General features: G+C 39.4%; 1 long non-coding RNA gene across 1 annotated transcript; it reads right to left on the reverse strand.

Annotated features, from left to right (window-relative positions):
• Positions 1–8045: 8045 nt before the first annotated feature.
• On the reverse strand, positions 8046–42012 carry LOC135362654 (uncharacterized). The gene is made up of 2 exons (XR_010407574.1): positions 41738–42012; positions 8046–9731 (listed from the first exon to the last, which is right to left on the reverse strand). It is a non-coding gene; the product is annotated as an uncharacterized LOC135362654 (long non-coding RNA).
• Between the last annotated feature and the right edge of the window lie 30077 nt (positions 42013–72089).

Below are 72089 nucleotides of genomic sequence, written 5' to 3' on the forward strand. Positions count from 1 at the left end.
GCTCAGGTCATAATGTCAGGGTCCTGGGTTCGAGTCCTGTATCAGGCTCCCTGCTCAGTCTGCTTCTTCCTGTGCCTTGACCCTTCCCCCCTGCTTGTGCTTGCTCTCTCTCTCAAATAAAAAGAAAATCTTTAAAAAGATTATTGGAAGCAATGCAATAAGGGATGGAAAAAGAGAGGGCAAACACCAACAATTGGGAATTTATGTGAGCTCTATCATGAAAAGGTAAGAAAGAGGAGAGACAAAGAATCTCTAAGATTTAGGGGCGCCTGGGTCGCTCAGTCAGTTAAGCGTCTGCCTTCAGCTCAGGTCATGATCCCAGGGTCCTGGGATTGAGCCCTGAGTCTGGCTCCTTGCTGGGGGTGGGGAGCCTGCTTTTCTCTCTCCCTCTGACCCTCCTCCCTGTGCTATCTCTCTCTGTGTCAAATAAATAAATAAAATCTTAAAAAAAAAAAAGGAATCTCTAAGATTTAATCTTTTCTGGAACATCATCAGCATACTTAAATCTTATGTGTGTATGAGAAAGTCCAATAAATGAATGGTTTGAAGAATGAAGCACATCATGGAAAAGAGGAGAAACAGAAGGGAAAAACAAGAACTGGGGTTATGTATTTTTAACTAATAAAGTTATTTTAGTGTTTGTGGAAGTTTGATTAGGATATGTGAGAGTAGGAAAGTAATTCTAAATTTGTAAGTGTATGTGGATACTCAGTGATGGCATTTGGTGAACTTAGGTAAACACTGTTCACACTCTTTACAAAGAGGGACGGACCCCTGTCACCATACCTATGACCTGGGTAACCAGGCTAGAGGTGAATGCGCCAGAGGTGGTACATGACCCAGGGACTGCCTATGGTAGACCCCTACGACGTGGTCTGGCATAGAAGAGCTGGGCCCGTCAGCTTCTCAGTGTTGGTAATTGGAACTGGAATACACGGAGAATTTAACAGTGAGAGGTGAAGCTGAGACAGGGACAGAGTCCATAAAAGTGGGTGGTGGTACTTGTAGGAGCCCCTTCTAAGCCAAGGATACGAGAAAGAGGAAAATGAGTAAAAATACAAATGTGACCTGAAGAAGAAAATGGAGTCACCTGTCAGAGTGGAGTAGGGAAGCAATGAGCAATAGCTATACAGAGAGTGCCAGGTGGCAGAACAGCATTTCCTTAGAGCTGCTTTGGTTCTTGACACCTTCTAGTTCCAGCCATGAATTTTCACACTGGACCCTTCTTGCAGAGGTAACTTGGGCAAGATTCTGATTCTTGAACTCAACAGAGCTTAACTGCAGCAGCGGCAGCTTCTGTAATCAAGCACTCCTGAAGAGCCTAAGCAGTGAAAGGAGTCTCACTTAGCAAAATGGACTGCAGCATTTCATGCGCGCGCGCGCGCGTGTGTGTGTGTATGTGTGTGTGTGTGAGAGAGAGAGAGAGAATTCAAGTCAATAAAAGCCAATCCCTTGGAAGTACTTTGTACATCAAACAACACTTGATAATCATCATGACAGATTCATCAGATGTATGTGCAAGGTTTTGTCCTGGGTACCATGAAGATATACAAAGAAGTAAGACATTCTCCCCCTGACAAAACACTCTTAGGAGGACCTAACTTAACTTAAAACACCTCTTCCTTGGAATGATTTTCCTTCATCATTTCCTGTCTAAATCAGGTTGCCTTGTTATGTTTCCACACACACAAAAGTACTTCCTTGTCATAAACAAACTTGCAAAAGCTTATCTCTTTTCTTAGACAGCAAGCCATGGGAAGGTATGATGTTCCTGGAACATGGAACGTGCTTAACAAATATTGAATGATGAATAAATAAGTGCAAAAAACTAAGCCATGATATAGAAAGTTGAGTAAAGGACTTCTATAATTCTCAAAAAACTGATAGACCTCTTATACTGTAATGATGCAAACAAGAGTCATATCATTCAAAATAATTATAAACACTATACAATTATTTTGAATGTATTAAATTTAGAAAAAGTATTCATTGAAAGACTCTATAATCATTTGAATTTTGCAAGGTAGGATTTCAATTATTTTTCAGTCTGTGGCCTTGCCACTAGTTATATTTGCTTTGTTTTTACCTTTTCTTCATTGTCAAGTGCTTATTTTTCTTTCAATATTAGACCTTGGGGCGCCTGGGTGGCACAGCTGGTTAAGCATCCAACTCTTCATTTCAGCTCAGGTTGTGATCTCCTGGTTGTGAGATTGAACCCTGCATCAGGCTCCCCGCTTGAGACTCTCTCTCCCTCTGCCCCTCCCCCCCACTCTCCCTCTCTCTCTCTCAAAGAAATAAATCTTTTAAAAAATATACTAGACCTTAATCTTCCCAAGATGATCTCCTTTCTCTTTCTCTCTTCCTCCTCCACCCATGCCCCACCGCCACAATCCACCAAAAGACTCAACCTAATTTTTTATGACTAGTCTTCACAGTCCAGTATGTGGGTCCCTTAGACAGTTTTAGAAATCAGGAAAGGTTTGCAAGTGAAAAGGCAGATCAGGAAACACGAGCAGGTAATTTGGGTCTCACAAATTCCATGAGTGCTCTCCTATAAATTATCTCCATGACCAGGTAATTACTTTGGAACCAGCAAGTCAAACCACTCATTTTTCTGGGAAGTTAGGCATTTAGATAGAACATATTTCCAAAGTATGCAAACTATGAGGGTGGCCTGCTTCCCAGTAACTACATCACCTTCCTGTAAGGCCATCCTGGTTTCGTTTCCTCATGCATGCTTGATGGTTCTCCTCCGTACAGATCTTTTTGGACTTCTAGATTTTAAATTTCAAATCTAGCAAATTATTTTTGCTGACATTTTCTAATTTGCATTTCTCATGACATTGTGTAGGCACTGTAAGGCAAATCTCCCACTGTTATTTTCTCATATGAGACTTTGAAAGTTCTCTAGACTATTTAAGAAAGAGTATCTGTTTTACTTGTATATATACAGATTATGTTCCTGCTTTGTCAGTGGAAACTGCCACAGTTTGGCACTGAGGACCCTCTTATCTCCACAAAAGGCCACACACCTATCCTCAAATACTTGCTCAGATTGACTAATCATTTATGAATAGACTTTCTTATTTACCAACTGGGCTTTGTTTTCAAAGACAGAAGATGCAAGATCTTTACATCAGGGAAATTTAAGTAACTCTCAAAAGCAATTAAATATATGACCATATATGCAATGCACAGGTGAAATCCATTCATTCTCACTTAAACCAAAAATGTTCTTCATCCAAGAATAATATATCAACTTCTCAATTTGAACTGTACATTGAAGCAACTTTAGGAAACATCTATCCCATTCCATAAAGCTCTCCCTGCTTCTCCACAGCAGGATCTTGCTCACCTAAATTCCTATTCCCCAAAGTTTGGCTATGTGGGCCCACTTTCATAATTTTTCTTGTTTTTGCTTACCATAAGTTTGTGAACATTTTATTTAAATTAATTAACTTTTATAATATTAAAACAAGTTTTCTTTCTTTTTCTTTTTTTTCTTTTTTTTTTTCAAAGATTTTATTTATTTATTTGAGAGAGAGAATGAGAGAGAGAACACGAGAGGAGAGAGGTTCAGAGGCAGAAGCAGACTCCCCGCTGAGTGGGGAGCCTGATGCGGGACTCGATCCTGGGACTCCAGGATCATGACCTGAGCTGAAGGCAGTCACTTAACCAACTGAGCCACCCAGGTGCCCCTGTCTTTCTTTTTCTTTTAAAGATTTTTATTTATTTATTTGACAGAGACAGAGAGAAACACAGCGAGAGAGGGAACACAAGCTGGGGGAGTCGGAGGGGGAGAGTCAGACTCCCCGCTGAGCAGGGAGCCCCATGCGGGGCTCCGTCCCAGGACCCTGGGCTCATGACCTGAGCTGAAGGCAGACGCATAATGACTGAGCCACCCAGGCGCCCTACTTTCTTTTTTTAAATTACTATTTCAATATTTTTTTAGGGGAGGGAGGAGCCATAGGAGAGGAAGAGAGAGAATCTCAAGCAGACTCTGTGCTAAGGGCAGAGCCCAACGAAGGGCTTGATCTCATGACCCTGATCTCATGACCTGAGCCGAAATTAAGAGTCAGCTGCTCAACCGACTGAGCCACCCAGGCACCCTAAATAAATTTACTTTCAAAAGTAGACTCTAACATATATTTTTCTAACATACATTAAATAAATACATAAAATGTTCATATGGCAATAAAAACATCATCTTAGTTTCAGTGAAACTAAAAGTAGTACTTTGGTTTGAATGTGGTTTCGAGCTACGTGTAGATAGAGTAGGAAATCCTGTGTAGTGGAGGCTCCAGGCCTCCCACTTTTTTGCTTCTGCATTCCCAGATGAGCAGAACTAAAAGAAGATGGGCCCACAGCTCCTGTCAGTTTAGCTGCTACAAATATAATGGAAAATGACTGGAACCTTATGAATTGAAACTTTATAGCCAGTTTAGAATAAACTACTTCAATTTCAATCACTTCAAAAGAAAACGTTTGTAGGGGTGAAGGGAAAGGGGGGGCTGAAAGGACGTAATAACAATATCTTAGGAATTCATATAACTTCTAACCACTTTCTTTTTTTTTAAAGATTTTATTTATTTGTCAGAGAGAGAGAGAGAGCACACAAGCCGGGGGGAGCAGCAGACAGAGGGAGAAGCAGGCTCCCCGCTGAATGAGGAGCCCGATGAGGGACTTGATCCCAGGACCCTGGGATCATGACCTGAGTTGAAGGCATATGCTTAACCCACTGAGCCACCCAGGCATCCCCACTGCCAACCATTTTCAAAGCAACTTCATATACCTTAAATAATTTGAATCTCATAATAAGCCAATGACATAGAAAAAAGGTATATGAGTCACAGAATCAGTATCATCATTATTTAAAAGCCAAAAAGCTATTTCTAGGCTTTCAACAGCACAAAAGAAGCTGGACCTTTCCTCAAGATAAAACTAAAATATCACATTTCTTCTCCTTCGACTGGGATTAGTTAGCAAATAAATGGTTCAGGCTGGATAAGAACAAAGTTCTGCCTTTTAACCAAAACTCAATATTTTTTACTCATATTTAAATTAGATAATAACAACACAAAGCAGTAAAACACTGTAAAAATTTTCAAATAAAAGTAATGACTACTAAAAATCTCCAACTACTTTCTTCTTGCAGAGTCCCTCCCAGTTTGCCTACATGCTGTTTTCACAGCTGTATTTTGCTTTCCCTTTTTTTCTTTGTAATATATCATATAGTCTCTCTCGCTATTACTTCCAAATAAGATGACAGATTAAACGCTCTGCCCAAATTCATGTATCGAGTTAGAAAATGACAGGTCTGGGACTAGAGCCTAGATGTTTTCGCATTTCATTCTGAAGTTGTTTCTACTATACACACTGTCTCACAAAGGAAAAGTCCCAATTTTTAAAAAGCCACAAAAATCTAAACTTAAGAAAGAGATCAATTAAGATGTGATCCTTTCATTTATGGAAAGGTTTGTCACTGTAGGGAGTCCAATAATGTTGAAAACTCCCCTTCTGCATAATTAGACCTAGTCTCTAGCCTCGAGGAGCTCATATATCATTTACAATGTGACATAAATTCTAAAGAAGAATATATATTTAGAGGTAAAGGATTTGGGTCGATAGCAAGTCAATCAGAAAAGAACATAAAACATCTTGGAAATCGTAATGTGAACCAGTGGAGAAAAGATGATTGAATTAAAAACAAGGCTGCACAGCCACAGCCCATGGTGCTCCTGTGTGCAGTGATATGGGCTGTTTGTGTATAAGGAAGCCCAGAGCATAAGGAAAACACAATCACAAAACCCTGTTCCAGTTTTCCATAAGCACAGATGCAGCAGGAAAGCAGATTGCTTTCAAGACCACGCCCAAGTTCCATACTGGGAACTGTATGAGATTTTTAAAAACTTGCCCTCTGATTTCAGACTGAAGACAAGTGTTCTCAAAGTGTAGTACACTGTCAAACTATCAAGGGACTTGTTAATGAAGATACCTGCGTCTCAATCAAGACCCATTACATCAGAAATGTCTGGGGGATGGTTTGGGATCTGCATTTCTTAACAAGCTCTCCAGGTAACTGATAATGAATGCTGAAGGTTGAAAACCACAGACTTAAGGAAATTACTGGATACAGGAGAATAGTAATTTCTTAGTCTTCCACTTTGCTCTTCCTATGTCCTAAGTTGCCTAAGTCGTCCCTCTGTTGCACGCACCCCCCCACTCCCCAGCTGCCCCAGCGTCCCAACGACCACTTGGAATCAAAAAGGAAGGTTCAGGTGTTTAGCAAGTTACAGTAAAACAACATTAAGATGTGGAGGATTGATCCAAGTGAGCTCCATGTTCATTTCCATGCTTGGGTCCAGCTCACCTTTTATTGAGGTCAATGGGCAGTGGATAGCTCTGTCAACTGATGTAGATGAGGGTAAACAGAACTCTGAAAAAGGTGAAAGAGGCCCAAACAAGCTCATGAAACAAGTTTTAGAACAAAGTTAGAGGTTAAAAAAAAAAGTATTAAATAACACTTCTTAAAATAAGCAGTATGTCCTGGTCTATTGATTGTGCACCAATGTTTTTACCAGCAAGACAAGGAATGAATAAGGCAATGCAGATGTCAATTTTCCGCTATAGCTACTGTGTGGGATCTTCATGGGCAACATTAGCTTATGCAGTGACCCACCCCCCCCCAGGGCTGGTGTTCTGTGTATTGATTTCTTCAAGAATTAAAAGAACAAAACAAGGTAATGAATACACAGACCATCAAGACAGAAACCATAGATCTATTAGATACTTCAGACTAGAAAAGTAGCATGATACTGCTTAAAGTACTTAATTATCGTATTGAGTTTTAAATGATGTCTCTAAACTAATCATCCTCAGCTATAAAGAGAACGCATATAAAACTTGTGGACTAAAATTGCCATACTTTTGTGCTATATGTTTTTGTTAAATTAATAGCTCATATTAATATACTCTCAGAGGCATGATATAAAAGCTTAATGCACATTTTCTGGACTTCAGAGTTATAATACCATGAGTGGCAATAAATAATGAGAGTCAAGAGTACTAATAGTTATTTTATTTCTTGGAAAAGCATCAAAATTAAAATAAAATTTAGTTTATTAAAAGCAAAACATTTTACTAAAGCTTCAATGCTTAAAAACATGAACAACAAGTAGTATTTATTAAATATTCTTACTCTATAAATTGAGTCTATGAAAGTTGTTTTAAAAGAGATCCAAAGGGGGGAATGGAGGGAGAAGAAAAAAGAAATAAAGAAAATAAAAGAGATCCAAAGACCAGTAACTCCAGGAATAAAGGAAGGGAGAGGAGTGAGAACTAACCAAGAGAGGAGAAGAATTTGAGATACTTGAACAATTAACTCCTTGGTGTCTCAAGAGCTCTTGTGTCTTAACACAGAATTCCACCTGTGCTATATGGTTCTGAAATAGCACTTCCACTCATTTCATGTCAGATTACTTGTGTCTAATTAAAAAAAATTAACTTTTTTTTAAGATTTTATTTATTTAATAAAATATTTTTTATATTTATACTATAATATAAAATATATATAAAATATATATATTTATATATATATTAAATATATATAAATATATATAAAATATAAATATATTTTATATTTATAATAATATATTATATATTTTATATATAATAAATATATATAAAATATATATAAAATATAAATATATTTTATATTTATAATAAAATATTATTTATAAAATAAATAAAATTTAAGAGAGAAAGAATGAGAGACAGAGCGCGTGAGAGGGAAGAGGATCAGAGGGCGAAGCAGACTCCCCGCCGAGCAGGGAGCCCAATGCGGGGCTCGATCCGGCATCACGACCTGAGCCGAAGGCAGTCGCCCAACAACTGAGCCACCCAGGCACCCCCAGATCTTCTTTTTACATATAGGTGTTGATCACTATAAACTTCCCTCTTAGTATTGCTTTTGCTGCATTCCGTAAGTTTTGGTAAGTTGTGTTTTTGCTTTTGTTTGTCTCAAGATATATATATATATTTTAAGATTTTATTTATTTATTCATGAGAGACAGAGAGAGAGACAGAGGCAGAGGGAGAAGCAGGCTCCCCGCAGAGCAGGGAGCCCGATGCGGGACTCGATCCCAGGACCCTGGGATCATGACCTGAGCCGAAGGCAGATGCTTAACCAACTGAGCCACCCAGGTGTCCCTCAAGATATATTTTTTTTAAGATTTTATTTATTTATCTGTCAGAGAGAGAGAGAGAGAACGCAAGCAGGGAGAGCAGCAGGCAGAGGGAGAAGCAGGCTCCCCACGGAGCAAGTAGTCTGATGTGGGACTCGATCCCAGGACCCTGGGATCATGACCCAAGCTGAAGGCAGAAGCTTAACTGACTGAGCCACCTAGGCATCCCTCAAGATATTTTTTTTTTAGATTTTTTTTTTATTAATTTATTTGAGAGAGAGAGTGAGATAGAGAGAGAGAGAGCATGAGACAGGGGAGGGTCAGAGGGAGAAGCAGACTCCCTGCTGAGCAGGGAGCCCGATGCAGGACTCAATCCTGGGACTCCAGGATCACGACCTGAGCCGAAGGCAGTCGCTAACCAACTGAGCCACCCAGGCGCCCCCAAAAAATTAACTTTTTTTTTCTTGGTAGTAAAATAATTAAAATTTGTTGGGTGCCTACTCCTACATGTGTATCAGGAATTTTATAGACACTAACTTTTCGGACATGAAGTAAGAGTCGTTTGGCTAAAGCATCTTATCTCTTTGACTCAAGAATCCTTTGGGATTAGTATTATTAGCCTCATTTTACAATTGAGAAAACCATGGCTCAAAGGTTAAATGACTTGTCCAAGAACACACAGATAGGCAACTCCAGTGTGCAAGTCTCACAGAGGCTTTATTTTGAAGCTCACGCTTTTCTCATTATGATATACGGATATAATCTGTGGACCCAGTGATACCATATTGACGACTCTAAGGAGTGAGGGTTGCAGGTCCAGAACTCAACAACTGTTTAGTTCTTTATATTGTTACTTGTGGGTCAGAGTTTCACCAAAGCCATTTGTAACGGGGAAAATATAATCACTTGACATCTTTCTTGCACCACAAAAGTCAGGGTGGAGTTCCAAAAGTATGTACCAAGGGCCTCCTGTGTGTCAGGCTCTGGGGATTCTGTGGTTGAACATGACAAACAAGGTCCCTAACCCTCAAGGGGCTTACACTCTAATGTGAGAGATGAAGACACTTAAATCAATGAATATGTTCCAGGGAGTGACCAATATTTTGAAAAAGTAAGGCAGGGTACAGGGGTGAAGGGCAACCAAGGCATGTGACAGCTATTTGAGATAGCATGGCCAAGGAAGGCTTCTCTCAGGAGCTGATGCCCTCACCGAGACCCAGATGATGAGAAAGAGGCAGGCACGTCCAGAAAGGCCGGTTGGGGCTAAAATGGAGAGACAGGCAGCATGGCAGAAGAGAGGTCAGAAAGATGAGCAGGGCCAGGTCATGGAAACCCACACGCAAGGAAGGGCACACATCCGTAGCGACTCGTGAGGGGTGGCAGGCAGTGGCCACGGCCGCTATCAGACAAGAAAGATGGCAATATGTTGGCATAGCAGGTTCTCAGTCCAACAGCTATGCCAGCATCTTGCCTCCTCTCCAGCGCTAAGTCACAGGAGCAATGCCAGGCCTCTTCGGTGGTTCACTTCTCCAAAATCTTCCCTTCCACCTGAGGGAGGGAAAACACACTCGTTAATTAAAAAATGCAAGTTTGTTTCTGAACATCACAAAAGTCTTCTTGGCGTGGTCGATTTGGAAGGAGTTAAGCACAGGAAGGTTGTGGCCTCTTTGTTTCGTGGCCTTTGATCTAAAATGAAGCCTGAGAATGTGTGCTGACTGCTTTGTCAAATGACAGGGGAAAAATTCTGACATAAAGTTCAAGTCAGTAAAGTCTTTTTTTTTTTTTTTTTAAGATTTTATTTATTTATTTGACAGAGAGAGACACAGTGAGAGAGGGAGGACAAGTAGGGGGAGTGGGAGAGGGAGAAGCAGGCTTCCCGCGGAGCAGGGAGCCCGATGTGGGGCTCAATCCCAGGACCCTGGGATCATGACCTGAGCCGAAGGCAGACGCTTAACGACTGAGCCACCCAGGTGCCCCTCAAGTCAGTAAAGTCTAAAGCTGATGAAAGTTAATTACGGGCTACTACCACCGTATTTACAGCCCACTGTACATCCCAGTGACGACTTATTACAGTTTCATTTTTCCTCTCATAACTCTATTGGTCAATTTCTGCACTCCGAGGTACTTGAAGAATAACAAACTGTCATCCTGCAGTGTGGAGTTCACTGCTTTATGGGCCTTTAAAAATAGTGCTCTTTTGCTCCAACAATTCCCAGCGAGGAACTTATTCCACAAGTACATTTGCAAAAGTGCCGCTAGGTTTATGTCCAAGGATGTTCACTGTGACACTGTTTTTAAATAGCCAGAGAACTGGAAACAACCCGAGTGTCCATCAATATGATTGCTATTGGCTAAATTATGACTATAAATTATGATATAATCTCACAATAGAGTATTTTATCATCCTCACCAAAGCTTAAGGCATCAGAATAATGACGCTGTGTAAGAGTACTTACATATGCTCATGAACAACATGGGTTTGAATGTGCAGGTCCACTCATAGTTAGATTTTTTTTCAATAGATACGGTATTGTCAATGTAGTTTCTCTTCCTTATGACATTCTTTTAAACAAATTTTAAATTGGAGTACATTAGTGTTAGTTTCAGGGGTACAATATATTGATTCAACGATGCCATATGTTACTCAATGCCCACCACAATGAGTGTAGTCACGATCAGTCAGTATACAACATTATTACTGTATTACTGACTATATTCCCTATGCTGTATTTTTCATCTCCATGCCTTATATGTTTTATAACTGGAAGTTTGTACCTCTTAATCCCTTTTATCTATCTATCTATCTATCCATCTACCTACCTACCTACCTACCTACCTACTTATCACCTTTGTCAACCACAAGTTTGTTCTCTGTATTGAAGAATTTTTTTTGTTTTGTTTGTTCATTCGTTTTTTAGATTTCACATATAAGTGAAATCATATGGTATTTGTCTTTCTCTGATTTATTTCACTTGGCATAATACCCTCTAGGTCCATCTGTGTTGTCACAAACAGCAAGATCTCATTCTTTTTTTATGGTTGAGTAATATTCCATCATGCATATATACCACATCTTTTTTTATTCATTCATCTCTGGATGGACACTTGAGTTGCTTCCATATCTTGGTTATTGTAAATAATGCTGCAATAAACATAGGGGTGCATATATCTTTTTGAAGTAGTGTTTTTGTTTTCTTTGGGTAAATACCCAGTAGTGGAATTACTGAATCATATGGTATTTCTATGTTTAATTTTTTGAGGAACCTCCATATTGTTTTCCACAGTAGCTGCACCAATTTACATTCCTACCAACAGTGTGCTAAGGGTTTCCTTTTGCCCACATCCTCACTAAGTCATTATTTCTTTTTTTTTTTTATATTAGCCAATCTGGCTGGTATGAGGTGATATCCCATTGCAGGTTTGATTTTCATTTCTCTGATGATTAGTGATGTTTAGCATCTTTTCATGTGTCTATTGGCTATCTGTATGTCTTCCCTGAAAAAAATGTCTATTCAAGTCCTCTGCCCATTTTTTAATCAGATTTTTTGACTGCTTTGTATTTTTTTGGTGTTGAGTTGTATAAGTTCTTCATATATTTTGGATAATAACTCCATATTGGATATATCATTTGAAAATATCTTTTCCCATTCTCTTAAATTGACTTCTGTTTTATTGATTGTTTCCTTTGCTGTGCAAAAGCTTTTTATTTTGGTGTAGTCCCAATAGTTTATTTTTGCTTTTGTTTCCTTTGCCTGAAGAGACAGATCCATAATTATGTTGCTAAGGTCAAAGTTCATGCCTTATGATACTCTTAATAACATTTCCTCTTCGCTAGCATATTTTAATTAATTAATTTAAAAAAAATTATTTATTTATTTGACAGAGAGAGCACAAGCAGGGGGAGTGACAGGCAGAGGGAGAGGGAGAAGCAGGCTCTCCGCTGAGCAGGGAGTCTGATGCAGGACTCAATCTCAGGACCCTGGGATTGCAACCTGACCTGAAGGCAGATGCTTAACCAACTGAGCCACCCAGGCATCCCTAGCATATTTTATTATAATAGAATATATAATACATATACAAAATGGGTCTTTTTAAAAAAGATTTTATTTTTAAGTAATCTCTACACTCAATGTGGGGCTCATACTCACAACCCCGAGATCAAGAGTCACATGCTCTACCCACTGACCCAGCCAGGCACCCCTACACATATAAAATATGTCTTGATTGTTTATGTTATTGATAATGCTTCCAGTCAACAATAGGTCATTAGTAGTTAAGTTGTGGGGGAGTCCAAAGTTATATGCACATTGTTGACTGCATGGGGGGTCAGCACCTCCAGACCCCACATTGTTTAAAGGTCAACTGTTAAGTATGAAAGTATGTATATACACACACATATCCTGGCTGATACATATAAATTTTTCTTGAAGGATACATGAGTGATTTATTATTTCAAATAGTGGTTTATTATTTCAAAAATAATTGGATGACATTGTTATAAATTATTTTTGTTTTCCTCTTTTTATGTTTCTGATAAAAATACTAATAAATGTTATTTACAAACAGAAATGCACCTAAGATATACCTATAAGGATAAAACATTTAGTTACATAGCCTATCAAGGTACATATAAGAAGAAGCACACTCACTTCAACAGGGCTAATTATCAGTTGCATTTACCAGAAGCAAAAGTTTCAATGTTTCCTAAGTCTGGAACCATATATGTGTGTATATACACATACAGTCATTCTCTTACACATGTGCCATATGTGGTATATATTTCTTGTGGGAGGACAGGAGGTTATGAGGATTCTATCATACAAGACCCTGTAAAAACTTGTGCTGGGGCAAGGTAACTGGTGGAAGAGGTACTAGTTGACTTCCCAGAATACAGCTCTTGTACAAATTGATTAACATGATCTATTAATGTAAAGGTATTTAGGAACTTTTGGTTCATCAAGAGCAGAACATTGGATCAAAATTAAAGGCAAATACAAATAGATTACAAAATACAGGTAAAAAATATATCATTGAATCAAGATTTAATTGAATCAAAGTTTCTCCCAAAACTTCATTTTTTTATATTCCTAATGTTCATAATTGAGAGGCAGATGTAGGTTGCATCATTTTAGAAGGTATACACTACATATTTGAAAACAATACTTTCTTGTGACTTTTTCAGGTTCATTTTGCATATGCAAAAGAAAACTGAACCCTAGCGATTATCTGATTTACCAGCCAGATCCCAGCAGATCCAGAAGATTTCTGAGAAGTTATATAGGCTATTTCATATGGGGATCACTTAAAGGATAAAAGATAGGATGCACTACATTCCTCTTCCTATTTACTTGCAAATTTAAAAAAGAAACTTACTTTGTAAGTTATCAGGTAATTTCTCAATGTATAATTTAAAAATCTAGAAGACCATACCCTTCCCCTATTAAAGATGCTGTTGAAACTTGGGTTCTTTCCATTAATTTCTCTGATGTATCCAGTGAATCATGGTTTCTATCAGGTCACTGATAAAATGCACCTCCTCACCACATATGCCTCAGACAAATTTCTTGCAAAAATACAACCTATCCATGAATCATGTTACAACTGGAAAAATATTATGGGTACCTAATTATAGCTTTTAGCAGTTAAGGTTCAACTTTGAAAAACACTCAGTAAAATGTCCTGGAGATTACAGGGACTATTTATAATTTTTTTCCTAAAAGTTTAAAAAAAACCTGTTAAAACATCTTAAACCTTTAAGTGTGTAATTAACAAAATAAAGTTCAAGTCTAGAATTCTCCAAAGAATTTTAACTAACTTTAAATTCATTATAAATGAATAATCTGATTTCAATTTGTGAATAGCTGATTTAAAACCACCCTGGCATAAAATTCAGCATGTCCCAGACATGTGGGGGACAGGAGGTAGTTAGCTATATCAGCCCCAATTAGTACAAAGATATAAAGAATGAGAACAACTCAATCACAGCAATCAAACCATTAAAAAATGGTTTAACTAATACTCAATGGTTTTCCAGAGCTGGAATACAATTTACATAATGCCTCATTTAAAAAAAAAATGTTCTCTAAAAAAGGCTGGAGGTAGGGGGCTGATTATGTATAAAGAGCTAGAATGTCCTATTTTTCAAGTACAGTATTATGGAAAAATTTGTGGTCCAATCAAGAACATAACTGTGGGGAAAAAAATAACATCCACTGAATGTGTTGGTATTGCTTTTGGGAAGAGACAATTTGACAGGATATGCTTAAAGCTACTCCTTAACTGATAGAAGCCAGATGTGTGTTTGCCCTGAATCTGGGGATTACAGGAAAGAGTAAAGTTATAGATATAATTTAATACATATTTATTTGTACATAATTGATATATATTAATTTACATAGCAATATATAATTAACTATATAACTATATAAAAACTAAATATAAAAAATTAAATAAAAATAAATATATACAACTAAATACAAACTAAAATTATATATATTTTACCTTAGGTATATTAATAAAGCACAATTGAATATTTAGATCAGGCATCAGAAACAACCTCTAAGCCCCGTTAAAGTACAGAGGAACTGGCAAAAAGGGTTAGGTTTTTATTTCTTGCCCTCCCCAGTGGCCCTGTCATTCCTGCTGGGAAGCCTTATCCTCCCATCTGTCTGTCCAATGCACCCCCTCACCCCATGCACTGTGGTGCCTACCAGATTTGTTCTCCCTCAAAGAGCCCCACTGCCCCAAATCACACTCCTTTACCTATTCTAAACTCTCCTTTCCTCTTTGCATATGTTTTCTATGGGAATGAAAAAGAAGACACCTACCCCTTCATTATAATAATTTAAGACAAACTGCAAATGCTTAACAGGTGTAAGCCTTCAAGGGGACCTAAATTGTTTAGAGAATGGGTATTATACAAAAATACTTTTTAGTTGGAAGATATGGAAGGTATTTTCGATAGGTGGTTAAATAGGTTCTATCCTACAAATTCTTGCCTAAAGTAGGCCAAGATTAAACCATTTACTATTTTCCCAGTAAGGAAGGAAGGGGAGGGGAGGGGAAGAAGCAATTGTCTTTTTTGAGAAAACAGTATGTGCTTTTACATTTTTCCCCCTACTTAATCCTCAGAAAAGTGGTTGCAGTTGGTATTATTATTATTTCCTATTTATAAATGATTAAGCTGAGGCTGAGTACATTTAATTATCTCAAGTCAACAGCCCAAGGTCACCAGCCTGCTAATAATTCTGCTAGTTTAACATCTGTTGAACATCTATTTTATGCCAAGCATTGTGCTGAAGACAGGGTCTCTGTCCGTAGTGGGTTTTCCAAGTCGGACATTGAAGAAAGGGTAAACCCTTAACACATTATATATTTCCACTTAATTTGGTAAGTCCTATGCTCAAATTGCACACAAGGTATATTAAGAGAAATCATGGCATTGTGATGGATTACAATTACGGCCTCAATTCTCCTTGAATCCACTCCTGACCACGTAACTTTGCAGTACCTGTTCTGACTCTGGAGTTAGCTGTGTAATTCACTTTATTCAGCTTGTAATGTCAGCAAGATATGATGCAAGCAGAGTTTAGAAAGCACTTGTGAGACTGAACTGACCTGCTCTATCTTGAGCCTTAGCCATCACTATGCGAACATATCCCAGCTACTGTACTGAAAAATAAGACACAGATAGCACAGCAAAGTCTCCCTGGTCACCCCAGCCAAGGCCAGCGTTGGTCAACCAACAGCCAGCCAACCCCGACGTGCGAGCAAGCAAGATGAACAGAGCTGCTCAGCCGACCACGTGTAAGCAAATAAACACTTAGTGCTGAACTCCTTCGGGTTTTCTGGTTGCTTGCTACGCAGTATTACTATAGAAAGATGACTCACATAGCATAATGATTAAGAAAGAACTATGTGCTCTGGATTTAGACTGACTGGATCAAAATTATCCTTAGAGCAGTATAGGCCATGTTTGCTCAAGCCGCCCATTTCACTAAAAGGCATAACAAAGTCAACGGACACCTAAGTTCATTTGCAACTATGCAAATGAATATGCAACTATGCAACTATGCCAGTGAATATTTGTGAATAAACAAGTAAACTTTGATCAAGCACTGTTTTGCTAGACTATGGGCTCCTTGAGGGTTGAAGACAAGACTGATTTGTCTCTGCATCCCCAGGACACAATGGGATGAAAAAGGCTTTTTGGCAGAAAGGCCCATCTGTATCTGTTAAATGAGAGAAGAATAAAGATTTGGGTTATTTTACTGAGATCAATGGGAAGCTGCCAGAGGGCTATAAGGAAGCAACGGGACAAGACTTGTGTGTGTATGTGCATGTGTTTTAAATTTCAACATGTTGTATCGCTTTACTTTTAAGACTTGTCTTTTGACCGGATTGCTCTTGCATGGTGAACAGACAGGAGGGGCCAGAGTGGATGCACAGAGACTAATCAGAGGCCACCAAGGCTGTCCAGGCAAAGACGGCGTCAGTCTGATTGAGAAAGAAAAGATTTGAGATATATTTGAGAGGCAGAACAGAAAAAACTTGCTTGAGGACTTGAGGGCCTAAGGAAATGGAGGAACCAAGAAAAACAACAACAACAACAAAAAACCCCCCAGTTTTCCAGTCTGTGCTCCTGGATAGGCGGAGGCGACTTTCACTGAAATAGGGAACTCTGGAAGAGGACAAATATTTTAAAAATGTAGACTCCTGATTAGAGAGATCTTGAGTTAATCCTTGTCTAAAGCCACCACCTGGAACTTCAATTTAAAGAATCTGTGGCATCAATTTACTTGAGGATTGATGTTCCTTGAACACTGAATTGTACCCTGTGACACTGGATAAGTTCATTTGCCTTATGGGGCTGAAGGGGTCTGAAGGAAGGCTGTGCTGGTTCTTTCTAAGAGGGCAAAAGACAGCCCCACTGTGAAGACTTCTTAAACTACATTAAACCTTAAAAGAAAATTAAGCTTAAGAAGGAAAAGAGTGTACATGCCACATTTAAAATCAGTTTTCTGAAAAAACAAATTTTCTACAGACCTAAAAATTAAACTAGATTTTAGAACATTCCATACACATGGAATATGAAATCCTGCTTTGCTACCTTACGCTCATCTTAAACTCCATATTCCTAGAATTTCATTTAATGCCATTACTTACCAAAAATCCAATTGTTTCAGGTTATGATTCAATTATCCTTTTGAAGACTGTTATAGCCACCACCCTGTGGTCTATGTCAGTGTAAAAGCATTGGCTTGGATTGACAACTGGCATCTTTTCCTAAAGATTTTAGCCCTGAATCAGGCCTTTACAAATAAGTACTTTATTAAATTGAAATGTTTATTCTGCAGTAGGGTCATGACTTTATTTATGAGTCTTTCTTCTATGTCTTCTTTCTCTGGACTTCATGGCCATGGACCATCACTTCAATCATAGCTAGTCACCTAAAAAAATGTGTGCTGTTGGTCTTACAGGGGCCAGGGCTGTGAGAGACCGGGGACAGATGTGTCAACACTTCTGGAAAGAAACTAAAGCACTCTGATTGTGGGTGAGCGATACTTTCATGTGTGAAAATGTAGAGAATGTGGGGCTATTGTGAATCACAGGTGGAGCTGAGTGACTTATCAGTAGTACATGGTGCCTCCCAAAGCCCTGCTAAGCACAAGGGTACCCCTTTAATCACTGGATAGCCACCACCCTTAACGGTCTGGTATAGTGCGTATCTTAAAGTACAAATATCTTAAATATTTGTAATGACTGAGTTTCCCATTGAATTCAAAAGCCTAAACCAAAGGGAAGGTGAATTTAGACTATATTAAGTGTCAAACACTTTACATCTATTTTGTTATTAAATCCTAACTCTAAACTGAAGAGCTGTTGAGGAAAATTATCTCCATTTTATACCTGAGGAAATGAAACCTCAGAAAGGTTAAGTGATTAATTTATAATTATACTGCCAGTAAATGTCAGAGTCAAAATTCAGCATATCTTCCCTAAGGTCTGCATGCTGTCTTTGTCCCCATACTAACACACACAATCTCACCAGCCTCATTTTCTACTCACCAACGTGGCTCTCCCTCTGGGGCTAGATTTAGCTCCTCACCATCTCCTTGGCATGTCAGGTACATCCCCAGCTCCACTTTGTTCATACCTTTTCTCCTGCCCCTCACATATTCCTCGAAATGACCATTCTGCTTCATGAACCCAAAAAGACCCATCCAAAAGGAAGCATCTTGAACTCAAAGGAATGATCCACCATGTTGATTCACAGCAAAACTGTAAATGACTCCATTTTCCTACTTGTCAGTAATATTTGGAATACTGTCTAAACATAATTAAAATGTAAAACATTTTATTATCTGACTAGATGGTTACCTGTGAGCCAAATACCACCAAAGTCAGACAAAGCACATGTGGTAGGGGAATCTCCCAAGTAATCCGAAAACCAAGGGCTCCCGAGTATTTCCATCACCTAAAAGAGGCACTCCCTTAGAGTGCTAAGTCTCTAGCCCTTTGCAACTGTTGTTCCCTATCTGTAACACCCTCCTAACATGCCCCCTGCTCTATCTGGCAAACCAGAATTCATCTTCAAGACTCTGCTCAGGCAGTGCCATGACAATGGCAACGATGATGATGATGATGATGATGATGATGATACATGCCCTATTCTAACAAAGGAACAGACTAAGGCATGCTCAGTTATATTTACTGGAGGCTGCGTTTTTGTTTTTCAAATTTTCCCTTGCAGGTAATTTTGGTGCTGCTGATGAAGGCACACTGGCAAACTGGGCCCAATCTCTAGGCTTTTGCCAAGGCTTTTGTCCTAATTAAAATCTAAGGCCTTGAGCAACTAATGATGACAGGGCAGTTTTCTGATCCAGAGACTATAAGGTTCCAAGAAGAGCTAGAATACAGAAGGAGGCTTTAGGAAGGAATATGGACTGACCACATCAAGGACACTGAAGTGAAGGTCATTCTGCACAAGTAACCTGGGGTTAGGGGAGGAGAGGTGGACAGTTTGCAGGAGAGACAACAATGGCTGTCATTTGTTTCTACTTTAGGCTTTTATACATGTTATTGGATTATTTCCAATCCTCCCAATTCCCTGCAAGGTAAGCATCATCATTCCTATTTTATTCTCTTTGCAGAGAATGTGCAGAATTGATGCTTTACAACTCAAATATGATTCACGAGGAAATCTACCATGTTTTTCCTCTGCACTTTGCCCAGTTATGCTACCCTTTCATTGAATGTATCACCAAGGTCCTGTCTAGGGCTAAAATTCTTTAATTTTAATATTCACCAGGGAAAAATAAATGTTAATAGATGTAAACAAGAAAAAGAGTAAATGTGTGCATTTTTAGGTATTTCCTCTAAACAACTCGAAGTGTTCTGGAAATACTTTTCAAGGGTATAAATCATTTTCCCAGTAAAAGCCTGCAAGAATCTCAAATAAACTCAAGAAACAAAAGAGCACAAACAAGGAGACTGAATGAAAACCTGGAGAAGTAAAGACACAAGCCCAGCTTGAGTGAAGAGGAGGCGGGTCCACCCACTGATGAACTTGGCAGTGCACTAAGAGGGCTGCTGTCTGTGCCAAAGTAGCAACATCATCCTCAAATGGTCATCACTAGCTTTTCATCCTACTTTTCTACCAGCACTTGGTAATGTGATGCAACCACAAGGAAAAAGTGCTCATCCCCCAGATGGTGAGAAAGCCCCTGCCCTTGGGATTTTTGTTTTTCACAGGACTAGGTTCCTACAAATATGTTTATTTTTTATGACAGTGAAGATCCATTTACATATTCTTAATTATGTTTCTACTTGCATTGATAGGAATTATCTTTTACTAAAAGCCTGATGTCTTGATCACTGATGTCACCCTGAGAATGTTCACTCTGAAAAGCAAGCAACACAAAAATCAAAATAATTTCAATTCTTGATGACAGCCATTAATGGATTTAATTAGTGCATGGAATTCTAAGACACACAGACACATGCTACCCTTTTAAGACAGAGATATAAGAACAATCTTTTTCCTTATTAATTTGCAATTGGTTTTCTAGAATCTAGAAATCTTGTGTTGGACTTTAGCAAGAAAAAATACTCAAAAAGGGATGAAGAATATTTTAACGAGGTTCAACTCTGGTTCTGTCATGTTTGGTATCCAGAAGAGAATGCAAACTGTTCCATTTACTAAATTGCAAAATATCTGGTATTGCAAGGATGACTTTTTAAAGACCTGAAACAAAGCAGTGGCCTGGGTTGTACTTGGAAAAAGCAAATAGGTGACATGGTGCTTTTCAAACACAATGGATGGGCAGAGTAGAACCAAGGATGTTTGGATTTCATAAAACTGTTGGTAGAAAGAAAATGTAAATCAAAAATAACAACTCACTGCTCTTCATTTAAAACATTAGGTAACAATGAATCACTGAATTCTACTCCAGAAACCAATATTGCACTGTATGTTAACTAAGTAAAATTAAAAAAAAAAAAAAAGTAAAATGAAACATTAGGTGGCAGATAATATAAATGTCTTCAATAATAAATTACAGTCTTACACTTAAACTTTCACAATATTTATTACAAGGGAGAAATGTAGATTTTTAGAAATACTATTTCTTTATGTCTAGAAATACTACTAGAAATTTACTCTATAACTTAAGATAATTCTCCTGAACCATTTGGAAACCACCTTGGGGCAACTGGATGGCTCGGTCAGTTAAGCATCTGTCTTTGGTTCAGGTCATGATCTCAGGGTCCTGGGAGCTGTCTGCTCAGTGGGGAGCCTGCTTCTCCCTCTACCTCTGCCCCATCCCCACCTCGTGCTCTCTCTCTCACTCATTCTCTCTCTCAAATAAATAAAATCTTAAAAAATATATGCCCACTTCTACTTAAAATGTGTATTTTCCCCAAAAAACTTAAATGTTAAGAACAACATTTATATTTCATATATGCACAAAATATATAGTAAACACGTAAAGTGAATGCTGGGATATCAATGGATGAATCTTGGGAAAATAGAACCCTGTCTCCACATTTTACAAGCACAGATATTTGCTTCTCACTAGAGTTTTATTACTCAGTTTATTTCTGATTTACGAAATGTCTTAGAAGGAGTGAAATTATGAGCAACTTAGTCCCAACTGCCATGTCAGAAACTGAGACTCCAATCTTCTTCCAGATCAGAAGCTGACTTCTCATTTCCTCCAAACTTCATTGTCGGTGACCAGGTGTTGGGATTACAAGCCGCCGCCAGAAGCCGGAGCAGAGCAGACTCCCCTCCTTCCTGGGAATTCTAGTGCTTGCTGAAGCCTCAGCACAACAGCAGTTCTCCGCCCTTGGTGTTCACTAGACTCCTCTGAACTTTTTACAACTACTGACGCCTGAACCCTTGGAACACAGTGAATAAACCAGAATCTCTAGAGACAGGGCCTGAGCATTGGTATGTTTGTAAGAGCTCTGCACATGATTATAATGGGCAGCCAGGGTAGAGAACCACAGATAGAAGGCTTTGAGATAGATGGATGGTCAGATCCTGGTCAGCTTATTATTAACAAGCTGGGGAATGTTGAGTGGAGGAAAAATGAGGGGAAGCCTCATGATAAACTGACAATGGCTGGAGAAGGCTCTGTCTGTAGACACAAGAGGATGGAGGCTGCACTCCCTGTAAGTCCATTCAGATTATCCGTAAATATAATCAATTGACACCCACATTACAGCCTACATCTGAGGATCTAAGACATCATTTTTTCTGGAGACATTTTCATTATGGAATAAAGAGGCTATATGTGTGCTAGCTCTCTTTTGGGTTTGCCACTCCAAATTAACTCCCTACCCTTCTCCATCTGGGAAGCTGACCTATAAAGGGCTATATAAACAGATCCCGCCATCCTTTGACTCCCTGTTGGGAGTTGAGGTGTCCTGATAGGAGATCTGGGGGAAGGAAGAGAGGGAAACTGGAGTGTGTACTCCCTGGCTTTGCTCCCTATGGGAGCTCAACTGTAAGTCATAGCTCCTCTCAAGGTGTCTTTCCTTGCAAGTCCCTATAACCGCTCCCGCCTGCATCTGCATGCCCAGGGTGCAAACTCTCTCTGCTCTTATCAGCTCTGCTCCTACTCTGTCCTCTCCCTTTTATTTTATTTTTTTATTTTAATTTTTTTTAAAGATTTTATTTATTTGAGACAGAGAATGAGAGAGAGAGAGCATGAGAGGGGGGAGGGTCAGAGGGAGAAGCAGACTCCCCGCCAAGGAGGGAGCCCGATGCGGGACTCGATCCCGGGACTCCAGGATCATGACCTGAGCCGAAGGCAGTTGCCCAACCAGCTGAGCCACCCAGGCGCCCTGTCCTCTCCCTTTTAAACAGTTCCTTTACTGAACCCCATATGAATGTTACTGAACCCTATACGAATTATCCTCATTTGGGCGATCTGTTTCCTGATAGGCTCCTGACACATATTTGTTGGTAAAAGATGTTCATTTTTAGATCTTTATAGAACTAATGAGAGATGCCAGGCGCCTGGCTGGCTCAGTCGGAAGAGCATGTGACTCTTGATCTTGAAGTCATGAGTTCAAGACCCATGTCAGGTGTAGCGATTACTTAAATTAAAAAAAAAAATGAGAGATGTATACAAAGATTCAAGGTGTCATTAATGATTTTGAAGAGATTTATCAGTCAGGACTAATCAGAATGGATGCCACCTGTGTCCTAGAGGCCTGTGACTGTGCTAATTTGTAACCCATTAACTGCTGGATCATCAGGAGTCTAGGAGCGGGGTAGAGGGAGGGCACTCAGGACACCTGGGGTGGTGACTAATTTTCAGTCAGCATAGAAATATTTCAGTATTTTAGTATAGCCACAAACAAACAAAAAACTGGAAAAAAATTATATTGCCAATAATAAATGATAGTAGGTCCATATCTTAGGAGAGTACTTAACATATATGTGAAGATAATTACAAACTACTTGGCAAAAAACAAGGCAGTTACAAAATAACATAGCATCCGATTTTGTTTAAATACATATGTATACATGTATTTATACCTTTAAGTAAAAAGAATGAAGAAGTATATCAAAATGTTAATAATGTTTAATCTCTTAGTGAAATAATAAATTATTGCAATTTTCTTCTTTAAAAATGTATGTGTTTTCCAAAATTTCTGCAATGGAATGGATTTAATTTTTATTGCAAAAAATAAGATAATGCTTTTTTTAAATGGAGCACAGTAAAAAAAGTTCTTTTATTTAAACTGAATCTCAAAGACCTTTACGTGTTTATAGCGAGCATTTTCACTTCATCTCAACAAAGATTTATTGCTTAATCTTTATATACCAGGGAATAAAAAACAGACAGAAACCCAATGCAGTTCAACACTGATGGGCTAACAACCAAGTGGAGAAGGTGGAAAGATGAAAAAATAACACATCATTATGATATAGGCAAGAACAGAAATATCTAAAGATTCAAAAATTCAGGGAAAAGATAGATGAATTTTGTCTGGAAGGAAGTCATAGAAAGCTTCACAGAGGAACTAAAGACTGAGCAGGACTTTGAAGACTAAACAGAAGTTCAAAAACCAGATAAAGCAGGATGGAACTTTGCTAGGAGAGAAACAGTTCACGCAAATGATCTCAGGCATGAAGCAGCCAGGAACTAAACAGAACTTGCTCTGCTCTCTTTCTCCTAAAATAGAAACTTGCAAGGACCTTGACTTTGAGGACAGGGAGTATGCATTTATGAAAAACATACTATATGACAAGGACTGAGTTAGTTTTTGGTTTTGTTTTTTAAACTGCAACTATAGGAGAGGGCTATTTTAGATATCCCAGAACTATACCTTAATTACTTTGTTTATATTATTCTTCTGTTTATGTGAATCTTTAAAAATATATATTGTATTCTATCAGTTGTTCTCCTTACATGGAAAGGATTATGAAGAACTGCTGGTGTGCGGGGTTTTGGATTTACCCACCACAGCACTTCCTCATCACCACAAGAGTTAAATATTAACTCTCTGCTGATACCTGTCTGTGGTGTGTGTATGTAGGGGGCAGGTAATAATGGAACATGTCATAAATGTAAGCAGTTTGGGGAGCCACTAGTCAGGAAATAATGTGTGCCATATTGGAATAATCACCTTAAATTTAGGTGAAACCTTCAAAGAAAGCAAATCTTTAAGTCTAATATGGGAATTAAATTATTTTAAAACTACAGGATGTTATGAACTCTGGACCTGGTAGAATTGTCAAAACTATTGATAAAGAGATGAATTCATTGTTTTGAAAATATTTTTCAATGCTCACTATTTTAGGCCACTTATTTTTATTAGAATGGATTAATTCTGGGCTTATTGATTTTTTTGCTACTTGTCAATATGGAAATAGTAATTCTTTAATAATATGCCTACATGGACCAAATTCTATAAATGTTTAACGTAGATATCAGACCAAGTGTCATTCTACAGCTTCCTGGATAGTGCAGAAATCAAATTAAATCCAGTCCATTTTCTCACTATGAAGGGATTTTATTTGGGCATGAATTTATTTGGCCAAGACAATAAATTCAGTTTTTCTTCAACATGAACCAAATTAATTTCTTAGATGTTACTTTACTCCATTTAGATCTCTGTTCTTTGAAGCCCATGCATCCCTATTAAGAATCTTTTAGGGGCGCCTGGGTGGCTCAGTCGTTAAGCGTCTGCCTTCGGCTCAGGTCATGATCCCAGGGTCCTGGGATCGAGCCCCGCATCGGGCTCCCTGCTCCGCGGGAAGCCTGCTTCTCCCTCTCCCACTCCCCCTGCTTGTGTTCCCTCTCTCGCTGTGTCTCTCTCTGTCAAATAAATAAATAAAATCTTTAAAAAAAAAAAAAAGAGGGCGCCTGGGTGGCTCAGTTGGTTAAGCGACTGCCTTCAGCTCAGGTCATGATCCTGGAGTCCCGGGATCGAGTCCCGCATCGGGCTCCCTGCTTGGCGGGGAGTCTGCTTCTCCCTCTGACCCTCCTCCCTCTCATGCTCTCTGTCTCTCATTCTCTCTCTTTCAAATAAATAAATAAAATCTTAAAAAAAAAGAATCTTTTAATAATTCTATTACAGCTCAATCTTAGACCACCTGACTCCAATGGGATATTCTCGATGAAAAAGCAAGTTGACTTAAGTTCCTTTAAAGTTTTAAAGTTAGTATTTGCCAAACACTTTGAAGATAAAATGTGTCAAGAGTAATAATTATTTAAAAAAATAAAATCACAGGGAGCTATCCTTCCATAAATTTTGTGTCTCATTTTTTTTAATCCACATTTCAATACCCCCCAAAGTCAGGAGGCAGTGCAGATATAAGCATGTAGTCTGTATTTTCTTTCGAGTTAATGCAAAGTCAGGCCAGAAAAAAATGTACTTTTCATACCACATTTTGCTCCCCACAACTTTTAGACACCAGGCACACTTAAAAGCACTATTCTGAGTGTGAAAGAAGCACTGCATCAAAAAGCCCTGAGAAGGAAAATGACCAGCTTTAAGTCCCAGCTCTGACTCTGAAGGCCCTGTGATCGTGCCACAATTCCCCTATCTGCCAAACCAGGAGAGGTGGTTTATATCCTCTCTGCAGACAGACACCCCTGTTCAGCCTCGGCACTGCGTCTGTCCTGCCCCACATAACCGAGCATAGGAAATCAGCCTAATTATTCTAAGTATCAAATCATCAAACACCATGGGTGTGGGAATTTGATCAATTCTATAATTATTAACTCTTTAAAATACTTTTTTTTTTTTTTTTTTTAGAGAGAGAGAGAGAGAGCATGAGTGGGGGGAGGAGCAGAGATAGAGAGGGACAAACAGACTTGTCCACTCTGAGTGTGGAGCCTCACTCAGGGCTCAATCCCATGACCCTGAGATCATGATCTGAGTTAAGATCAAGAGTCCGACACTTAACCCACTGAGCCATCCAGGCACCCCAAGAGATGATGTTTTTAAAACCTTCCCATAAAGTCAGTATTCTTGTCTTTTAAACTCCTAACTAATGAAGCAAAACATTTCCATATAAGAAGTCCAACAAAGCCATGAGTGATCGGATACATTAATGCCCATCTACAGAGGAGCCAGTAGAAAATACACACCAAGGTCAAGCATGGATAGAGGTCAGAAAACTCTTGGAACGGTGGGAGAAATCACAGTGCTGCATATTTTGCCTGGGTGAGCAAGGTCAGCTCTGGGTTGGTCCTTCTCAGTAAGCCAAGTGAATGCGCACTTTTAAAAGTGCCCATTCTGAGCAATGAGGTGCATTTTTCCAGGAATTTTTATAAAATGCATGCATAACAGGTACCTCTTTTGACAAATACACCATCTGTTTGTGCTCACATGCAAGTATGGCTTGTCACTTGGCACTTTGTGAATTACTTCTTGAAAAGGGAGTTCTGCTTTCAGCAAATAGTCCAAACAAGGACTTTTAGGAGGTAGGTGTTGGAGGAGTCAGGATATAACAGTCACTTTTGCTAATGTTCTAATCATAGGTATAGATACTGCCCAAGCCAAGTGAAAGCTGAAAAGTCTTCAAGATATTAAACTAGAAGAAAAAATAGCAGAGATACTGTGGATCACAGTTCAAATGGATGAAGAGCCATAGAATCTTAAGATGTGAAGGCTTGAGTGGAACCTTATTAGACTAGATTGGATAGTCTAATTGCTTTACTTACCCAATTCAGAGATGTAAAAACACGTTGTCTGTGAGATCTCTTAACCTACAAGGAATACCAAGTTCACATTAAATGTGTATGACACACCATTTTTTTTATCCGGCCTGCGGTATGAAACGCAATGGCGAGTAAGCCAGTTGGTGTAAGGCGTGGCGCCACGTTGGTCTACTCTTTTCCCTCTGTTTCTGGCACCCAGGCAAAGCAGGCAGCCATAGGTATACAGGGAGGGTGTGAAAGACTTACTTTTTTCAATCAAAGGTCCTTTGAGAAAGTTTTATTTTATGCTCTCAAAACACTTATTCACATGTGTTCATGTGGAAATTGCTTATGTTTTCAAAATAAACTCCAAATCTTTCTCCGATAGGGTAGGAGATTGGGGAGACCTTTTTGTGGTCATTCATCATGTGCTATGGATTTTACATACAAGCTCTCAGTTCATCTTGATCGCTGCCCTGTGAAATATGATATTACATCCATTTTGCCTGAGAGACCACTGAGGTTCCAAGAGGTGAAGTAAGCTGCCAAGGACTCCAACCCAGTTCTGTCTTACTCCAAACTCAAGGTGCTTTCATTTTATCTTTTTTTTTTTTTTTTGGAGAGAGAGAGAGATGGTGTGCACATGAGTGGTGGGGGGGGGGGGAAGGGGAGGGAGAGGGAAAGGGAGAGAGAGACTCTCAAGCAGACTCCGTGCCCAGCGTGGAGCCTGACCTCACAACCCTGAGATCATGATCTGAGCCCAAATCAAGAGTCGGACGCTTAATCAACTGAGCCACCCAGGCATGCCATTATCATGTTTTAAAAGCATGTTTAAAATATGTAATTGTTGTCTAAAGAACAGTCAGGCAAGCCATGCAGCAGGATTTTCCCTAATTATGCAGCATCACTGCAGGACTTTTGAATGACCATTTTATGCTTGAAACCAACAGAATAGAGGCAAAGTGTGATGTCTCATATTATCCTGCTTCTTACCCTCTTGTTCCCTCTTCTCTTTCCCCATGGTTTCCAAATACTCTTCTCTTTCTATGGACACTTCTCTTATTACAGCTTCATTTCTCTCCCGACACTTTGGCAATTAAATAGAACCATCAGATGTTGGGTCAAGTACTAAAATGGTGTTGGTTTCTCCTAATCATTCATGGTGGACATGCTCTCAATATGTGATATGTAGCAGCATTTTTATGTCCCATGTTTTGTTTTGTTTTGTTTTAAGATTTTATTTATTTGTCAAAGAGAGAGAGAGCAATCACACAAGCAGGGGGAGCGGCAGGCAGAGGGAGAGGGAGAAGCAGGCTCCCCACGGAGCAAGAAACCCAATCCCAGGACCCTGAGATCATGACCTGAGCCGAAGGCAGACGCTTAACCAACTGAGCCACTCAGGCGTCCCATTTATGTCCCATGTTTAACTTGGATGTTGTTTCTACACAATCTTGCAATATGATATGATCTGCCAATGCAACAGGAGAGCATGTATCTATGTTGCTCTAAGGAGTAACCAAAGAATTCTGAATCAAGATCTTCTGTGTGTGTGTGTAAAAGTAAACACGTGTGATGGTCACAAAATCCAAGTTTTAAGGAGCTTCTCTAGGTCACACAGCTCTAAAGTGGCATGGTCTATATTATAAAGTCAGCTTCACCCAAGTGCCTTTTAACTACTTGGTACTTCTACTTCTCCCCTCAGAACAGACTATAAATAAAATTGTTAATGACCCCACAGAAAATACAAAGACTCTAATGGAAATAGACTCAAAGAATAAACACATCATGTATTGAAGAATGACTCTTAGAATGCATGAGTTGTTCTGTTTTTCATTAATCAGGCACAAACTACCAAACACATCGTGCTCTTTCAGAAAAACAAAAACAGTATGAACACAGAGAAAAAGGAGTAGGAGTTCATGTAACCACCAGAATCACATTTGTTACAGGACCCATTGTAGGAAATCCATTTTACATCATGACCTATTACACAATATGTATATAACTAAAACAAAAGTTTCACAAAGCAATACTTATCACTATGTGCAATGCACTCTGTTGTTTTTCTATTTCCTTTCTTAAATAATGCTCATGGTGATCCACAAAATTGGTTTCATGATACACTAATGGGTGAGACCCACACTGTCTGAGGACTCAAATCCTGTGCAGTCACCGCCTTTATCTCTTGTCCAAGGCAGACAATATTAATGCATCACGGCATTCTTCCTGATGAGTTTGGCCAACCCTGAGCACCCTTGTCAAACCAGCATTCTAGGCAGCAACTATCAATTGGAATTGGGACAAAGACATGACACAGTCACTATCTAAGTTCCAAGGGTACAGATGGAGAGCTAGAGTAGCTATTTTTTTATTTGCTCTCTTTCTGTCCCTAGTGCTTGCTTAGGGTCCAGCACACAGTAGGCACTCACATATCCATTGAAAGGTTGAATCACTAAATGGCCACCAAGAGTAGAGGATAAACTCTGGCTCCAAAAGCTCCTCTCTGAATCCTTTCTCTCCCTCCCTTCATTTTGTTGCTGTCTTTAAATGTAAAGCTTTCAAGATTCAATGGCTCTGAGTACTGTATGTACCCTCCCTGCCTTCCAAACCCCATCGTGTAATAAGACTTATCTGCACTGGGCTACTTGATAATATCTCTGTTACTTTCAAAGACAATTGGTTTACACTTAAAGAGTTACCGAAAAGGATTATGAAGTTCAAACCATGGTAGAGTTCCTTGAAAAACTGGTCCTGGAAGAACCTGGGCTGGATATTGGGCATATATTTTCTCCTTTCAGCCTTTAAACAATACAATGTTTCATATCATTACCCCATCTTATTGGTGAGGAACCAAACCCTTAGAAAAAAAGAGGTGACGTCACTCAGTTAGTAAATGTTTGGCAGAGGCAGGATTTAAACCTAGGTATTTCACTGTTGTTTTTATTATACTTCAGCTGCTCCCGAAAATGGTGTATTAAATTACAGAGAAACAATGGCCAGAAGCCTTGAATCCATTCGTAGTGTGTCAATTTAACAGGTTATCACACTGGAAAAATAAAACCCAATACCTTAGTAGTATACTTCATCATATAACTTTATTTTTTCTTCACCAAATTTTTGTGAGTTATTCACTGTTGGGTATGTTTTCCTTGGCAGCAGTTAATCTTGGCTCAGACATAACTTCTTACTGTAGAGTAATTCAAATGCGTTAAGTCCTCTACTACACAGAGGAAAAAAAAAAGACTGTGTGTGTGTGTGTATGTGTTTATGGGGGTCAGGTCAAAGGGGAAGTATAAAATGGAAACAATATATGAATTGGGTGTGTGTATGGGGCAGTTATAAGTAGTTGCAGGCAAAAGCAACAATATTGGCCTCTTGGCTCTCTCTCTCACCAGAAGCAGTGTATGGAAATGGAGTAGAAGAGAACAGCATGGGTCAAGTTAACTCACATCCACCCCCATATAAAGTATACACAACCTGACACAATCACAGAACCTGCAATGTGTAATTTGCCCAATCATGATCATGAGTCACTGTAGAAGTTACTAAGAAGGTCGGCTGGGAAAGTATATTTCTGCTGCAAGTTTACAGCAGTTGTTTTCAACTAGGAGCAATTTAGAGGACATTTGTCCGCAGACATTTTTAGTTGACACAACTTGGTATAGGCCAATGATGCGGCTAAACACTGTACGATGCACAGGCCAGCCTCCCTGCACAGGACAAATTCAATGGCGAAAATGTCAACAGTGACAAAGCTGAGAAATCCTGGTTTACAGTGTGATGCAAATACCTCGATGATACAACTTTACTCCAGCTGCCTCTCTGGCCTCAGTCTCCTCATCCACAAAATGGCGATGATTGTAGTACCTGCTTCACTGGGTGGTTGTGAGGCTTAAGTGAGTCTTACTATGTAAAGCGCTTAGAACAGTGCCTGTGACATAGGGCTAAGTAACAAATGCTGTTGTTACCATCACCACCACCAAAGCTCACCATTGTGCAGGGCAGCATTTCCCAAAGTATTCTGGGGATTCTGGGGGCGGGGGAGAAAAAGGACTCTGTGGTCAAATAAATTTAAAAATAGTAGATACTTATCAAACAAGTTTCTTTATTGCAGAACTTCTCAGAATCTTTAATAGATAAAAATATATGGCATGCAGAATTTTCACAACTAACCGACTAAAGAATCCTACGCAGAATCTTGCAGGATCAAACACACTTTAGGGAAAGGCCAGTGTGGTGAAAGGGTGGTGGATTGAGACAGGACTTAGCTCTTGAGTTTACCACGTACCCACTGTGAAGCTTGGGTAAGTCCCTTGACCCTTCTTGGCCTCCGTGATCACCAACACAAAAGAGAATTTGGGCCCTTCCAGTTCTGAAAGGCTCTGATTCACTGATATGCCTGCATGATGAATATCACTAGTAGATCTCGAAGTCATGCATTATCAGATGGCTAAGACATCACAGTCCAAATCAAGGGCTGTGACAAAACCCAGGACAACGGTGTCTACCAAATCCTTGTTTTTGAAGAAGCTCAAATACCCAATACCGGAATCAAGATGAATAGGTGAATGCAGTCTAATTTTTTAAGCAGAAAGCAGAGCTGGCAAAGAAGAATATGGATGCAATAAAAAAAGGTCTCAACCCCTCAAAGTATACAGCAGTATTTTACTCTATTATCTCTTATTAGGTGCTAAATAAAATCAGCAAAGGATATGACAAGACAGGATTACTATCTCAAGGGACTCAAACTCCATCTGAGGAGGAAGATGTAAATACATAAGGCACCCCATGGGTGTCTGATGGACGTTTAAACAAAGACCCATGGGAGCAGAGTAATCTTAGGTGTTGCCTTTTTTTTTTTTTTTTTTTTTTTAGAAATCAAATGTACAATGGCAAAAAACACAAAATAAAATTTAAAAATGAAATGTAAACATCTATCTTCTTCTTTGGGTTTCTAACTGCACGTTCTCACTGCCTGCCGTTCAGGTGTTAGGACGCACCTAAACTGGAGGGTGTGTATGTGGCTTGTCATGCACTGTGATCTTCACCCCTCTGGGTGCACCACACAGTCTGGTCTGAATCCACCATGCATGACAGAGGTGGCACTGGACGAAGAGATCTGTGCCTCCTATTGTCCAGGGCACTGTTTCATTATATTATAACTTGAAGCTATTTTAACTTGTATAACTGGAATTTCTCACTCTGGAGTACACTACTAACTATGGCTCTATGAGTAGCCATTGTACCAGTAATCCTTCTTTTATTATTAGTCTCTGGGGACGCCAGCAGGCCCTCTGTCAGAAGAATAGCTTCAAAAAAAAAAAAAACAAACTTTTTTTGCATCTATGGACCCCTTCTCACATGAAATGCACAAAATAAAGTATACTAGGTTGCAAAGGAAACCATTACATTGAAATATCTAAATACTAAAATGCACATTTTAATACATGTGACTCTTAACATATTAAATAACAAGATCTAGCAGTGCATCTAATAACTAACATGCCAAAGCTGTGTCACATGTAGACGATATTTCTAGATGTCAGCAACAACTGTAATGTGATATAAGTTACCTATGATTTTTACTGGTGGCAAAATCACAGGTCCTGCTAAAATATTACTGCAATTTGTTGCCTCCACTCCACTAATTGAAGGAAATGCTAAATTTCAATTAGAGGTGAGTGCAAATAAAATGCAAACACATTTTTATTTTGCATCCAAGTTCATGATCCCCTGAATTCTAACCACGGGCCCCTTGTGATCCACAGACTCCAGATTAGGAAGCCCTACATTTAGGTGAGGTCATAAAGGTTCAAGAGCTTTGGTGATTGAAGAGAACAAAAAAATGAACTCATCACATTTTTCTTCTTCTCTTTGGAAATAATTCCAAAATGATCTGTCACAGTAAAAACATTCAGGTACACTTACAAAATACTTGCATATGTGAGCTCATTTGATTCTCATAACAGCCTTGTGAGGAGGGTACTAGATTAGCATTAACCCCATTTAGCAAATGTGGAAAGTGATGTGTGTCCATGCCACGTGGCCAGAAGTTAGAAGTTAAGGGCTGAGCTGGGCCTCAGACACAGAGCTTCCAACATTCAAGTCCCTACCCAGTCCATAACTCTTGTGTGGCACCTATAATGTTGGGGTCAGGGAGGGAGACAACAAAAGTGAGCGTTAAGACTTCCATCCACAGCAACCTACTTAACCTAGTTACTGCTAGACTGAGCAGGCCCTGGTAACTGGTAGGCAATGTTAGCTCATTTCTCCCTCCTCACTCTCACACACAATTGTGCATAAACTAGTGTCATTTTCTAGAATGCCACAGGTTCCTGCACTATATCAGCTCCCTCTGACCTAAAGAGAATGCAGAATTTGCTATTATTTCTGGAAGATTCTATTTATCATGTTGTCTCTATTTTATTAGCTTTTTGATTCCAATGATTTTTGTTTGTTTGTTTTAAAGATTTTATTTGTGAGAGAGAGAGAGGGAGTGCACAAGCTGGGAGATTGGCAGGCAGAGGGAGAAGCAGGCTCCCCACTGAGAGCCCAGTGCAGTACTGATCCCAGGAGCCTGGGATCATGACCTGAGCCGAAGGCAGACGCTTAAATGACTGAGCCACCCAGGCGTCCCAGATTCCAATGATTTTTTTGAAACATTTCTTTTTTTTTTTTTTTTTTAAGATTTTATTTGTTTATTTGACAGAGAGAGAGACTGCGAGAGAGGGAACACAAGCAGGGGGAGTGGGAGAGGGAGAAGCAGGTTTCTCGCTGACCAGGGAGCCCGATGTGGGGCTCGATCCCAGGATCCTGGGATCATGACCTGAGCCGAAGGCAGATGCTGAGCCACCCAGGTGCCCCGAAATATTTCTGATGACAAATTCTTTTGGCTTTTTCTTTAACTGCTTTAACTTTCAGGTGCCTTTCAATCTGTGTAGTCCCTGTTTTCCATTTCAGGGACAAAAAGAGAGAACGGCTTCCTATTTTCAAGTAACTTTAGAATATTCTTTTGTCAAATATCTCCCTTTCAAAATGCTTAGATTTGGATTTGGTGCTGTCCCAGAATGTTATTCTACATCATCTTCCTCCTAACTTCTCTTTCCCCACGTACATAAAAGCTTTGCTTTCCTGAAATATAACCACTCTGCTCCAGTGGGCCTCAAAAGAGGGACTCTGATGAAGAAAAGCCTTAAGCTTTCATTGCTTTTGCTTTTTAAAGTCATTTTTCCATTATTGAAATTTGTTTTTTACAGTTTTATTTTCTTCTCATGAAAATCAGTCTTTTTTAACAGTTTTGCTTTGACCTTCGCACTCATCTTAACACTCCCCCATATATATTTCTTTGCTATTAAAGTTCCTTGAATTTCTCTGTGTTTTAGTCTTTGTTTTGTCCAACCTGCAAACTGACTCAGTTTAATCTTTAGCTTTCCGCTTCTGCTCTTTCACTGTGCACCTATGCAGAATTTCAGACACTGCAGAATGGTAGCCCGGAAGGGGGCCTTTGCAATTATCCTGAGCAGCTGTGCCAAGTCTTTAACTTCTACAAAATAAAAAACTACTCCCTACCTCCTTTGCTATCAGAGAGCACTGAGAGAGGCTGGGGGGAAGTGATAAGGGGAAGGTTCAGGTCCAAGAAGGGCTAACCTGGATCTGGAAGTTGAGGGTGTGTGTCTGGAATGCTAATGTGCTCCTAGGTGGAGTTCCCTTACATCCCCTAAAAGAGGTACAGGGACCACAGGCACTTGAAACCTTGTAGGCAGAGCTTTAAGATGGACCATGTTTGAGAGACTCTTAGGTAGCCCCGAAGTGTGCTCTCAGTTTTACACATCAACAGCCCAGGCAACTTGTCTAAAGCCACAGTCAACACTAGAGATCCAGCCCTGGATCGGCTACTCTCTGCCTGGGCTCGTACCCTTACTCCGGAACCCGCAAAGCACCATTTTCATCTTATTCCTTGGTCTTGACTTTTTCTCTGGTGGGCTCAGTTACGTGAACTCTTATCTCAACTCACCGTCTCATTATGGCTGGCTCTGGCAGTTTTCCCTCAATCCTCACTACTCCAACAGGCTTTATACCCACACAAAAGGTCAGGTGTGGTAACAAAGGAAAGGCAATTATCATCTATTTAACCTTCACAACTAAGTGAGGAAGATGTAATTATTCTCGTTTCACAAAAGAGGAAACTGAGGTTCACGAAGGTGCAGTAACTTGTCCAAGGCTGCATAGTCAGTGGTAATCGACCCACACTTGGTACTATGCATGAACGCACAATGTGTATTAGAACTTTCACAGGCAAAGAAATGCTTTTTATCCATTCCCTCATTGTTTTAAAAAATGTTCACCGAACACCTCTTATGGGCTGGGTGTCCTAAAAGCTTTAACTGTATTTCAATTCCAGTGTCATGATTCCAAAAAACAAAACAAAACAATCTCTATGATTCTTTTGGAATGATCTCCAGAGAAAATTTACAACCTGTTCTGAATGATCGGGCTTGGTACTTTAAAGACACTGCTTATTCCTTTTCGTCACAAACATTACGACCTATATCATCTATGTCTTTTGTCAGACTTGGACATGCAAGACTTTGAGCTGGTTCTAAAAATCAAAGACAAAGATGTGCTATAACTGAGGACAAGGGACTCCCAAACAGCTTTTTAGAGGAGTTCCACAGATACTCTGCTTAATTACTGTGAAGTATGGTAGAGTAAGCAAGAATAGAAAGGTGGGAATAGGAAAAGCTTAGGTTTGAGTCTGGGAGCCACACCATTTACTAGCCGTCTGACCTCTTTAATCTCGCCAGACCACAGGAGTAATCATGGCGCCAAGACTGTAAGGTTGCTGTGAAGATTACTGGAGGTAATGCAGATAAAGCATGCGGAACTAAGCATGGGCACACAGAAAATAATCAATAGAGTTATAATTCTCATTATTATTGCTCTGGCAATTAGAAGAGTTGGATACATTTTATTTTAATATTTGCTTTTGAAAAAAAGATCTCCATGACATTGAAACCCTAGAGATTTAGGACAATGGTTTTGTGCTGGTTCTAGATAATAATTTGGACATGTGTTCTGGAATATAAGTGGATAATAATAAATTACACTGTTCCATTTATATCTTAGTATTCCTAGTATGAGTTATGGTTTTAGGTTAGCTAATGGAACTATCTAACACATAGTAACTCGTCTACTATTCTGAAATATGCAGTTGTCTTATCATTTCTCCTCTAATAAATTTTGCAAAAGAAAATTCCACTGACACTTATGGCGGGCACAATGAACTCCACCTTCAGAAGGAAGATTAACTTTTCAAACAAATCTGTTTTTCAAATTATTCCTAACTGATGTATAATTAGCTTTCCAATTTCACTGGTTTCTTTGTGACAATGTGTTAATAAAAGGAAATATAGAACATTAGCTTTTACCAAGTACTAAATACATTCATTTTAAAGGGAAAGTGAATTTTGTCAAATCCTTTGATCATCTTTGTCATAAAATATGATTTACTGACATTTTTCCAGAATTTTAAAAACTACAGGCCACAAGGATAAAAATTATACTACAGATTAGTTCTTAAAAAAAAAAACAGTTTGTTAGTCTTTTATTTTATATTTCTGTTCATATATTCTTCTTTTGTCTATAAAGATATTTTTAGGACCTCTGGCTGAAAAACCACAAATCACTGAAAGAAAATATCTTTTGGCTAATCTGACTTAATATTTAACAAGATTAAGATGTCATACTGTATTTTCCCCTTTTATATGAAGCTCGAAAATTTTTCAGATGCTAAAAAAGGTATGATAAAATTTCAAGTGTTTAATTATTAAGAGCAATTAGAATGTTACTTACCAGACATCAGTTCAGGTACTAACTTGTAATTTTTTTACTTAGAAGTACAATTCAAACGACTGTCTGTCGTAACTAATAGTTAATAGACATATAGATAGTCATCTAAAAAGGAAATTAAAGCTATTCTTTTCATTTAAAAAAACATCAACCTAATCCCAATTCCAAAAACAAAAATAAATAATGAAGCAAACTGGAATCTTTTTCAGGTGCTGGTAAACATGCAGCAGTGTTCTATAGTAAAGTCAGGCTATAAACTGTAAGTTGTTTTTGTTTTTTAATTTAATATAGTTCCACTCTTACCCATAAAAAGGAAATCAGTTTTGAGTTATGGCACAGAACATGAAAAGGAAATGTCAAGAGACAATATTACCAGTTAGTTACTTAAAAGCCCACTCTAGTTAAAAGCCAGTTAAATCCTAATTTAGAAGACTTCATGCACTATATTAGTTTTTACCACAGAGATCTCATACTTTATTCCTTTAGCCTACTATTTCTTATTTGAGACTTTTTTTTTTAATTAAGTTAATGAAATTGAGATAATAGGTAAAAGGTCAGGTTTAAGAAGGAAAAAATTACCCCATGGGGTTATTTAATAATGACTTTATGACTAGAATTTCCATTTGAGCATGGGCTGTAATTCAAAAATCTCAGGTTATTTTAGGAAGAGCTTATCAGTTTGACTTTTTGGGGGGACAATCCTTTTCCTGCATGAACATTTGGACTCCACAATAGCTCCACCTCAAATGCATAAGAATATTGGTCTTGGTTGGTAATTACATGTTACATTTAGATCGGTTAGGAAAGCACACATACCACAGGTTTCTGGAGCAGGTCTTTCTGAGCTGATTTTTTTAACCTTATTTAATACATATCCGATTTACTAATAGGGCCAAAGTTCACCTGACATTTGACAGAGCTAACTTGAGATGTAGGTTGGCAGATGGCATTGGTTTTTAGACAAAGTTCTTTTCCTTTTCTGCTCCCCTTCTCAAAATTAGGGTTACTTCTAAGCAAAAAATATTGAGATTTACAATACACAGAAGAAAATCCACCAGAGAATTACCTTAGTAATGAAGTATTGGCAGGACTGGAAGAACTTTCCCATGTCCAACACTATCCCATCTTGGTCACCTTAAAGTTCACCATTTTGTTGTACTTTTCACCCATCCCAAATTGTAGAAGTTGAAACAACACACACACACACACACACACACATACACACACGAACCCGAGAATACAATGCAAACTATGAGTACTTTAAAATAAGTGAAAAACCTAAAGGCATTCTTGAGCCACAGTCTCCTACATGCTACCCACCCTGGAGGACATATAATCAAGTCATATTCTGTCTTTTTTTTTTTTTTCCCAATTAGGTTGAAAGCAGTTTGAATAAGGCTACTGCCTCTACACAAATGGCACTAATTTTCCCATTTGGGTATAGGTCTTTTAACTTCAGCTGTTATGCCCCTGGCAAGGAAGTGGAGCTGAACTGGACAAGACTAAAAAGATTTCCTGGGTTTGATTTGCTGTGGATCAAGTAGTCGGCTTTGCAAATGGCAGAGAGGACCCCTCTTTTCCCTGCCACTGCTAACTCATGGGACTCAGTGTAAAAGGGCTGTGGGGACTCAGACTCTCAGAATTTCTCTTCGGTTCTGAATTCATGTGCACACAGGCTTCTGACCCGAACTTGATCAACCCACGTAGCTTCTTTTATTAATTTTCTCCCCATGGTTTTTCATCCCTCAGTACTCAGGCCTTTGTCAGAGGCAGCGCAGATACAGAAATGGAAACTGGGCCACAAACTACTTAGCATAAATGCCCCCCAGACCCATAAAAATTGCATTTTCCCCTTGCTAAAAGTATAATTTGTAATTAATATAATCATTCTTATTTTACTTAAAGGAGAGTGCTATTTGTAATGTTAAAAATAGTTCCTCAAAAGGGGCAGTTCTCTTAAAATGAAAACTACTTAATTAACTTTTATAATACGTTTAATTTATAAATTGGTCTCAAATATTGAATTGCTTCAATGTTGGTATTTCGACAATACAGAGTAGGCTGTATATTTGATAAAGCCGTGATTAAAGATTTTCAAGTGAGATTTCTTTTTTCCTGGTGTCTGCTGTATTAAAACACTCAATAACTGCAAACTAGCTAAAAAGTCAATTATACAATAAAGTAGAAAGCGCTCGGGAATCTGACTAACGTGGATAAATTTTGATACTAAACTCTTCTTTTTCACCCTTTCCCTGCTGCAAAGCAACACATGTATATACCGCAATCATGCTTGGATTTTTTTCGCTTCATCTCAATCTTCTTCAAAATTATTTTGATAATTTTCTGGACTCCACTGCTCACATTAACGTGGAGAAAAAAGTCTCAGTAGTCATTAACAAAGCAAGCACATTAGGGCACTTTTATTTTACCAATAAAATACCTGACTTACTTTCTATACACTTATGTGTTTAAAAAGAGGACATAGTTAAAAAGTCCTTAGTGAAAACACATTTTACAATACAAAGATAAAATTTCATTATTTCTTATTTAAGACTGGCCTACTCTAAATTCAAAAAGTTTTTTTTCTAGTCTACAGAAATATATCTTAACAGAAAATAAACTCTTGATCTTACAAAAACTTTTGAAACACTTGGGAGATTGCTATTAAGGAAACAGTCTGTTAAATATATCAAGAAACTGTTAAAACGTAATTATTGATTTTTTGTAATTTTACCTTCTGACTTCAAAGAATAGGGAAAAGAACTATCAAAAACATTCTCCCAGAATCATACCATTGTATGTATTCTAAAATGTCTTCAAAAAGCCATTTTTATCTTAAAGCTAGATTTCATCCCTGAAATGTTAATAATCAGGGATTTAATCTATTGCTTTTTTACAGTTTTAAGTTTGTTAAGAGACCGTATGGTGTTTATGTGTTAAAAATACCTAGATACATCAAGTGAAGAAAAGCTGTGGCAATTATATGAAAAATTTAAGGACACCTGTCACTAAATGTCAAAGTCCCAAGCAAAAGACATCTTACCAACCTTTGAATCATCCCATATAGGTACCAACAAAATTTAACTATAACTTTGATTTTAAGACAAACCAAAACAAATACATATTTTTTTATTCTAGGAAAAAATCATAGGCAGGAAAATTCTTCTATTTGATGCATTTTAATACTGCTCACTTGAGTATTTGAGATTTATAAGTATGCATTCTCCTTAAAATTCTAAGAGTACAATACGTGATTTTATGCTACCTTTTTATTTTACTTCCTCGAGCATTTTTATAGCTTCTTGAATAGCTATCTAGCTATTACACTGTACAAAAATGATAACCTTAACTTTTTTTTCACTTGCATTTTAAAAAACTATACTCAAGTATGAAGCATTTTTATACCTCCCTTCTTAATTGTCTATTTAAGATTTCAGAAAGAGCCAACAGTTATTGTTACCACTCAAGAGCTTTGTCTCTGATACATGCTTTTCAGAACTATAAAATTTCACCCAGAGAATAACTCTGTATCTTTTAAAGGAGCTTCTTGACTTTTCCCCACATCTGCCAACGAGGTAAGCAATATCGACATGGTAAGTCCCAATGTGATATAAATAAAAAATAAACATCATCATAAACTGATAATTCCATGAAGTCTGATAATTCTATTAAGATAAACACATTTTTCATTGGGAGGCCTAAAATTCAACTTAAGATGTTTTTTACATCCCAAGATTAAGGAAACTGCTCAACTTTCATGAGGCTCTGTCACAAGTTAAGAAAAAAAGCCGGGGGTCAGGCTATAGGTCTTATGGGTGGGCTTAAACCACTGTTATTTTTGCATTTATTCCTTAAAAGGCCTTCACTGAAGGATTAATGTCTGCAAACAATGAAAAAATAATCAATATTAGACTTGAAAAACTTACTTAAAACTCACTCCTTGCCTCAACCAAACACAAAAGTCCACAACAAATAAGCCTAAACTTGGCTGTCAATTTTAAATCCATTTTTTAAAAAACCAATTCAAGCACAATTTCTTTAAAACAAAGTATAAACTAGAATTTTGTTTAAATGTCTGTCCACGAGAGACACATTTTAATGCAGAGGTAATAAACTCCAGAGGAAAAAAGCGGATCATTTTCCTAATTTCACTTCAAGCTGCCCTGATTGCAGTGGAGGAAGCAGAGAGGCCCAATTCCAGAACCGAGAGTCGCGGGGCGGTGAGGGGTGTCGGGCCACAGCCTCAGCTCCGACCCAAGTGTAGGTCTTGAGCTGTCATTCTCAGTCCTATTACCACTTGTGCAGGGGCAGAAACGGCCCCGCAAGAAGCCTCTTCAGAGGTCGCTTATGCTTAAGTTTCCCTTAACTTCTCCCCTGCCACCGCGGCGCTAGGTGAACACTTTCCGGTCGTGTTTTTCACGACTGCCATTGTCTCGCTGCAGGGAGGCTCTTTTAAGTGAGGCACAGTTGGAAAGACCACGATTTTACAGAGCATCCTCCCCCCCGCCCCCCGCCCCATATACGGCGAAAATAAACTCTAATCCTGCCAGGTGGGGCTTTAACACTCGCCTGACTTCCCCTCCCCCGAGGAAGGGAGCAAGCAGAGTCAGTTGCAAAGCGACAGGAATTTTAACTAGCGAACGGGCTCTCCTCAAACAGCGCTGGTTGAGAGCGCTCGCCCCCAACGCGCTCCCGGACACCCACAGTTCCTCCCTTCGCCGTTTAGGGGACGAGAGCGGGACCTGCGACTTCCGAGGTCAGGCCAGGGAAACAGCCTGCTATTTGGGCACGAGGAGGAGAAGGTTCTGCGCAGAGCCAGGGCCGCCGTGGCCGGCCGCAGCATCCTCGCCCGGGTGCCCGCGGCGCAGACTGCCGAGTGCGGGGGCCCGAGGCCGCCTCTTAACTCGGGAAGGGACGCGCACCAGCCCCGCTGCCCGCGCGCTCCTCGTTCACCGGCCGGTCTGCAGACTCGCCGTGCACCCTCCAGCTCCGGCCGCCGCCCCCCGCCCCCCAACTCCAAGTCGGCTGCCGCCTCACCATTGGGGTCCGCGCGGGCGCCGCGGTCGGGGACGCGCGCCTTTCTCCTCTGGGCGCCGGACGTGGAACCTGCGCGCCCCAAGTTGTGCGCAGATCGAAGCCGCTCTCGAAGCTCGTCCGGGAGGCGGTGCGGGCCTCCGAGCCCCGGCCCCTGGAGGGCGCGGGCGGGAGTGGACATCCCCGCACCTCCGCCTCAGCCGCACCTCCGCCCCCTGCACACCTGCCGCCGCGGGGCCGCCTCGGCCGCGGCTCCTCCCCAGCCCCGCCCCGCGCCCCGCCCCGCGCCCCGCCGCCGCTGCCGCCGCCGCCGCGGGAAAAAGGGGGAGGAAGGAGGCTCCCGGACCGCGGAGCGCGAGCCGAGGCGCTGCGCCTCCTCCCTCGGGCTGGGGCGGGACTCAGGTCTCTCCACTGCAGCTCGGCTCCCGAACGCCGGGATGTGGTGGGGGAAGCGGCGGCCACGACAGCCCCTTTGGCCACCGCAGCCTTTTGCGGGCGGGAGCGTCTCGCAGAGAGTGCGAGCTGAGGAGGGGAGAGGCTCCCACCCGCGAGAACCGGAGCTCCTCCGTACCCTCTCAGAATCCAAACTTAGCGAACCGCACAGCGGAAGTGCCTCCTAGGTCGGACCCTTGCATGTGTAGGGGTCTTCCAAAACCGTGCCTGGTAGCGTGGGCCCCGCGGTTTAACTGGCTTTAGAGCAAGGTGGGGGGTCCTTCCATCTGGAGTGGCCGCGCATGCATTCGCAACCGTGTGTGGGTGCTTCGAGGCCTTTCTCAGATGCCATCTCCACCACGAATTTTTTTCCAGGTGCTCTCACCCGCGGCCCAGATTTGATTTCGCCCACTTTTGGATAGCCCGGGCTCTCTGAACCTACCTACTGGCCCTTCCTTTGGATGAAGGCGCTTTGTGAAATGCAATGGGTCATCTCTAAACGCCTTAGTTATTTTTATTGTGCTGTGTGGACTCAGTAGTCAGTGCTATAGAATAGAAGCAGAGAGATTTATTCTTTCCTAATTCTTTCTACTTGGGTTGAAATTCTTTGAAGGCAGAGGCTAGTAAGTTGCTCATCTCTGGAAGTTTTCAAGTAAATACTGAACGATAGTTGGCAGGGTGGTCGCACCACGTGACCTAGCCAGAAATTCTGGCAGTCCTATTTATCTATATCCTCTGAGAGCCCAGCTTGGCGCCTAGCATCTGGATGGGGGAGGGGGTAATGGTGCGGGTACAGGGTAATTCTGTTTCTGCGTTTGAATGTAATTTGTTTTTGGCACAGGTCGGTCTAACTACCACAAAGAAAAATTCCCCGGGGGGGAGGGGGAGCGGCGAAGCAAAGTTCATAGTGGTATTTTATTGATGGTGGAATATATCTCCGTGTAAAAAATTGTTCTTCAATCACAATGAAAAATCTTCATCAGAAGTTTGCTAATGAGTTGGTATTTCCTATAGGCTCCTTTCCTTAGCCATGTAAGTCCAATGCAGATGATGTATTACATAAATTATTTTTGCATGAGCACTTGGGATAAGGACTGTATGAAAGAATCAAATTTAAAATTTTCTGTATAAAATACAGTTAAATAAAATGTTTATATACCATTTGTCATTTCGGACACTTAAGTATATGTTTTGAGTTGCGAGGTCAGTTGTACTTAATGGTTATTAGTATTATGTAAACAGGTAGGAATCAAACTCATCTACACTTCAGCTTAAAACAGGTTGAAATCATGAACTCTCTTCTAAAGAACTGAGAAATCTCAAGCCATCTTGACTATCTTGACCGAGAAATAAAGAACGAAAATTAACACGGTTATTGCTATTAAAATATTCCCAATATTTTTGAAAATGATTTTTCAAATTTTATAGTCACAGTATAAAGGAAAAAGCAAATATTTTGCAAATCATGAAAAATGTGCTTTAAGATGTAAAAGACTATGAAACTTAGAGCTAAGTGCTTTTAAATATACATATAAACATATATAAATATATTTATAAATATATATTTATTTGGCAAAACCTGTTGGTAGAAAACTCAAAATTAAAAGCATTCTTTGAAGTAAAAAAAAAAAACACTCCTCTAACTTTATCATGGAAAAATATATAGTATTATCAAACTCTAATAGCTGTTTTAAACATAATATGCAAAAAGGAAAAAGATTTCATTATAAATGAGTTCCATTATACAAGACTATATCCAGAGTCCAATAGGAAGGATATTGAATATGCAAGCATAAGCATTTCATTTGTGGAACACATTTTTAAACGTTCATACAAAGCCCAGAAAAATATTATAGAAAAGATTATACAATTGCTTAACCAAAATTATATATCATAATATGATGAATAAAATGAGCCAATGAAGGGATAATTCACCTCAAGCAGTAAAATCAACCCAAACAAAAACTATTTTAAGCCCATAGAAAGAGAAAGAATTCTCTTTTAGACTTTGATTTGAGGCAAACAAGCTGTTTGCCCCAAGACAAATACACATAATATCACAGTAAATCCAGAGTTAATAGAACACAGCCATAAATGGCTCACAGGGCAAATCACGTAGGCATCTTCAACTTTATCAAAAGGGTTGGCCCAGGGCACTTCACATATAACTCTTTGTTCACATTTTACTCTGTAATAATGACAGCATTGTCTGAAATTTGAGAATTTCCTCTTTACCCTTTACCTGCAAGGGCAAGATGAACTACTACTTTCTAGCTTACCGAAAGATGAGCACCAAGGCCATATTTTCTTCCAGCATCTAAATAATCTCTAAATAGACTATAAGTTACAAAAGTTAATTTATTGTTTGAATTATTAATAATTTTTGTGTTTTAAAACTATTCTGTGTTACTGATCACATCTTTCCATACCCACTGGCTATCAAGGACTTTCAGAAGAGAGTGGAATAGAATCTTTACCTCATTTTAAGTTTTTAAAAAGTTAACACTTAAAGTTACACACACATAAATATATTTCACACACACCTACCCCCCACCTTTGCACACAAATGAGGCACAGGACTTATGAGAGTAGAAGGACTAAGATACCTTTTTCAAAAATATGTATTTACAATAATTATGAAACAAATCATTAACAGAAAGTCTACAAAATGTACTTTCTATTCCGTTTTTAGTTAATTTATTTAGAAAAAAATTTCCCCTGTAAGCAAACCCAAATTCCGATTATTGTTGGTATTATTTTTGAACATTGACATGGTGCAAGAGGCATGGGAAAGAATTTCTGCTAGAGGCCTTTCTGTCATCTTTTAAAATTCTGATGAGTTTTATATGGAATATAGCAGATAATTTCAGTTGAAGTGATTCACCTCTTTGACGACACTGACAAGTATTTTTAATGTTTTCTTTTTAGTGAAAAAAATCTTGCTAAAAGACAACAGAACAGATACCTATACAAAATGTTAAAGTCTGTTAAAACTGAATGGTGGGTATATGAATATCTGACATTATTTTGAAATGTTTCATAATTAAGAATAAAAATTGAAATAAATAAGAAAATATAACATTGAAGTCATTTAAAAATTACTTGTGATCTCCTATTTGTCCTTACACAAATTTTAACACTTTGGTTATCTTTCATTTGTAAACATTTTTTTGCTGGCTGCAATCTCATGCTTGCTACTTTCTGAGTAAGAGTTCTAACTGGGGAGAGAGGTGGGAAAGGATTATTTTGCTGCACAGAGAAAGGGCAAAATGAATACTTCTAAAAGAAACCATGCCACACTTTTTAAAGCAAATGTTGTAGTTAAAATAGGAGCAAGCTGAAAATGTTTTGTGACTATATCTTTTGTTCCATGCTGACTTTGGAATGTTATTTTGCATGATAGTGTTATTCTCTCTGAACAAGTAGTCAAAAACACACATTTTATTTTACCTAACTTCCATAAAGTAGGAATAGTAAGAGAAATATATATATATTATTGAAATAAACTGAATATGAAAAAAAATTAACCATGTCCAATTTTGTTCTTTATATGGGTTTTATAAGAATATTTATGGAAAACCATGGTTTTCAACCCCTTAAACATGAAATGACATATTCTTGGCTTGTACAGTTCTCGGTAGGTATACATACATTTATTAAATGCTACATCAGGGGCGCCTGGGTGGCTTAGCCGGTTAAACGGCTACCTTTGGCTCAGGTCATGATCTCAGGGTCCTGGGATCGAGCCCCACGATGGGCTCCCTGCTCAGCGGGGAGCGGCTTGCCTTCCTCTCTGCCTACTTGTTCTCTTTCTCTATCTCTCTGTCAAATAAATAAATAAAATCTTAAAAATAAATAAATAACTGCTAAATCAGTGTTCACAAATTTTCAACATTGCTTGTTCAACCTCCATTTTAGGAACTGTCATGGAATTTTTTTTCATTGAAAATGTAATCAATAACACCAGCAGCTAAAAAAATTTCGCGAGCCATTAACATATAGAAAGTTAATCTTTGGGGCACCTGAGTGGTTCAGTAGGTTAAGCGTCTGCCTTTGGCTCAGGTCATGATCCCAGGGTCCTAGGATCGAGTCCCGCATCGGGCTCCCTGCTCAGCAGGAAGCCTGCTTCTCCCTCTCCCACTCCCCCTGCTTGTGTTCCCTCTCTCACTGTGTCTCTCTCTGTCAAATAAATAAAATCTTTTTTAAAAAGAGAGTTAATCTTTGGATCAGAAATAAATCTTTCTGATCAGTGGCCTTATTCAACTTTGACTCATCCATATTTGGCCTCATTCATCTTTGACTCAGAAGATAGCCGTGATACCTATAAGAAAGAGCAGTGGTTCTCAACTCCAACCCACTCATGGATGATACAGGTATATCTGTGGGCTTGGCATCAATGGTTAGGTTTTGATTGTAATTCTCAGTATATACGAACTCTGATTCTATCTCTTGCTCCTCTCAGCAAGTGAAAGCAATGTTTTAAAAGGGATAATCTTAAATTTGCTCTAATTTGAAAAGATTAATCATTCATAGACAATTCTCATAATCCATCTCAGATCTTACAGAGACACACCAAAATGTTTTAAGTATCCCAGAAATAGAGAACAAAGTAATGCAAAACTCAGATCACTGAATCTTATTCTAAGGAAAAAAGTCAGTTTACTCTCTCTTACCGAATGCCCTGGTGATCTCTTTCTCTTTGTGTAGGTTTAGGCTCTAGTTGAGTGGTGGGAATAAGTAGCTCTAGGACATATATGAGCAAACAGTGGGAGGGGCTGTTCTAAAGTGCTCTGCAGTAGAGATATATATGGATCTATTACTAGAGTCTTACTACTCAGTATGCTCCACAGACTAACTACCAACATCCCCTGGAAATCTGTTAGAAATGCAGAATTCTGAATCCCACCCCAGATCTCCTGAATCAGAATCTGCATTTTAAGAAGATCGTCAGTTGATGCATGTACATATTAACATTTGCGAAACACTTTAACATTAATATTGGAGAGATGCGTAGTTGATATAAACATTTCCTATTCTGTGGTTTTGGTTGCCTGGCTTTTCTTGCTGGAGAAAGGCAGAAATCTTCAGGTCACTAACACTCCTGGAATTTTTATTAAGGCCTGATATAGGAAACAAGATTTTCAAGGCAAGGATTTTAGAGCAACACTGAAAAATTGGGCCACTGGAATCATAGATTAATAGAGACACAAGGGTACCTTGAGAAGTTATATGGTTTTTGCCCTTCTTCATTCTGGACAATTTTCTTTCTTTCTTTCTTTCTTTTTCCCCAAGCTCTTTAGGACCACGTAAAAGCCTCCTAGTGGGGTCCGTAGGTGAGTGTCAGGGACTGACAAACCCACCAAATATAAAATGTGACTGCTATTTCAATAGCTATTGAAGAGTTCTGAGTACATCCTTAATTCTAGACATCCTTTCCTTACTTAAAAAGAATTGGGCCAATCCCTACAAGGAATGTATTTATTAGAGAAAGGGAAAGAAGTGAAGGAATAATGGACTCTGTTCTGAACCATTTTGAACAACGTAAATAATGGTAAATTACTTCCATTGGGAAAAGAAATCACAGTACATTCTATCAAAAGTAAAGACTAAAAAAAAAAAAAAGTAAAGACTATTGTTATCAGCTTAGCACACTAAATTGGAATTATTTTAAAGTAGTAAAAAATATGTTTTAGTCATCTCCTTATTCTGGCATTGCAGTGGGTGCAGTGGAAATGTATCTAGGCTTTGGAATGAAAAGGATCTCTTGCTTTGCTCCTCACTCTGCCTCTTACCTTGGATAAATGCCCGACATCTTTGTTCCTCACTTTCGCCCCAGTAAAAATGGTAAAAATACTGTCATATTTACCTCATATGTCGTTGTAAAAATTAAACAAAATAATGTATGTGGGTTGATTGGCAGAGTGGAGGGCATACCATCTTTCCTTACTAGAGAGAGAACAACCCCCGTTCATTTCCATCCCATTCGTCTCTAAGGGCGCTGCTGCATGCATATTGTGCTAGGTGCTATAGAGAACACATCAAAGACGTTTGGATGTCTTTGGGCCATTGGTTTTAAGGCTGAGAAAGCCAGCAATGTTTGGAACCACATCAAGGATTCCAACCCATTCCCACTCCCCATCCAATGAATAACTAGTTAATAAGCGCCATGCCAGTATGCATGTTGGATACAAGAAAAAACAAGTTCACAGCCAGGGAAACCTGGCACATTCCTTAAATCCCTGTCCAGGTATGGCAAGAGAGCTGCGATCTCAGCAGATGTCCAATTAAGACCGAAATGGTTAGTGTATCTGTGTTAAAGAAAACAAAATGCAGATTATCTTTGTGGCCACCACGCACCTTCCATGAAACTACCTGAAATGAGAGCTGGCTGTCTTAAGGGAGACATGTTGACATACCCAATGTCCTGAGGTAGGAGGAATTTATGTTGTTAGGATTTATCTTAAATGGTTTTAGTAGAGGATGTTTGAGAGTATCTTTTCCCCCCTGTTGGCTGTTTTATAAATTTCTAGTACCTGACATTTGCATGAATGTATTCTTACATGAGACTTCTTCACCAGGGAAATTTTCCCAGATGTGTTCCTAACCTCTCTTCTTTTCTGTTCAGTTGCTTTGTTTCCTGTTTTCCCACAATTAAAAAATAAAACAAAACAACTCTGTAATATCATTTGCATTGCATCTCCTCTGCTAGCCTTTCAGGAACGAGCACTGTGCCTTATTTGTCTTCGCTTTGCCAGCCTGGCCCATTTCCAAACACATGGCAGGTGCCCTATAAATGCAAGAATGAATACCCTAACCCAGCATTTCCATTTCTCAAACTTGGGATCCCACATTAGGAATTTCATGACAAAAATTGAAAGAAAGACAGAGAGGCAAAGAGAGAGAGAGAGACAGAGACAGAGGAAGAGAGTCAAATAAATTTGAGAAATCCTGGGTTTATAAAAGTTAAACAGTTTTTTAAATACATTACTTCTTAGAGGCTTCATTATTCTCACATGCATTGTATTTCCCAAACATTTTTGGCTATCAAATCCACTTTCCTTCTTCTGGAGTTTAGCAGGGAACGATTTGCAAAACTCAGCTCTTATCCAAACAAAAGAAATTCATACATTCAGCAACGGTTCTTTAATGCTTTCTAAATTACAGTGTGAATACCCCTTCAACAAAAACACCAAAAGATTCACAAGTACCCGATTTTCAACAATATTTCATACAATGGAATCCCGGCACAAGGAAACAATGTAGACACCAGCCTTTGAGTGCGTTGTAACAGGATTTCACCTGGGGTGGATACGAACCTGACTGATGAGATTTTACCCAAAGTATGCCAGCACAAAGGGCAAAAGAAAGAAAATGTTCAGCACAGTATTTTGTCAGAAAATTGTGTCAGCATAGCAAACACAGTAATTACAGCTCTGGTTTTAGACATGTACCATATACTTGTCAAAGAGTTTTCACTCCTGGGGATACAGTTTGAATTGATGGAATGCACCAAGAAAGGGGATTGTATGGAACAGATCCCCGCAGGTGATGATCCCCTTACACTAGGTCTTTCTCCTGCCGCTTTTCCATCCTTCCTACCCCGCCTACCTTCCCGTGGTTGGTGTCCACCTCTCCTCCATTCTACTGTCTTATGCTCCTCAGAATACTGTATTTTGTCTGCCTTTTGTTGCATCAGGGCTGGTAGACATTGTTAAATCAACACATAGAATATTGCTTTGATCTAAGATAATATTAAAAATATACCACAACTAGGCGCGGCTGGGTAGCTCAGTCGGTTAAGCATCCGACTCTTGGTTTCCGCTCAGGTCACAATCTCAGGGTCGGGGGATGGAGCCCCGCGTGGGGCTCCGTGCTCAGGGCGGGTCTGCTGAAGAGTCTCTCCTTCTCCCTCTGCCCCACCCCCCCTGGCTTGTGCTCTCTCTCTTTCTCTAAAATAAATAAATCTTTAAAAGAAATATATCACAACTATTATAATGTGGGCACTGGCCAACCGGAGCTGAAGGTAGCCAGAGCTCTGGAGGTCTAGAAAGCTCTCCTACCTGTCAGGACTTAACCCACTAATTGCTGAATCAAGGGGTGGGGGTGGGGTCCCGAGGAAAGAGGCCAGGAATGTAGAAGGGGCACCAGAGGGGTCTACCTCTAGTACAAAACTATATCAAACCTAGTCATACCAGTGCACGCTAGATGCATGTCAGCCCTACACTCAGTAACTTTTTTCTGAGTACCTGCCATGTACTAAGCATCTTGCTGGGCCCCATAGATAGGCCCAGGAGCAAGATGTTTATTCTAGGGCACCTGGGTGGCTCAGTTGTTAAGCGTCTGCCTTCAGCTCAGGTCATGGTCCCGGGGTCCTGGGATCGAGCCCCGCATAGGGCTCCCTACTCGGCGGGAGGCCTGCTTCTCCCTCTCCCACTTCCCCTGCTTGTGTTCCCTCTCTCACTGTGTCTCTCTCTGTCAAATAAATAAATAAAATCTTTTTTTAAAAAAAGATGTTTATTCTAGTATCTAATTCCCTAACATATTGAACACAAAGTGATCAAGAGGCAAATTAAAATGATGTCATGATTATTTCTCTTTATCTAACTTAAACATCAACCCCAGTCTGTAATTAGGTTTTAGGCAATGGATAAAAGGGGGAAATAAGGGAAAAGGAGGTTAAATTTGGGAGTGGGAGTAAAACAAAACTGCACTCAGCAAGACCAGCTGCTGTGCTGGGACATCATGGAATGTTTTGGTTTCCTTGTCTTCTGAAGGCACGTCTTCACTTTTGGAAACTTCTCTCCTAAACACTTTTTCTTAGCAATTTTCCATTGAATATTCAATTTATATAGGCATGGGAAGTGTGGGGAAAATGTTTCTTGAGTATGTCTTGAATTCAAAAAGAAAATTAATGCTACAAGAGAGTGTCTTTCTTTCCTAATGAAAAAAAGAAATGAATTTGTTTGTATCCTGTTTGTTCCAAAGTCACAAAAACATGGTTATTGCTTATATAAAATATAACGATGATCCCTTTTTTTCTTTTCAAGTTTTTATTTCAATTCTAGTCAGTTAATATATATGGTAAGATTGGTTTCAGATATAGAATTTAGCGATTCATCACTTGCACATAAAATGATGATCCTTTCAAAATCTGTTTTTATCACCTGAAATACAAATTGAAATTTATCCCACTGACTCTCACAATATAATGCTTGAGTTGGAATCACAATCCCTATTGCGGTGGAGAAGCTGAAGAGAAACTAACTTAGGTATCGTGGCTAAGAACACGGGGAAGTGGCAAAGTCAGCATTTGAGCTCATAGGGCTCCGGGTTGAAGGAACTACGGACAAGTTCACCTTTGCTAACAAATTAACCCCATTTCCTTAAGGTCTCTGAAATCAATACTCAGCACCATCTTACATCATCACTAATTGAACAAATCAACATAAGAAAAAAGTTGAGATGGCATATTCACAGAAACAAGTCACTATATAACTATCCCATCACTAGACACTATTCATCTGAATTGATTTTAAAGTTGAAATGGGTTCTAACATGTATAAAACACATGTCAGGGCTAGTATGACTCATTATATGTTGCGTTTCTAACATCAGAATGAACTTTATTGTCTAATGGGAGTTGAAAACAATCTAGACCTTTTCATCCAAAACAATACACCCCCAAACAGATATATGTACAGCCCCAACACAAGACTCCATTCTGTTTGTCTGCTGTTACTTTTCCTTAAGAACTAGTGGGTGATCTATGGATGTGCATATAAGTATTTGCTCTTGGGTTAAAAAGTGGACCGTCTGTGCAGAGCAGGTTTATCTTCTGTTCTCTCCAATGAATAGTCTGTTCACTCTTTTCCCTCCACAGATCACTTTAAACTATTTCCCATGAGAAATGTGACATAAGACAGAATAGGAAATAAAAGCAGCATATAGAGGAAAAATAGAAAATGAAAACTTTTTAAAAAAAGATTTTATTTATTTATTTATTTGAGAGAGAGAGAGAGAGGGCAAGCATGAGGAGGGGGAGGGGCAGAGGGAGAAGAAGACTCCGCACTGAGCAAGGAGCCTGATCCAGGCCCCATCCTAGGATCCTGAGATCATGACCTGAGCTGAAGGCAGACCCTTAAATGACTGAGCCACCCAGGCGTCTGGAAAATAAAAATTTTTATGAGAATGAGAAAATATTTTTAAAGTGTGTGTATGTGTGTGTGAGTGTGTGAGTGTGAGTGTGTATGCATGCATACAGTTTGTATAACGGGCATCCAGTTTTCACTCTGGTGTAAAAAGATCTAAGAAGATAAGAAGAGAGAATAGTAGGATCAGCAAGATGAGCGACATTTATAAAACAACAAGGGGTATGGACTTATTCTCTGAATCCCAGAATTCATGACACTTGAGAAAGGACCAAAGAAATGATATTTGTGGATAAAGTCAGGAATAAATACACAGTGTGATAATAATAATTATAATATGTAAAACTCACCAGTTTTCAAAAAAATTAAAATAATGTGTTTATTTTAACCATAGTTTGCTCTCTCTTTTCAAATGCTGAACGCCATGGAGTGTCATTATGACAATTGAAAGTTTTGGTAACCTGCATGGCCATAAGTGTTTGTTAGTGAGTTCTAGTTAACAGAATGCTACATAAATGCAAGTTGCTAAATACTAGGTAAATCTCTTTTATCGTGTTCTTTAAGATGGAAAGATATTTTTCTTTATATGGAGGGTTGTAAACTTTCGAAAGCTTAAAAACTTCAGTAGGTGCAGCCTGAAAAATGAGGTAGATTTAAAAGTGATTTACTTGGATTTATAATTGTAAAGTGGGCTATAATGGAACCTAGAGAGTTTTGGGGCAGATTTCTAGCTTTAGGAATAACAACAGGATACCATCAAGGGAGGCGAAGCAAAGAGCCTGAAAGTATCCTCTAGCTCCTTGTAACATTTCTTATTTTCTCATATTTAAGCTCTTGAAATTGATATATACTAATCTGATTATGTATAAATACTCATCCTGTTTCTAAAAGAATTAAGGAGAAAGCTGGTTATATTGATTAAATTATATACATTTTTTATAGGAACAACTTTTTTGCCTTGGCCCATAGTTAAAGATGTGAAGAAAAAGTGAGTTTCTGAAATCAAATCCTCCTAACCAAATTATTTTTAATTTTCTCATTTTATTTAAGTGCATCTGAGCAATAAAAAATGAAAAGTAATTATTGATACATAATGAATTAGTGCTTTTTTTGGTACCTTTCCTCAATATCTTGGAATTAGTATGTCAAAGGTTTGCTCAAGTCATATTAAATCACTGACAGTATTAGTTAACCAACTCAATACATTCCTTACTTGTTAAGATATTGCTGTCTTTGGCATTTAGGAAAGTACAGCTTGCTGAGATATGACATCATTCTTTTCCTGGGCTGGCATACAACTGCTGGTTTGCTAAGCTAAGTGCCTCTTCAGAAATCTGTTCTTCTCATAATTTGCCTTGTCAGCTTATTTTAAATAAAATCTTTTAAGACACACTTACAGTAGAAGTTCAATGTTAAAGAGCTCGAATCCTCTAATCGTGGAAAATTGGAGATGGAAAGGGCCCAAGCAGGCTATCCAAACGCCATACCCTTACCAAAATGGGATTGCTCTATAGAGAATGTTATTTGCCTCTATTTCTTCATGTATTGAAATCTTTTAGAAATTATCCAAGATTCCAACAGCTCTCGTAATTGGGATGTTTTCCCACTTTCTGTTGTTCAGGTATAACTTTTATCATATGCAGTCAAAGTATCACTTCATATTTGTATGGCATATGTCCTTTCTTCTCCTGCTGTCGTTTTGAGCTATGAGAGGAGGGTATGAGGGGAGTGCCTAGCTTCTCAATGACCAAGTAAGAGAACAGAAGAAAGCCCAAGGAGCGTACCTGGAAATGGGACTTAAAAGCAAATCTGCTTAAATAGGATTGCGTTTCTCATTACATTGTTCAGGATTTATCTCTTTACCACCAACAACATTCAAGCCACCTCTCCTCCCCAAATCTGGAACATAACACTTTTTTCCTTCAGAAAATCAGAATTAGAAACGCAGGAACTAGTATGGCTCTGCCATCCACAGAGGTGGGCTATTCCTGAGGAACATAAAAGAGGGTAGTCAGGATAAGAGGAACCAACTTTCCTTAGAGCCATAGCTAAGGTAAAAGACAAAGGAGAAGGAAACAGAACCAAAGATCAGAGGGAAGTAGAGTGGGTGCTCAGTTGGTAGACCAAATGGAATCCCACAGATGAGAACGATCCATGAGTAATTAATTACTCACTGGGCATCTGACATGGCTGCCCCGTACTAAGCAATGGTTAAGAATACAGAAACATAAGCTAGGACCCTTCAATAACCTCACTTCTAGGTGGTGGACACACTTAACCTAGGTAAACAATGGTTGACAGTTTTCTTTAATGTTAAAGATCTTAAGAGTCAGAGGAGTTTAGTGAAGTGAACAATCAAAGAACACTGGTGGCCTTTGGGAGCAGGTTAGATTTCCACTTGGCTTTGTTCCCAGACACTTCTTTCTGTCACCAGTGATAATACTTATTTGCTCTTTGGGCCCTTGTCATTTCAGTCAAATATGCAAAGAGTGATTTCTCTGGAATAGCTGAGATTTTAAAGGGTGATTTCAAGGAGAAAAATCAATGTAGGTTATAGCACAATTAGATTGCTAGCTGCTACAAAATTCTCTTTGTAATTTCTTTTCTAACTTCCTCTTTATTCACTGTAGAAGGAAAAAGTACAGAGAGAGATGATTTGAATACAAAAATAGGGCGCCTGGGTGGCTCAGTTGGTTAAGCGACTGCCTTTGGCTCAGGTCATGATCCTGGAGTCCCGGGATCGAGTCCCGCATCGGGCTCCCTGCTCGGCCGGGAGTCTGCTTCTCCCTCTGACCCTCCCCCCTCTCATGCTCTCTCTATCTCATTCTCTCTCAAATAAATGAATAAAAAAATCTTTTTTTTTTAAAGATTTTATTTATTTATTTGACAGAGAGAGACACAGCGAGAGAGGGAACACAAGCAGGGGGAGTGGGAGAGGGAGAAGCAGGCCTCCTGCTGAGCAGGGAGCCCGATGCGGGGCTCGATCCCAGGACCCTGGGATCCTGACCTGAGCCGAAGGCAGACGCTTAACGACTGAGCCACCCAGGCGCCCCATGAATAAAAAAATCTTTTAAAAAAAAACCAAAAAAAAAAAAAAACCCAAAAATATACCATGGTATGAAACTATTTGCTAATGAATTTGGTTTACTTAATTCTTTGGAATAGAATCAGAGAAATAATTTTATTTAATCTTCTCATTTTACAAATGAGGAAATAAAGACCGATGAGATGCATTGAGTTACCCAGGGTCACATAGCTAAAAACTGATAAGACCCCAAGTCTCCAGGCTCGGTGTATGCTGTACTGTTTCTAGTCGCAATATTTTCGTACTTAAAATGATACAATTCACACAGAGTAATAATCTACAGATTTGGAAATTTCAGTTTCTGTTATGGTAGAAAGTGCTTAACTTGGAGCCAAACAGCCTTGAGCTGGAATCCTGTTTAGCTCAGCTCTCATTAGTTATAGGACCTTGACAAGTTCATCTATTCACTTGCCAGATGACTACTGGGCACTTACTATACAGCTCAGCTACTTTTTTCTTTTTTTTACATACTGGGGATAAGTAGCAAACAAAAGCTTACATTCTGTTTAAGGGAGAATAACTAGAAACAGATAAACATTCAAGATATCTAGTGGGCTGAATCTAAGAGGAAAAATAAAACTGGTTCAGGGGTCAGAGAATGATAGAAAGTTTTATAAAGGGTATTAGGAAAGGTCTCTCTGATAAAAATGGCTAATATTTACAGAGTTCTCAGTATGTGCTGAGTGCTTTACATGGAATGGTCGTTAAATGCTCACATTATGCTATGAATTTGGGCCTATTAATAGCTCCTCTTTATAGATGAGGAAATGAAGTCTCCTAGAGGTTAAGTGAGTAGCTCCAGGCTGTCCAGAGTTTTAGTCCAGTTCCTCGGTCTTTGGGGTGTCCTCTAACCATTACTTTATGCTGCCTTTCTAGTAGGTTAACAATAGAGCATAGTTCTGAGTTACACTGCCCCGGCCTATATTGGACTCATTTGAGAACCATAATATATATATAGTATCTACTTAAAGCATAGCCCTGTGTCTCTCCCAAGTTAGTTTTATAAGTCAGAATTTTGGGGCTCCCGGCCAGCCTCCTGTTCCCTGCACCTCCTGCCTGCCCCACGATAAAACTCTTCAGGTTCTGCACTTGGGTTCTCTCTTCGTTCTTAGTACTTCTGCCAGTTCCCTGCTTAATGACTCTGAATCATCCTTTCTAATTTTCAGGCTTGTGCCTCAAAATATCAGGAGTTGACTAAGGCTTCTTAGGTACAATCTCAATCAAAGTGTTTTGTATTTTACTCTCAAATATTTTTTTAAAAAGTGCAGAGTAGAGGTCAATGGAACCATCCTCTGAGCTGGAAGAAGGAGACGTTGGACTGTGACAGCTCAAAACCTTCAGTGAAGGCACCTGGGGATGGAGGAGACCAGTTACATCCAAAGAGCTGGCTGATTATTTACTAGAAATCTTCTCTCAGGCTCACTCCGAGGTTTGGTACTCCGTTCTCTTTATGGAGCTTCTTCTTGAAATGCCTTCAATGACAAATATTAGTAGACTAAAGGGAAGAAATTTTTAAATAGCTGCCCAAATATACAATTCAGTGCAATGTAACTCATCCACTGGTGATCGATAATATAGACTGTATGTCTCTCTACCTGTGACACACCTATAAAGCAAGAACAGACCAGGCAAGTAGCTCTCTAGCCAGTAGCATGTGAGCAATACATGGGAAGCTGGTGGATCATGGAAGGCTTCTCTGAGATCCTTAGATCCCGAGCTCCTTGGAGTAGAGATGTTGTGTTATTCATTTTTGTATTTTCAGTGCTAACCATAGTGCCTACCATAGAGGAGGTTGTTCTCTATGGCTTGTAGAATGACTTGCCTTTGTTGAAACACAATAAGGAAATAAGACAGTAAGAAGAGGGTGGTGCAAGTTCAAATAAGAGAACCCGAACTGATAGATGGGTGAAAAGACAAGACCAGAAAGCGAAAGGAAGTGAGACTTGAGGTTAGTGGTTTAGATAAGTGAGGAGAGCTGACGGAGCAAAGTGGGAGTTATGAGGTAAATGAGGTCCTTGGCTTTGAAAGGGCCAAAAGTTTCCACCCCTGCAGAGGCTGGAGGTGGGTGCTGGGTTGAAGGGCACCACACAAAGGGGCTGGACACTAGCTCAAGACAGTAGGTTGCTTGGGTGTGTGTTTTCACCAGCTCTAAGCAGGGGGATTTAAGATAATTTCTCGTGGAAAGGATCATATGACAATATAAAAATTTGGAAAAGGAATTGTACAAAGTCATTGAAATCCAGCCATTATCCTAATTCTCCAATTTCTATCATTCCTGTATCCTGAAAACTGTAGGATAAAAAGTTTTTAACCTAATGCCAGTGCCTACCAGGGTAACTATGATGATGATGATGATGATGATGACAATGGTTAACATTATTGAGCACTTAAATAGCTGACACTGTTCAGTGTCATTTAATTCTCATATTATTTCATTTAGTTCTTCTAATAACTCTCTAAGGAAGATACTATTCATATTCCTCTTTTACACGTAATGAAACTAAGCCACAGAGAGATGAGCTTGTCCAAGGTTGCCCAGCTACTAAGTAATGAATTTGGACTCTGGTTCCAGAGTCCATGCTCTTAACCCTTGTGCCATGATTTTTACTTGAGCTCAGATCCAGGTGGGGTCTGAGAGTAGTGTTGGTGACTTAAGGTGAGCTCCCAGAATGTCTGGGGTAAACCCAGGGCAAGTAGGTATTGATCCCACTTCACTCTGCTTCCAAATCCCTCCCACGTTTGCTTTATTTATAGAAGCAAGTTTTCTTACAACCCCTCATCATTACCGTGAGGAACTTGATTTAATAATTATGAAAAACTAATGGTAAAATTGGGGACAATATGGGAAATCTGAATATAGACTAGGTATGAGATGATAAGAAATTGTTCATTATTTTAAGAGTGATAATAGTATGTAAGAAAATATGTTTAATTTTTAGAGATGCATACTGAAGCATTTAGAGGCTAAAGGCCTTGGTGTCTGGGGCAAAGAGAAAATAGATGAAGAAAATATGGTAAAATGTGAGGTGACGGATAGGTAGGACTTTAATATTCTCTCTTCTTTGTCGTATGTTAAAACTTTTAATAATAAAGTTAAAATAAATGTAATATTATGTTCCCTGACTTGGATACTATCACACTTTTTCAATTCTTATAGTAATAGCACACAGTTTCCAGATATGGTGACTATAATTACATCTACTTCCAAACTGTTAAAAAAAAAAAAAGATTTTATTTATTTGAGAGCGAGCGAGCGAGCAAGAGAGAGAGAGCATGAGCTGAGGGGAGGGGCAGAGGGAGAAGCAGGCTCCCCGCAGAGCAGGGAGCCCAACTCGGGGCTCCATCCCAGGACCCTGGGATCATGACCTGAGCCGAAGGCAGACGCTTAACTGTCTGAGCCACCCAGGCGCCCCATACTTCCAGACTGTTTTTTAAGACTCAGGAGATAATGTATACAAATCACGCAGCACATTGCCTGAAACGTAGCTCACAGTAAGTATTAAATATTTTTAGCAGCAGTCAAAATAAAAAAAAAATTACGCTCAACTTCATGAGGAGTCTCCACACTGCAGTTGGAAGAAGTCACCACCTTAAGGCCAAGCTACACCGTATAGCTTCATTTTCCTCTTTCACCCCTCAAGCAGAGACACCTTTGGGTCTTTCTCTCAAACCAAATGGAAGTTGGTTTTTCTTTCCACAGCAATGTTCATTCTTTTGATTCGAGAGTAAGAAGGCCATTGGACAATTTCTGAACTGTGAATAAGCAAATACAAAGGAGATGATAAAAGCTGGGTTTGTTGAGCAGGCCTTGCTCATTCCAGAATGATGACACACGTTTGGGTTAAGGAAAATGAAGACGCGAAAGTAGTTGTGCTGACATTTCATCCCATTCCTTCGGTGCGGTGAATAATGCCCAGACTTCTGGATTCAGGGAACTGCTCTCTCTCTTTAAGGAGAATGCTCCTTTCAGAGGTGTGCCTTTAAGGGAATTGAAAAGGACCCTGAAGAGAAAGCATGCCATTCATGCCCCCTCTCTCCCTCCTCAGTGAGTCTAAAGGCAGGGCTTTCATCTTCTCATCTCCCAGCTTAGGTCCCCTTTCGTTTGTGATGCCCTGTTAGGTTGCTTTGTTTTGGTTTCTCTGGGAGGCCTGCCAACCCCATCCTCAGAGAAGGTTCGAAATGATTGAGATCAAATGTTTTGAGACAGTGTAACATTCCCTTTTCTTCTCCGAGCTGTTCTTTGTTTAGCTCCATGCTCTGTTTTGTAAAAATCTTCTCTTCCTTATGTAGTGCCTCTGCAGCCGAAGAGATTGCTAGGTCACAGAATCATATACTTTTAAGTGATCCTAAAAGTCATCAGATCTGACTAGCTAATATAGGAATTTCTTTTACAACTCCAACCCATGCTTATATTAAAATATGACTTGTACACACTTCATAAAAGAGAATTCATTACCACACAAGGTGGTAATTTAATTTTTGAGTTCTTCCTTATGAATTTGGAACTGTAACCAGCTTAGTTCTCACTATCGAGTTGCACAGAATGTCTATGTGATAGGAAGCTATCACATTCCCTCCTCTCCTACTTGTCTTCTCCTTTTCCAGATTAAGAATCCTATTTTCTAGGGGTGCCTGGGTGACTCGGTTAAGCATCTGGCTCTTGATTTTGGCTCAGGTCATGATCTCAGGGTCGTGAGATCGAGCCCCGAGTCGGATTCCATGCTAAGTGTGGACCCTGCTTAGGATTATCTCTCTCCTTCTGTGCTCCCTGCCACCCACCTAACCCCACCATCGTGTGTGCACTCTCTCAAAAAGAGAATCCCATTTTCTAAGCATGAAGGAGACACTAAGATGTAAAAGTAGAAGGTAGTCATAAAAACATACAGACAGGTGGACTTCACAGAGTTCATTCATTCATTCAACAAATAGCCCGCAGTATAGGCCAGGCACTGCACTAAATTCTGGGTATATATTATGTTATATACTGAATGTTTGTGTTCCCCCAAAATTCATATGTTGAAATCCTAACCCCCAATGTTGATAATATGAGGAGATGGGGCCTTGGGGAGGTTATTAGTGGAGCCCTCATGAATGGCTTTAGTGCCCCAGAGAGCTCCCTCAGCACTTCAGCCATGTGGAGACACAGCAAGTAGACTGGCCATCTACTAACAGGAAGAGGGTTCTCACCAGACTCCAAAACTGCAAGCACCTTGATCTTGGACTTCCCAGCCTCCAGAGCTCTAAGAAATAAATCTCTGTTGTTTAAAAGCCACCCAGTTTATGGTATTTTGTTATAGCAGCCCAGATGGGGGCTAAGACACATAATAAGACACCAAATACTGTCCTCACAGAGTTTGCTACCTTGCAAGACATACAGACATAAGAAAGATAATTAACCAAAGGCAACTGCAGGGTAAAATAAGAGTGTGTAATGGGCATTTTTCCTACGTGGGTGGTCAGGAAGTATTCCCCAGGAAAGAAATATCTGATGTGAGAATTGAAAAAAGGCAAGAATTGGCCAGGCAAGAAAGTGTGTTTGTGGAGGAGACAGGGCAGGGCAGAGGGGGGTGAGGGTAGAGGCATGGGGGAAGGTCCAGGCTGGGGAGACAGTACCTGCCATAGTTCTGAAGTGGGGAGGAGCTTGATGCATCCAAGGGATGGAAACATGAGTGACTAGAACTTTGTGAGCAAAGGGGGAAATCTTACAAGATGAGGCAGGGTCTTACAGGGTTTAGGGCTTTATTCTGAGAGTAATAAGAAACCAGGGGATGATTTTAAGCTGAGAAGTCATAGGCTTTCCAGACATTTTACCATTGTGGCCCCTCTCGTCTGGACAGACTCCAGTTATTTACCCTTCCGCTTCAGATGTGGTGCACAGAACTAACCAGGCACTCCAGACAGGGTCTGGTGAGTTCAGAGTGGACTGAGCCAACTGCCTCCTTTGTTCTGGACATTGAACTAATGCATCCTAATAGTGCATTTCTTGGATGGTCACTATGTCATGGTGTTGTATTGCACAGACCCTGTGGTCAACTAAACCAATACCGGGTTTGGGTTGGATTTTTGACCCAAGATGGCCTGCAAAGGAACCTCAGGTCCAGGATGTCCAGGATTAAATTCCTTTCTGTATCTTATTCAGCCTATATATATTTTTTGTGTTTTTTTAAGATTTTATTTATTTCTCTGACAGAGAGATAGAGAGAGAGAGAGCACAAGCAGGGGAACGGCAGGCAGAGGGAAAGGGAGAAGCAGGCTCCCTGCTGAGCAGGGAGCCCGATGCGGGGCTCGATCCCAGGACTCTGGGATCACGACCAGAGCCGAAGGTAGACATTTAATCGACTGAGCCATCCAGGTGCCCCCAATCTATATGTTTAAAGGGTTTTGTTTTCATTCTGTTTCTCCCTCCTTTCTTCTATTATTTTTTTTCAGATTATAAAAATAAACTTATAAATGCAAAAAAGTATAGCAAAACCGATAGAAATAATAACTCAAACAGAGATAACCACCATTATCTAAATGTAATAAATATTAAATATAATTTTCTATTTCTATGTTTCAGCTTAAGTAATGTAATATTATAGCCTGATTTTCTCTCATTATTGTTAGATCATAAGAATTTAATTTCCAATGTCATTAAATGGTCTTCATATGTGCTTCTTGTTCTAGGACATTTAAGGCTTCCGGTTTTTTTACTGTATAAAGAATATCTTTATATTTAAATATTTGCTTGCATTTCAGAATATTTCCTCAGAAGAGAACCCTAGAAGCATATTCAAAGCTTCTTCGATACTTATTTACAAATTGTTCCACAAAATTTTTGGCTAGTTAAAATTTACAATTCTACTTGCATTGTGAATTCTAAAGAGACAAACCATGCTGATTGATACAAGAAAATAGAATTAAGCTATTCTCTTAATTTTCATTTTTAATTACCAGCAGTGTTAAAGGTTTAAAAATGTCTGAACCACTTATATTTCCTTTTGTGTAAAATGTAGTTATCTTTTTCTGGTGTGTGCATGGTGGTCTTACAGATTTTCTTATAAATTTGTGTAATCCTTTTCTATATAGGAATTTAAATTCTCAATTTGTTATAGCTTTTATAAGTATTTATCCCAATCTACTTGGGACTTTAAATTGTTTTTGTGATTAAATAAATACAGATTAAAAAATACAGCTCTGTCTGTACACATATCATTTAAGTGCTGCGATAGTAAAAAATTCAGAAGTTTTCTTACCTGATTTACTTTCTCTTTCAGTTTGACATGACTTAAAAAGTCAAGTGAAAAAGAAGCTTTCATGGACTTCACTCTAAATAACTCTTATATAAATCCTTTCAAATGCAGTTAGAAGTAAGTCAGGAAGAGTCTTATTTCTCTAATAAAACGAAGGACTTAAAAATGTAATTGAGGGTATGAGTTGGAACCTGCAAAGACTGAATTCCAGGACTTGCCTTCCTATTTTAGTGCGTGTGTGTGTGTGTTTCACCAATCAAAAGAAATTAATAAGATTCATATAATCCTTTCTTCTGTTACGTGGTAACCTCTCAGTCACCATCAGATGATGTTAACTTATGTTATGACTTTTGTTAAAATTCTAATCTTAACCCAGTTTTCCTTAGGAAGGATTTTGGAATCACATCATTCTAACCCTATTTTCTCATCTGTAAAGTGGGGATACTCATGCTCTTTTCGCAGTGCTTCTGTTGGACTACACATTATAGTGTATGTAAAGTATCGAGCCTAGAGCCAGCACCTAGGAGATGCTAGGTTAATGTTGCAGTTCTCTACTCTGTTTCTCACTCCTGTCTCAAGCTAGGAAAGACTCTGTAGTTCCTGAGAAAAAAAACCTATGTGCCTCTTAGTGCAGGCATCCTACATTGTCATTAACCCCAATAGCATGCCAAGCTGAAATCAGAAGGGAAAAATAAGTGGTGGTTGAATTTTGCATATTATTCATTTATTCAACAAACATTCTCTTTTTTCTTTTCTTTTTTTTTTTAAGATTTTATTTATTTATTTGAGAGAGACAGAGAGAGAGAGAGAGAGAGAGAGCATGAGCTGAGAGAGGGAAAAGCAGGCTCTCCACTGAACAGGGAGCCCAGAACCCTGGGATCATGACCTGAGCCAAAGGGAGATGCTTAACCAACTGAGCCACCCAGGCGCCCCAAACATTCTCAAGAATCAAATGTGTGCCTAGTGTTGTATAAAGTACGGGTCATACAGAGAAGAATAAAACTCTCTTCCTGCATTGATAAGGCAGTACTGGAACATCATGAATAAACACGGAGCAATACTTATCAACTTAATTTTACCACTAGGTCTACAGCTATTTTGCTGCGCTAAACCTAGATTCCCTGGAAACAAGAAATAATCACAGTGACCACTTGGCACTGTGGTATGAGTGAGATCAACTCTGGAAATGTGCATGTGATAATCCAGAAGAATCAGGGAAAATATGTATTTATTAAGTCAACTGAGTATAGAGACGGATCCTCATAGCACACCGTGGTACCATTTATTGCCAGAAGAAATGGTTTATATGTGTGTGTGATGTTGACAAGATATTCCAAAAAAGAAAATTCAAATAACAAGAGTAAACCATTTGGTCCCAGAAGAACTGCTGATTCATCTTTCATGCACAGGGCAGATTACTGACCACATAACTCTCTGTGGAATATTCATAAATTCAAGTTTCTTGGAACGACACTGCTTTTAATAGTAAGTAAAATAAACTTTTTTTAAAAAAGATTTTTTATTTATTTATCTGAGAGAGAGAATGGGAGACAGAGAGCATGAGAGGGGGAGGATCAGAGGGAGAAGCAGACTCCCCGCCGAGCAGGGAGTCTGATGCGGGACTCGATCCCAGGACTCCAGGATCATGACCTGAACTGAAAGCAGTCGCTTAACCAACTGAGCCACCCAGGCGCCCCAGTAAAATAAACTTTTATGAATTTGTTTTAGTGGACTTATGATTCACATTTTTCTTGTAGAATGACTTTTTGTTTTCAAGATGTGTATTCTTAAGGCTTCACAAAACTGAAAAAGGAAGTCTTAGAGAAGAATGGCAGGAGAGGAGATTATTTCTCACCAACTTGACTTGTTTTACTTAATAGAATAGGAACTTATGTTTTATGACCTACAAAATGCTAATTGCCAGCATAGGAGTCACTGAATTTTTTTAAAAAGGGGAGGGAATCATTTTCTTAAACTAGGATAAAAGTTTAATTTGAAGGATACTTACAAGAGAAACAGAGGTCTGCTTTTCATGTCTCTTAGTTTGTGCATTCTTATTTTTTTTTAGAACCTCAGATCAACTAGATTTCAGAACATTTTTGTTCATTATTTCCAAACATAGACCTGACTCAGACACATTAAATAATTTCAATGGAGGCTCTTTCTTCCTGAAAAAAACTAACTACTTAAACATCAGGTGAGTGTTTGGTGCTTCCAAATGATATTACCAATATTTAATTAAAAGCTACAGCTTAAGTGAACTGTAGAATGTACTTTTTTACCATTATGCTTTAAACCCTCTTGTTCTCACTCAGCTGTGTACGTGACCATCTAGGAGATGTTTGTGCAGTCTGATGGGTAGACACGTCATTATTAAAAGTCTGGTTTACAAGTCTCGGATATTTAAGAGGTCAGGCAGAATAGGAAAATTAAAAAGAAAAAAAAAGTAACGAACGGAAAGGAAAAGGAAAAAGAGAGGAGGAGACGAAAAGATAGGAAAAACAAAGAAAAGAAAAAGGAAAAAAAAACCTTAGGATGATATAAATGTGTTTTGATTAATTTGCATATTTTCCGAAACTTCCACAAAACACTCCATCACTGCCCCCAGCAAATGCGTTTGCTCTCAAGGCCAGGTTGTAGGACGTTTGAAAGAGAAGCCCATAAAGTGATAGAAATCTTTCGCCCTGGCATTTTCTGAGTATAGCCATTCATGCCCTTTGCGAGGCATTTGCTGGATCCTTGTCCTTTTATAAATAAAAGCCAAAGTAAACACTTGCACAAATATCATCAACAGCGCCGGTCACATCTTTAAGGTAATAACCTCTTTGTACATCAAGGTAGGAACCACCATCAATTCCTACCCCCACCCATTTTGCACCCTCATACGACTTGCAACATACGCACATGTAACGTGTCATACACGTGTAAGCAGAATTGCATGATACAATCAGAATTCGGTACAGTGGTTACGTCTGAGGGGAAAATGATTCCAAATGACCTAGAAAGAGTGCTATGTAATTTCAAACTAATTCTAACATATTCTAAAGAGTAGCCGTAATGTGATTCACATATACACTTTTGCTTTCTATGGTTTATTAAATATTTATTTTGACCTTTCTCACTTCGTTCTCTTAGTTTCAGCTTATTCTGAAAACTATAAAAAGTAGTGCTGACTATTCCTGCCTTTAATTCACATCTTTCCCTGACAACTTGTAATTCATAATATTGACAGGTGTTTTTAACAGTAAAGAGTAAAAAATAAAATAAAGGGTAGGAAAGGTTGAAAAACGTTGGAGGAATTAAATTTTAAAAAGCTAAGCCAGTCAAAACTGTATGGAGGTTCCTCAAAAAGTTGAAAATAGAGCTACCATATGATCCAGCAATTGCACTACTGGGTATTTACCCCAAAGATACAAAAGTAGGGATCCGAAGGGGTACGTGTACCCCGATGTTTATAGCAGCAATGTCCACAATAGCCAAACTGTGGAAAGAGCCAAGATGTCCATCGACAGATGAATGGATAAAGAAGATGTGGTATATATATACAATGGAATATTATGCAGCCATCAAAAGGAATGAGATCTTGCCATTTGCAACGACGTGGATGGAACTGGAGGGTATTATGTTGAGTGAAATAAGTCAAAAAGAGAAAGACATGTATCATATGATCTCACTGATATGAGGAATTCTTAATCGCAGGAATCAAACTGAGGGTTGTTGGAGTGGGGGGTGGGGTGGGAGGGATGGGGTGACTGGGTGATGGACACTGGGGAGGGTGTGTGCTCTGGTAAGCACTGTGAATTGTGCAGGACTGTTGAATCTCAGATCTGTACCTCTGAAACAAATAATGCAATATATGTTAAGAAAAAAAAAAGAAGAAGAAGAAGAAGAAGAAGGTAGCGGGAGGGGAAGAATGAGGCGGGGGAAATCGGAGGGGTGGACGAACCATGAGAGACGATGGACTCTGAAAAACAAACAGGGTTCTAGAGGGGAGGGGGGTGGGAGGATGGGTTAGCCTGGTGGTGGGTATTGAGGAGGGCACATTCTGCATGGAGCACTGGGTGTTATGCACAAACAATGAATCATGGAACACTTCATCTAAAACTAATGATGTAATGTATGGGAATTAACATAAGAATAAAAAAAAAAAAAGCTAAGCCAGTCCACATTATTTATCTGATATCATTATGAGAACACTTCCCATGGTGTTCAGAGCACTGTTTTTTGTTTTCTTTTGCTTTGTGGAAGGTTATAGGAAGAGATATTTAAGAATATCTTTGATCAGATGGATTAGCTCTTGGTTCCTTCTTACCACATTATTATACTTCCTATAATTTACCAAATAAGCCAGAGTTTATTTTTATTTATTTATTTATTTATTTTTTAAGATTTTATTTATTTATTGAGAGAGAGAGAATGAGAGACAGAGAGCATGAGAGGGAGGAGGGTCAGAGGGAGAAGCAGACTCCCTGCCGAGCCGGGAGCCCGATGCGGGACTCAATCCCGGGACTCCAGGATCATGACCTGAGCCGAAGGCAGTCACTTAACCAACTGAGCCACCCAGGCGCCCCAATACTTATCATTTCTTTTTCTTTTTTTTTTTTTAAAGATCTTTTATTTATTTATCTGAGAGAGAGAATGGGAGACAGAGAATATGAGAGGGGGAGGGTCAGAGGGAGAAGCAGACTCCCTGCCGAGCAGGGAGCCCGATGTGGGACTCGATCCGGGGACTCCAGGATCATGACCCCAGCCGAAGGCAGTCGCTTAACCAACTGAGCCACCCAGGCGCCCCAGCCAGAGTTTATTTTATTAATGTATTTGGGACTGTGTGTGTGTGTGTGTGTGTGTGTGTGTGTGTGGTCTCAGCTGCTGCTATTTTAAAAGGGGCTTCACATCTGCATGGGGGATAAGAGAATAGCTTTTAGTTACAGGTAACTAAAGACCAGTAATTAACAACTGTCCGTGCATTTTGAAAGATGAGACTTTACCAGGGACATCCTTGAATGTTGGACAATCAGAAGGAAAAATGATCTATAAATGTAAAGAAAACTGTGGGTGTTATAAAAGCATGATAAAATCTTTAGGAAATGTTCTTTGGTTTCGTTCATTTTTCATCCAGTTTGAAGGTAGCTCCATTTTGTTTTGTAATCACAAGACTTTCTTAATAAACCTGGGCTTGCTTTCTTTATTTCTCCCTTTCCCTGTGGCCATGGGGAGCCTCAAGCAGGAAGACAAACTCTAGAGATGTGAGATAAAAGAAATAGCTTCTTCTGTGTACATGCACAAGTACATTTGAAAAAAAAATGTTTGAACAAGTCCACATAACCTGAGCCAAAAATGAATGAAGAAAAATGCAAAAGAACAAAAGAGAGGTCAATTACACACACACACACACACACACACAAGCACACACACTTGGGTCTCCGGAGGTTCTTTGGTTACCTATTTATCATGAAAATTCTGTTGGCATTGCTTTTTGTGAAAACCACCTCATACCACAGATCGCAGTAGGACACTGCATGCATTTTAAGCATTTTAAGCATTAATGGTATGTCATGCCATACAGAGAACTTCTAAATTCCCTTCCTGATTTTATAGACACTGTAACAGTGACCGTAATGACTGAGTCAATAAATAGTTCATTGCAACTGAGAGTTTGATTTTGTGTAAAATCCATAGAAGTATCTACTTGGCAGCTGACAGCATGAAATAGTGGTTAAGAATTCAGATTCTAGATCTACACTGCTTCGGTTTAAATCTTGCCCTTGCCCTTGGAGGCCAAAGGGCATTGAGTAAGTGGCTTACCTCTCTGTATCGCAGTTCTCTTGTCTGTAGAACAGCCCTTGTCATGGGTAACAATTTCAAAGGGTGGTTGTGAGGTTTAAAGGAATTAATACTTGCAAGATGTTTCAAACTGTGCCTGGTACATAGATGTACCCAATAAAAGTTCACTATCATTGTTGGTCAAGCAATTCTGCAGCACTTGGGAACTCAAACTGAATATTGTTTCTTTTTTTTTTAATATAACTTTTTTCCTGATATAGTTGACACGTGTGGATGTTGTTTCTTGGCAGGGAAATGTCTGCCTATCACTATATATTCTAATTTTCTACTTCACCTATGTCTTCATTGTTTATGAGTCTCAGTCTAGCCCAATTCGGGTCGTGGTTTCTATTATTACAGAAAGCATTTAAAGGCCGTTGGCTGAGGCAAACGTTAGCCTTGTGTAGTTGGATCCTGCATGTTGTTGCTGTCCCCGATCTGGTCTTCTGCTTCCCAACTCGCCTGGCCCTCTTTAATTTTTGCAGGCTGATGCCTCATTTTTAACTTGGATTTTTAAACACATACATTGATTAGCCATTTGGCAACTGTATCCTCCTCTTTTGACTATTTGTCTGCCAAAATTATGATTTCCAGCTTGTTCTGACCCTCCTATTTAGCCCCTTCCAACACCTCTTGTGTGCTTGAACTTTGATGCCTATTTTGTCTCTTTCAGCCTCACACCCACTTCCTTGAGCTCCTTGCTCCAAGCTGATAGCAGAAGGAGGCCTTAGAAAACATTAGTTTCGTAGCTTTATCTTCAAACATAAGGAGAGGCCCCCTTGGTTCATAAAGGCTAGAGAATGTAGCAGTGATTCATACATTTTAGTGGACACCAGAATCAAATGTGGGTGTGTTTATTTTTTTAAATAATATTTTATTTATTTATTTGAAAGAGAGACAGCAAGAGCGAGAGACGGAACACAAGCAGGGGGAGCGGGAGAGGGAGAAGCAGGCTTCCCGCCGAGCAGGGAGCCCGATGTGGGGCTCAATCCCAGGACCCTGGGATCATGACCTGAGCCAAAGGCAGCCGCTTAACGACTGAGCCACCCAAGTGCCCCTTGTGGGTGTGTTTAAAATGCAGATTCCTGAACCATTTTCCCAAAGATTCTGATTAACTAAGTCTGAAATGGACATGATGAATCTGCATTTTAATCCACTTGCTAGGTGATTTTGATGCAGGCAGTCCAAGAACATTTATTTGAGAGACACTTAACCTGACTAAATCTCTGCCATTGAATATATAGCCTGTTGTGCTGACCTCTTCCTATGAACAACTTTCTTGTACTCTGGAAAGCATTGTGCATTTGAACCACAACTAATCGTGGTTCAAAATAAATGAACAGTGAAAAGGAGGAGTGTGTAGAGATAACATTTCCTCCAGGGTTAGAAATTTTTCACGACTGAATTCTTATAGCACCCCATTAGGTGGCCAGTGATGTTTTTGCAATATCTCACCCGTCAGAAGACAGGAATGAGCCCAGACTTTCCCCAAATTACTCTTCTATATTATTACCTCTCTAGAATTTCAGATAGTTTCAGAATTAGCACTTACTATTATAGAAGGCTATGCAGTCAGAAGGTTTGGGAGAAAAATGAAACTATTCTCTAAGTGACTACTCTTTAGTGTGTTCTTTATTCCACTGCTTTTCATTTTTGTTTTTGGTTTTGGGGTTTTTAAAAAGTTTTTTATTATTATGTTCAGTCAGTCAACATGTAAGTACATCATTAGTTTTTGGTGTAGTGTTCAATGACTCATTAGTTGCATATAACACCCAGTGCTCATCACATCACATGCCCTCCTTTTTTTTTTTTTAAAGATTTTATTTATTTATTTGAGAGAGAGAGAATGAGAGAGAGCACATGAGAGGGGGGAGGGTCAGAGGGAGAAGCAGACTCCCTGCCGAGCAGAGAGCCCGATGCGGGACTCCATCCCGGGACTCCAGGATCATGACCTGAGCCGAAGGCAGTCGCTTAACCAACTGAGCCACCCAGGCGCCCATCACATGCCCTCCTCAATACCCATCACCCATTCAGGCATTTTGACACCTACATGCCTGAATTCAAGCCCCGTGTCACTACCACTAACCTCCAACCAGAGACTAGGAGAGAAGAATGGAGTTTTTTTCTTCACTGAGCAAGGCTGATTGATGCCACAGTCCCACCTTCCCCAGCCGATCCTGGCCTATTCTGGAAGCAGTCCAGACCCAGACTCCTTCCTGAGTGCACAATCGCTGCCAAATCCCAAAACATCTGACTGTGACGAATTTAAACTGCACAGGCAACATCGAAATCCATTCTTCATTTCTGGCTTCTTTGGAAGAGGAAAGACATGGTCTCTGCTCTCCAGTTCATTTGGCTAGCCAGGAAGTCAGAAAAGTCAATGACTTACTTGCGCCATAGCTGAGGATGGACCCAGGTGCACAGAAGCGCCTCCCATACCAAGGGTGATTGACAGGGTCCTTAGAGCCTTTGAGACTTTCTTAAAGTTCTCTGTCTTCATGACTGAGATTCTAGATCACTCATGCATTTCCAGAGTCTGACCTAATAGCATCATCTCCTGAGCAGTTCCTTTATAATTTACTAAACATTAAAAGGCTCCCCCATCTCTCCTCAATGGAAAACAATTTCTCCTTCCTTTATATCCCGTAATACTCTACCTCAACATCCCTGTGGTGTTTACCAAAGTTAACCTTGCATTACGGCTACTTAAGTACATGTTCTCTCCCTTCCAGATGAGAGATTCCCTGAGAATATGCTCATCTCAGTGCCTTGCACAAAGCACCAACATAACTGATGCTTAATATATATTTGAACAGGGGTGCCTGGGTGGCTCAGCCGTTAAGCGTCTGCCTTCGGCTCAGGTCATGATCCCATGGTCCTGGGATCGAGCCCCGCATCGGGCTCCCTGCCGGGCAGGAAGCCTGCTTCTCCCTCTCCCACTCCCCCTGCTTGTGTTCCCTCTCTCGCTGTGTCTCTTTCTGTCAAATAAATACATAAAATCTCTCTCTCTCCCTCTCTCTCTATATATATGTATTTGAACAAATGAATTAACAAAGGAAACACCTTCTGATAAAAGGTCCTGAACCTGAGGGATCAGAGATTGCTCTGATCTGAATCATTTCCTGTTGCTTTAGATAATGCAATCCTCCACTTCTGGCCTTAAAATAAAAGAGAAAACCAACACAAATCCTCCATATTCTGGAAAGATTTTAGCAGATTCGAGGAGTTTTTCTTTACACTTAATATGCTGAAAAGCAAATGCCAGAGATTTTCATCATTCCGTGTTTATGTTTTAGTAAATGCTCTCTTCACAGAAATCTGATGTGTACATCTGAAGGCTACGTTTTGTAATTTGTTGAGAAAAAGACAGAATAAAAACTGGCAGGGGAACTTTCTCCAAAACTGCTGCATGAAAATGCTTTACCTTGACCTTGAAGACTAAATAAAAATACCTGTGAAAAATACCAAATACAGAATATTTACTTAATTGTTAAGACCACAGGTAAAATCATGAGAGTGAAGACAGTTGAACATTTCCATGAACCTTACCATTCGCTGGACTATGTGCAAATTGCTTTCACATAGATTTTCTATTTAATACCTATAGCCACTGGGTGACATTGGCATTATGAACT

This window comes from Mirounga angustirostris, unplaced genomic scaffold (assembly GCF_029215605.1).
Source record: "Mirounga angustirostris isolate CCGP_5_RB_7025 unplaced genomic scaffold, mMirAng1.0.hap1 SCAF_15, whole genome shotgun sequence".
NCBI classification, from domain to species: Eukaryota; Metazoa; Chordata; class Mammalia; order Carnivora; family Phocidae; genus Mirounga; species Mirounga angustirostris.